Below are 71,143 nucleotides of genomic sequence, written 5' to 3'. Positions count from 1 at the left end.
AAGTAACTGCCATACTTCGAGCTTCTTATTGAATCCAGGAAGACACAGTTTTTGTGCAATTTTTGGTTCCTGGCCAATTTAAACAGTGCTTACAGGAAGGCCAAACTCGACGATTTTCCATCATTCCATCGATATTTCCGACTATTAGCCTTCTGTAGTGTGGTACATATTTACCAACAAAATTACCGTACAAGAAACTGAGGAGTTTTTAGGAGAATAAATTCTTGAATTGAATATTTGTGTCTGTTTTGTGTCCGAACTCTGTTCCATAACCTTTTCTACATGGTGGTTTGAGCCGTATATTTTATTTTGGAAATTGCGTCGAAAACACAAAAGATTTTTAATTTAGCTTAGCGTTATTCTGTCTGTCGAAATTGATTGTACAAGTGTTTCTTGTTAATGGAGAAAGTTCAAGGACTTGGATGCACCCTAAATGAATTACTGGGTAAACAGCTAACAAAATATTTACCTATTTAACATTTCAATGCAGTCTGCAACTGTCTACAAATATATCTATACATAGTATACTTCAGCCATATGCTGAATATATTTCGAAAGTATTTGATATGCATCGACGAATATCTGAAACGCACTCAACGATCAACTGTAACAGAAGAATAATGGGAAATTTACCGCGTTCAAAGTTAAGCCGTAGTCTAAAAATTTGCATTTTCCTTTTGATTTGTTGGACAATAGTGATACTTTGTGAGCGTAAGCTAAAATTTTTATAAATTGGCGTAAGCGTTAATTTTAGTTTTATCTCTTCAGTTTCTAATCGCTATTTGAGGTCAACGCCCCTGCCTGTACTTTCGACAGTTCTGACACAATCAGATCTCACGCACAACAAATCAGCAGTTTTCGAACAAACTTCGGCTACCCCGATACTTGAGCACTACAATACTTTTGTGACCCCAGTCAGAAGTACGACGCCAGTGAAAGGTTTACTAAACACGCTAAATCAGACGCAAGTTAAATAAGAGCTGACGGTGTTGTTATAACTTCGAAGGTTGTTACAACTGTGATCTCAGGTGGGTGCTAAGAAAACTGTGGCGAGTGAAAGAATGTTTTGAGCAACATGACTGACTGGAAATAATATAGAATTTGTGAGAAAATTACAACAATTCGGCGATTTTCTTTTGACAAAAGATAACACTTTCGACATAAAAAGTTTTTTTTTGTCTTTCAAAGGTGCCTTATTTTAGTTTCTATATCCATACTTTATGTAAATACGATTTTTTTTATATTTTTATTTCCCTGTACTAAGTAAATCAACCTATCTTTTTAAAATAGCGTTAAAACAAAAATCTTTGCTTTGTAATTGCAAACGACTTTAACGAAGGTTTAGTAAATTAATTTCAATAACAGAAATTTATTTCTTAATATTTGGTCAATAAGCTTACTAACTAACATATTCGGAAGTAGTGGGTGTCGCAATCACTTGGTATTTGGTATTTATGAGGAATTATCAACTGGAACCTGTGTTTCTGACCACCAGTTGGTAGTTTTGAGGATTTATTGGCAGGAGCTTGTGTTGCTGACTCTTCGTAATCGGAACCAGTTGGTGTTTCGTCATGGATAACCGCCAAAGTAAAATGAACAGCGTAATTTTTGCAAAATATTTATTTTACTATTGTTTACAATCAAAATAAACACGTAAGTATGAAAAACAAAAAAAATAATAATTAGGCCTTCTTATAGGGGAGTGTACTTAATTGAGTACAGCGGCGTATTACAGGTGGAAATTTTCAAAACATTCTTTTTCGACACATAATGTTTTAAGACATTTTTTGAATTGCCACTGAACTCTGGCGTGACACATAACAGACCGTAATGGTTTTTCAATCTTTTGTGGGTAGTGTCCTTTACCATCTTGGGGCAAACCTGGGACCAATGAAGAGGAAGGCCGAGTCTTATGTCGTGTTTTTTGGCGTAAGTAGTACCTCGCAATAGAACGTCGAAACAGGAGCTGATCCATGCTATCACTGTGACTCATTACATGCAAACGCCAAGCATTTGCAATTGTCATATCTAGCATATGTATATTATATGTGAATAAAACCCACCATCACTTTTCCCGTGAATTGCAATCGTATAGAGAGAAATTGATTGGTCCAATTCATCCACTCCACCCATGTGTTTGTTATAAGTTTGAAACGCCTTTGGTATGCTTACATCTGTTTTATCACGTTGCAGAGACGACCATCGCTTGACAACTCCCAAAGATTCAATAGTGTCATAATTTGTTTCAAACCTGAAATCATACGAGGCACGGTCTTCTTTCTTCATCTCTTTAGTACTGCTCATGGGATATTTCATTGTTCTATTTTCTCTTATCGTTCCAGTTGCACGATATCCTTCTTTTTTGAGGTCTACCAAGAGATTATAATTAGTAAAAAAAGTTATCAAAAAAATCTGGTGCCTTGATGGATCAGTCTGCAACCTTTGAAGTAACGTTTTAACAACTCTTGATCCTAAGGGTTCAGTAGAAGCTTCAACGGCTTTTCCACAATAAAAATCAAAAACATTTCAGTATCCTGTGGAACTTGCAGCTACCCAATTTTTATAACCAAAACGCACTGGTTTTCCACGGATAAACTGTTTAGCAGAATGATGACCAAAATACTTCACCATGGACTCATCTATTGAAATATGGTCGTGCACTACACCCCACTGTAGAAATTTGCTCATAAGAATATTAGCTAATGAACGAACTTTAAATATTTTATCCCTCAATGAACTACGCAGCTTCGTCGTTATTCACAAAATGAAAGTTTCTTTTTATATCTCGAAATCTTTGCCTTGGCATACACTTCGATATTATTTCAAGACCTACGTTCTCATCATAAGACCAATACAAATCATCTCTTGGTAGTTTATGATATCCTGATAGTATCAATATGCCCATAAACTTTTTCAAATCGACAGAGTCTAATTGAAATGTGTGTCTGTTATTTTGATTAGCGTATAATATTGTATTATTTACGATCAAGTTTATGACGTCTTCATCAAATATTTTCTCAAATATTTCAACTGGTGTGGGATTTTCAAACACCTTTTTTACCTCTTCTTGTCTTTCGGTGACATAACTTGTCTCTTGAGTTATAAAAGAATATATTGGTAAACACTTACGCCATATTGGATGATCTGGCAGCTGACGGCGACTTCTGCCTTTACGTCGTTCCGGTTTGTAATTGTATATTCATTTTTTGTAGTAATAATCCTCATTGTATAATTTTCTGGTGGTAATCGGGTCAATAAAGTATAAGGTTCTTCGGATTTAGATTATTTTTGAATTCATTGTCACGAAACCCTAAAAAAGTGAAAATCTTATTATTATACGTGTAGACAAAACAACAAACAACAATTAAAAAATAATTAAATTGTTTTCTTACCTTTATAAGCGTTCAGACTGATAAATTACTCGTATAACCCACTTTGTGACAGATATTGTGGATATTCTCACCTAAATTCCTATTATTTTAGCGTAACATGTATGTCTTATTAAAATAAATGGAACCAAACAACAATAGTTTTAAAAGTTTTACAAATAACCCAATATTTTTGCTGCACCTGATCAGGTACAGAGGCGCCAAGTGGGTTAAAATAAAAAAAAAAAACATTTTCGCGTGACGTGTTTCTGTGAGTGGTGCAAACCGAAAATGCTGCGTTCCTTAGAGCAGAGGTGCACGATTAAATTTTGTGTGAAACTCGGTAAATCTGCGACAGAGATGTTTAATATGATCAAGCAGTTTTACCCAGATGTTGCTTTAGCAAGAAGTGGTGTGTATCGGTGGCAATCTTCCGAGTGGCCGGCGTCTCCTCGCCCAAAAAAGGGAAGGCATCGTTAACCAAGTTTTACGTATAAGTCCTCAAGAGACCCAAACGAAGGGTCAATCGGGTCCGACAAGACATCGCAGCCGATTGGTAGTTGCACCACGACAAATCCCCGGCTCACACCGGCCTTCTTGTGAGCAGCTACCTAACGAAGGCCGGCATCCCAAAGCTTTCGCAACCGCCCACAGCCCAGATGTGGCCCCCAGGAATTTTTTTGTTTCCTTGCATGAAAAGGGCGATTGAAGGCAAGTATTTTGAGACGACAAACCCTGTATTTAATACTCTGATTTACGTCGTTCCGGTTGATTGTATATTCATTTTTTAATAATATGTATAATTTCAAGGGAAAGTATAAGGTTCTTCGGATTAATATATTTTTAACCTTTGGTCAACAGAACTATAAAGAGATGCCTTCCGTTAAAGATTGAATTCGTTTCTTGTTTAAGTCTTGTTTAAGCCTTCACAGTAAGAAGTGGGCTCCCAATCATACTTTTCGTATCCAAACTTAAATTTTTGAAATTACGGTAAAATAAAAACTTTGTATTTATAATTCTCAACAACTTAAACAAAATTTTAGTAAATTAATTTAAATAACGGAGAAAATTTGCTTAATGTTAGGTCAATAAGCTTATTAACTATCATATTCGGTGTTAGATTCAATTGGTACTGCTGAGAAAGTATCAGGTTGGATTCAGTTAGTGTCGCTGACTCATCGTTGTCAGAAACACTTGGTATTTCTGAGGAAACATCGACTGGAACCTGTGTTTCTGAACCAGTTGGTATTTCTGAGGAATTATCGACTGGAGCCTGAGTTTCTGATTCATCGTAATCTGAACCAGTTGGTATTTCAGAGGAATTATCGGTTGGAGCCTGAGTTTCTGATTCATCGTAATCTGAACCAGTTGGTATTTCAGAGGAATTATCGGTTGGAGCCTGAGTTTCTGACCCATCGCAGTCGGAATCACTTGGTATTTCTGAGGAGTTATCAACTGGAATTTCTGTTTCTGACTCATCTTGGTCGGAACCTGTCGGTATTTCCGAAGAACTATCGACCGGAACCTGTGTTTCTGAACCATCGTAATCGGAACCAGTAGGTGTTTCTGAGGAGTTATCGACCGGAATCTGTGTTTCTGAACCATCGTAGTCGGAACCAGTTGGTATTTCCGAGGAACTATCGACCGGAACCTGTGTTTCTGACTCCACTTTGTCGGAACCAGTTGGTACTTCCGAGGAACTATCGACTGGAACTTGCGTTTCTGATTCATCGTAATCTGAACCAGTTGGTATTTCAGAGGAACTATCGACAGGAAGCTTAGAGTCGTTGGGTTTTACTGTTGACAGCAGCTTGCTGAGTATAGAAATTAACTTCTCTAAAGAACCGATTTCATCTGGAATCGAACTTATGATGTTTTCGATGGGATTTAAATCGGAAATAATTTTACCACCGACTGGTTTGACGGCATCTTTGACCACATCAATGTTGCCCAAATCATTGACAGTGCCGCCAGTCTGCTGAAACTGTTTACCAACGTCCGTTATGGGCCCACATAAAGTACTTCCTGTGGAATTAGTTGGAAATTATGAGTTTTTACCTAAATAATTATTTTTTGTTGCTTACCTAGGCAGTATAGAGCTAGAAGTGAGTATAAGGCTGTTGCTGCGTGTGTTCTCATTTTCTTTAAAATTTTGTGTATTGAATTTGTAATTCCTCTTTGAAAGTCGTCGAGCTTTTGATAAAGGTCATGGACTATGAGTACTTTTATACGGAGAAAATTATGAGGAAAGCATAACAAAGTTAGTAGAAGATTTGCTTAATTGCGTTAGTTAGTTTCATTTAATGTTTTTCAAAACAATGCTTCGGTTGTGGGCAAATAAGCAAACAAAAAACAATGTAAAAACGAAAAATTTAAATAATCGTTAAATTAAGGAAATTTAAAGCAAATATTTTTATGATTATTTTTTGTTTAGAACTGTTTCTGGCGCAATGTAAATAAATATATGTATTTGTATGCCTAAAATTGGAGATAAAAATATTTAAATTCTGTTAATAGTAAATAACAAAGTTATGTGGACAACTTATTTTAATAAAATTTAGAGATATTCTCTTTGTAATAATAATGTGTTCTTTTGACGAAAAATAGTAAATTCGGGGTAATATTTCCTCCATCACCCATATATTTACCTTTGATAAAAAATTTCTTATTTTCGATGGACTTTATATATAGATATATGGAGATATATGAGTAAAACTTAAAGTATCTTAATAAAACTTGACACACGTATGGCTTGGCCCCATAATAAGGTCGCATTTGTAGCTGGAACCATTGCGTAATCGAACCATTGTCACGTGACAAAAAATTCCCTTAATCGCGACTACTTCCTATAATGACAATTTCAAATTTCATGCAATTCTCTCACTTTACTGTATATGGATAAAATTAATACGAAGAAATCGGAATAAAACTGCTCAAAGAGTGCTTTGAGGCCATGGAATATTATGTCAAAATCGGACGGTTGATTTTCAGCTAGCTATCGAATACGTGGGCAACAATGCCTATGTCCCCTGCAAATTTGACAGCTGTCAATCTGTTAGTTTATGAGATATTGCATTGTATGGGAAGCATTTTTTGTAATTTTACAAAAAATGGATAAAAAGGAATTCTGTGTGTTAATAAATCATTACTTTTTGAGGAAAAAAATACTATTGAAGCCAAGATTTGGATTGATCAAAATGATTTGAACTCTGCACTAAGGAAATCAATCGACGACAAGTGGTTTGCCAAGTTTGAACGAGACGAAATGAGCACCGAGGACGCTGCAGGTAGTGAACGCCCTAAGGAGACTGTTACCGAAGAAAACATCTAAAGTCCCCAAAATAATTTTGGTTGCCCGTAAAGTGAAGTTAGAGAGCTGAGACTCTAAAGATATCAAGGGAATGTACTGAATTTATTGTGAATAAATATTTGGGTAAGCGAATATGGTCCATATCGCGGCAAAGTTAACTGGATGTACCATAGCTTAGTGCCGAAAATACTTGAATTTAGTCGAAGAATTACCCCAACCTCGTTAGGATTAAATTTACTTAAATTCATTAAGACGGGTCATTCTTCCGTACGTAAAATGTTGAAGTGACTAACGTTTATTTAAAGTTGTTCCCAATATCTTTGTATGTCGCCATCACTGTAACGGAAATATATTGCATATTGAAAGCTTTTATATTCTTTAGCAACATGTTGCTAACAAATGTTGCTTAACAGTGAATATCAGATGCTTGGTGATTGTTCTCAGGCCTACAGTTTAACTGTTTTAAATTCTTAGTTTTTTCTTACATTTTCATTAAAAGCTAACAGATGTACATATATGTGGATAAAAATATGGTCAACTTACTATGTTTTCTTCGCTTTTTCTTGTAATTTATAATTTCTTCTTGCAAACCAAAATCTCACGTAGTTTTCAATAACAAATATCTAAAAGTTGATATGGCAAATAGCATTTAAAACATATGTGCACTTGTGTCTTCAACCAAGAACACTCGGTAATTGCCTTGTCTGGTAAATTTAATTATATTTTCTTCAAGTTTCTGGTCAATTTACAGAGGCTAAAAGACACAGAACATAGTGGCGGCACAGAAATTGTTTGTGAGAAGTAATGGAATAGAAATTTTCTGAGAGTGTATTTGCAAAACTGTCTTCAACGATATACATATGTAATACATACGTATTAGATAGGTATATATGTTTTTTAACCAAAAACATTCAAATTATCTTAAAAGTTCTATCAAGTCCTAATTTTGTTAGGCTGAATGAACAAATTTCAAAAAAACTGTGAAAAAGCGATCCATACTTTCCCCTAACCTCTAGCTAACTTAATATCATATATCGAATGATAGTATCTCAGGTATAGATATTTTGTAACAATTTGACTCTTAGCGAGTCCTTACTTAATACCTAATAGAACGATCTTATATCGTATATAATGAGAGCAATATAGTTTAAAGCCAATATTCTCTGCATTCGGTTGTTAGGTGTAATCGGTAAAGTTCATCCGCAACTCCCACACATTGGTTAGTGATATACAAGGTGGGTTCAAAAGTAAACATGAATTTAAATCTAGCGCCACCTGGTGGTGCTATCTATGCCGACTGGTGCGTTGGAATCTGCTATCTTTAACGATTGTCCAGTGAGAATTTCATGACATTTCATTGGTTGGAGGTGAAGTTATTGCGTTTTAAGTGTGAGTATGTTTGTGTTATCGGTGCGAAAATGAGCTTCGAACAAAGAGACAACATTAAATTTTGTTTTAAAATTGGTAAAACTTTTACCGAAACGTTTCAATTGATGAAACCAGTTTATGGCGATGATTGCCTATCCCGTAGCAGAGTGCAGGAGTGGTTTCAACGTTTTCAAAGTGGTCGTGAGAACATAAATGACGATCAACATATGGGTCAATCAAAATCCGTGGTCACCGGAAATTCCATTGAAACTGTGCGTGAATTCTTCAAAAATTTAGCGGAAATCATCATTGAAATTCATGGAAATGAAATTGAACATCTCCAAAACATCGATTTATCGCATTTTGACCGAACATTTGGGCTTACGAAAGGTGTGTGCACGGTTTGTTCCGCACAAATTGACTGACGGCCAAAAATTGCTCAGAATCCAACATTCGAAGGACGATTACTTGACCAAAAACACACATTTTAACCATTCACCACCTCACGTATTCATCTGATATGGCACCGTGCGACTTCTTCCTTTTCGGAAAAATGCATTTGCCCTGAAAGGAAAGTGTTAAGCAGAAGTAGAGGCCAATCAAAAGGCTTGCACTGGCATACGGGCGGCCATACCGGCCTACCGCCATATATTCAGTGAAACGATTTCGTCCAGTTGAATCACTGTATATCCATACCATAATGAAATGGTTCAAAGGACATATTCTGCTGATTTATATATCTCAGACGGATATAAATAGAATCAAGCGTACTGGGCATCACCTGGTAACACGGTTTTACGGTAACTTTCGGAGGATCAAAGCACTTGAGGTATGAGAGAATCTAGTTAGTACAACACATTTGGATATGAAAGGGCTGTCATTGTAGTGTTGATGTAATAACAAATGATTAAGTATATTTGATAACGTTTTTCAAAAACCTTCTGTAGGAATTCAACATAAGTGTATCACAATAACATCGAAGCAACAGACAAAATTTTAGTAACTTCTTCGTTTTTGAACCATAAGAAGAAACATTTGATGCGTATGAAGTGGACCATCAATGATAATTTCCGTATCCTAAAGTAATTTTTAACTTAAAATAAAATTCATAGTAATTTTAATACTTTTAAACAACTTTAAGAACTTTTTAATAAATTAGATTTTTGTGTATGACAATATCAATAACGGAAAATTGTTGCTTAAGGTTAGGCCAATAAGCAGATTAACTATTTGGCAATATCGTCTGGAATTTGTGTTGCTGACTCAGCTGCGACGGAATCATTTGGTATTTCTGTAGCAACAACAGTCGAACTTTGATCGTCTTGTGGACCAGCTTCCGTTGTCTCATTAGACTCGACTGCCACGGTAGTTGACACTTTAACTTGGTCGTGCTCTGCATTGACGTTGAGTTTAACTGATGATATCAGTTTCTTGAGTATAGAAATTAACTTATATAAGAAACCGATTTCACTCGGAATACCGATAATATTATCGATGGGATTTAAATCGGATATTTTATCAACGACTTCTTTGGCGGCATCTTTAACAGTATTAACACTACTGAGGGCGGAATCTATGTTTGCGGCATTGGGTATTTTGCTGCCCAATTCATTGATAACATTGCCAGCCTCTTGAATCGGTTTACCAATTTCCGTTATGACGCCACATAATGTGCTTCCTGTAGCGTTAGTTACGAGGTTATTACATACATTTTTTTTTTTTTATATTTGTTACTTACCTAGAGAGGATAGAGCTAGAAGCGCGTACAAGGCTCTTGCTGCTTGAGTTCTCATTTTTGTTGAAGTTTTATGTTTAGAATTTGTATTTCCTCTTTGAAAGTCGACGAGCTTTTGATAAAGGTCATGGACTTTGATAGCTTTTATACGAAAATTCTGAGAAAAGCATAAACAAGTTATTACAATATTTTCATATTTACGATCGTTAGTTTTGTGTTATGTTTTTCAAAACAAAAATATATTTTTGTTGGCTAAACAAACCAAAAAGAACAAACAATGTAATGTGTATCCATATTGTTGATTTAACTCATTAAAAATGCCAAATGGTTTAATGATGGTCTAATTGAGGGAATTTTAGGTAAATATTTTTATTTATGTTTGAATAAATATATATATATATTTATAGCTTGAACAGGGTCATAAAGTTTGTAACACCCAGAAGGAAGCGTCGGAGACCCCATAAAGTATATATATAAATGATCAGTATGTTGAGCTGAGTCGATTTAGCCATGTCCGTCTGTCTGTATATATACGAACTAGTCCCTCAGTTTTTAAGATATCGTTTTGAAATTTTGCCAACGTCATTTTCACTTCAAGAAGCTGCTCATTTGTCGGAACTGCCGATATCGAACCTCTATAACATATAGCTGGCATACAAACTGAACGATCGGAATCAAGTTCTTGTATGGAAAACTTTTGCATTTGACAATGTATCTTCACAAAAGTTGGCACAGGTTCTTTTCTAGAGTAACAATGTAATCTCCGAAAAAATTGTTCAGATCGGAATACTATAGCATATAGCTTCCATATAAACTGAACATATAGTTACTAAAAAAATGCATTTGTGAAGGGTATATTAGCTTCGGTGCAGCCGAAGTTAACGTTCTTTCTTGTTTTCCTTAAGATTAGAAATGAACTTTGAGTCTACAATACTATTTTATTCATCCAGTTTTGGGCATTTTTAGAACGTAGCGACTTTTAAGACGTTACCACATCGATATTAGCTTTTGCAAAGAACTTTGTCATAAATGTTAATAGATACCGATGGAGGTTTGAACTACCCAACTTAGTTTTCTTAACTGAAAAATTGCTTGTAGCAAACTCAAAAGGGTTTTAACTGCCCACATTTTGCTGCTGAATTGAATCGCACGGCTTGATACCATCATTAAATAACTACTTCGGTTATAGAGAGATAATCGTTCGTTCCCCCTACACTTTCACAGTGATATGTAATTCAGCTACACATAACTTGAACTAAAGTAATAATTACATCTTCGCTGGATACTTCAAAAAGAGTACTACAACCTTTCGAGTTCACTTCGAATGGTCTCCAGTATATTTTTTGGATCGTCCACTCAGTAATTTCGATTGCTTCATTGTGTAAAGTATTTTTTAAAATTATAGTATATTCTCCATTTTGATCCAATACCTTTTGCCATATTTCAACATGAGATTGATTCCAAAATCCTGGTCCAAGTGGTTTTTGACGTGAAGGTTTGAGTCATCAAACTTGTATGACGTCTGGCATGCAACACTACACCTTTTCTATTGACAACATAGGCCAAAACTATGCTGTTTGAGTGCATAACTCAATTTATCCACCTGTTCATCATGATATTGTCAGTCAAAAGCTCAAAATAAACGCTCTCTTCGAAATCCCATCAAACAGACAATACAACCTTTTTTTGGTGACTACCGGCCTTCAAAGTGATTTGAGCTGGCTCATCCTTTTTAGACTGTGATCTCATGTACTTTACATTTTTGTCAACAACCCTCTTTTCGTGGCCACTTAGAATATAACATATAATAGATTCAGAAATCACTTCTCTGGTGTTTTATAATCAAATCACATTCGTTAATGTTACGAAGGAAATTTCTTTCTGTAAGAACATGAGGAATCCATAAGTCAAGCTTCGAAATTAATCCTAGACGTTTCATCTGCTTGTGAATGGCCGCGTCCGACAAATTTAATCGTTCAACAATTTCTCAAGTTGTCACTCTACGTTTTGCACCGATTGGCGGCCTTTTTTTCCACATCGGCTTGAAGAGGCCTTCCAAGACGTGGCGCATTCTTAAGAGCGAAATAGCCGCGAAGAAGTTGGTTGCAAAAAAGTTTAATAAGATCATTAAATACATATTCTTCACATGGTTTGTGGTTAAGCCTTTCCGTCGGATAACTTAAAAAAAAAAATCAATAAAAACTGTAACTGTCTTTCTATGTAATTCGGGGTTCTGTAAAAATTGATCGTAGTCCCTCACTGATTTCTTGGGAAATTTGTTACAGAACTGAGGCAGCTAGTAGTGCATTCGTAACTTTGGCTAGACTATTCTCATGGCACACACAATAACTTTGATATCACAGATGTAATTTTCTACTTGAAAGCGAACAAAATTTTGGGTTTTTTGTTTTTGTCGGACGTGCACTAGCATTTCGGGTGAGGCTTGCGAGAAAGTTAAGCCAATAGCTAATAAAAAACTACGCCGGCAGATAAGGCATCCGCGACATGTTTTTTTAATGCTAAATGTTTTCCTTCAATTTCTGACGGTGTAAAACGGTAAAACTACTATTATCTGGGTTTGTTTTCTTATACTTCCCCGTAATCTGGTTTTCTCGCATGAAGAGGGAAAAGGAGTCCTCGTACATATCAGTGTGATAAATGTCAAATGTCAGATAGTGTAGTTACCTCACTAAGTCTGTTTACTACATTGTTGCCCAAAAAATCTGATTTTATCTTTCGTTATGAATAATCTCAACATCACCGGGTTAGGAAGTTTTGTTTACAATTTTCAAAAGATTTGGAAGCTCCATAACATGGATATTACTTTTAAATTCAGAGGATATAGAAAGTTATCGATACCAAGTCATCTTCAGGTTGGTCACTTTTAAATTGCCCGCTCCCAAATTTGGCATCTGAAAGGCAAATAATTAAGTTTCACTTCAATTACAAACAAGAAGAACGGATTCGTTCCTCCTACACTATGAAAGTGTTATGGTATTTTAGACCTTAAGTAAACCTTGCATCTTTATTGGTTGCTTGGCCCAACTTCTCATTCCAATACAAGTGATCGTATTAACATTATTTTACAAATGAAAGAACCTAAAACGCTTCGTCTGCCCCGAACATTAGATACTGGTTTCTTGGGAAACCTGCTCAAATTCAAGGTAAAAAATAGTGCACACGTAACTATGGGTAGATCCTCGAGACTTTAATACAACGGAAGTAACTTCCAACTTTAGGAAAGTTGAATCAATAGTTAATAACTACGTCGGTGTATTTTTTGCCAATTAAGGTAGCGTGGTATCCGGGAGGTGTAACGATAATGAACTGTCAGTCTATGTTGATTGTGACTGACATTTTGCCTAAGTCCGTCGTCGCTCAACTACTGTATTCTCAGATTTAGCCGTCTGTGACCTTTTCTGTTTTCGAAAGGCTCTGAAGGCCATCCCTCCCGAGTCTTATAACAAGTATATGTAAAATTGGATTAATCGTTGACATGCTTTATTATCTAAGGAGCCATTTTCAAGGTACTAATAAAAATTTGTATTTAAGATGTAAAAATGTTGTTTTTCTTTTCGTCAGTACGGGGAAAATTATGTAATGATTATTCCAACTTCGGGTTGACTTTATGTATACTGTATATTGGTCAATATGTGAGTTATTTTACTGAAACTCAAAAAGTATCTATCTCTAATTATAGGTTATGGAATGTGAGATATCTTAATGAAACTCAGAGAACTACATTTTTTGTTAATAAAATGGCGAAATGTCGAAAAGAGGTAAATCGGCCTTTACCCCCATATACGTAATATAAGATTTTGAAACTCCAGATGGCTTTATACCGCATATATTGGTCAAAATATAAGATAGTTTTGCAAAAGTTTGTGAACGTACTTATATATGTGTAAATATCTTTTTCTTTTTTATTACGTAGACACCGCTTACGTGGTTTTAGCCGAGTTTACAACAGCGCGCCAGATGTTCTTCCTTTCGCTGTTGGGCGCAAATCGGAGATACCAAGTGTCCGTCTCCACTTGGTCTTTCTAACGGACTGGAGGTCTTCCTATTCCTCTGCTTCTTCCGGCGAGTACTGCGTCGAATACTCTTAGAGCTGGAGTGTTTTCATCCATTTGAACGACATGACCTAGACAGTGTGGCCGCTGTCTCTGTTCTCTATTCAGATCTTTAGCTCAAATTATTTTCTCCAAGGGCTAATTGAAGAAGTTGCACGATAGCCTTGTCGAAACCTCGTTTCGTATTGAACCGCTCGGAGGGGTGCTTCCCGATCCTGGCGGAGCTTTTGGTATTGCTCAAAGTCAGTTTACACAGCTGTAATAATTTTAAATTTTGACTTTAAGTCGCTATATCTGAATTTAGTTGAGGCCAATGATATCAATATCATCGGCGTACGCCAGCAGCTGTACACTATTATAGAAGATTGAACCTTCTCTATTCAGATCTTTAGCTCCAATTATTTTCTGCAGCAGCAGATTGAAGAAGTCGCACGATAGCGAGTCGCTTTGTCTGAAACCTGGTTTGGTATCGAACCGCTTGGAGAGGTCCTTCCTGATCCTGACGAAGCTTTTGGTGCTACTCAACGTTAATTTACACAGCTGTATTAGTTTTGCAGGGATACCAGATTCAGACATCGCGGCATAAACGCAGCTCCTTTTCGTGCTGTCAAAAGCAGCTTTAAAATCGACGAAGAGATGGTGTGTGTCTATCCTCTTTTCACTGTCTATTCCAAGTTTTCACACTTGGTGAATATGTGGTCAGTTATTTATTTTCCAGTCTCCTAAAGCCACACTGATAAGGTCCAATCAGTTTGTTGACGGTGGGCTTTAATCTTTCACACAGTTCGCTCGATTAAACCTTATTTGCGATGATGAGGATGCTTATACCATGGTAGTTGGCAGACATTGTGGGGTGTGCTTTTTTATAGATTGGGTAGAGCACCCTTAAATTCTAATCTTCGGGCATGCTTTCATCCGACCATATTCTACAAAGAAGCTGATGCATGCTCCTTATCAGTTCTTCGCCGCCTTATTTGAATAGCTCGGCCGGCAATCCATCGGTCCCCGCTGGTTTGTTGTTCTTCAGAAGGGTAATCTATTCGAATTCTTCTTAATCACCATCGCCTGGTGTTATGCTATATGCTATATGTACTATAGTTTAATGCCGAAAATGTGTAAAATCGATCAAAAAATTACCTCAGCTATCATATATGGCACTACATGTAATGGCTTTCGTTATTCTAGCAGACTTTACACCGAATATCCGATATATTCAGTGTATGAGTTATTTTTCTACATCGAACCAGAACCGAACTTATCGCTTCCTTATTTTGATCCTAAAAATTGCGATAGTATGAAATGTTCAGTTAAACCAAAACTTAGCCTTTCCGTACTTGTTAGGCGTCAATCAATCGTACGTAATGCGTTGGAGTGAGTGGCGTTTATTTTAATGTTTTTCAATAAATTTTTTATATTGCCATCACTGTTACGGAAGTTCATCACACGCTGAAAGCTTTTATATTCATTAGCAACATGTTGCTAACAAATGTTGCGCAAATACTTAATGGCGAATACGGAATGCTTTGTTTACTCTTCTAAGGTCTACGGCTTGCTGTTTTCATTTGTTTTTATACTCTTGCAACATGTTGCTAAGGAGTATTATACTTTTGTTCACTTAATGGTTGTCTGAATCACCTAAAACTATTGGAGAAAGATACATATAGCGATATATATATATAAATGATCAGGATTACGAGAAGACTTGGAATCTGGGTGACTGTCTATTCATCCGTACGTCCTGTAGGTATTCAGCCGGCTGTGACACTTGTCAGATGCAAAAGTTAAATGTTCAGTTACATCCGAACTTAGCCATTCCCCAATTGTTTCTTCAATATTTATTTTTGTTGGAAACCAGCATATGTAGTCTCCTTACTAAGTTTTTTATCGGATTTTTTGTGCAATTTATAATTTCTTCTTGCAAACTTTGTTAAAATGTGGAGATAGCGTAATTTTCATTAAAAAAGGAATATCTATAGGTTGATGCTTGTTCATTTGGCAAATAAGAAATAAAACATGTGTACTTGTGTCTTCAACCAAGAAATGACGGGGTTTTTTTTGTTCTGGCAATTAAATTATAGTGGCAAATTGAAAGTACTGAAAAGACACGGAAAACAGTGGGAGGGTATTTACAAACCGTCTGAACGATCTACATACATACATAATATACACATATGATTTTTAACCAAAACCTTAAAATTATCTTAAAAGCTCTATCGAGTCCTAATTTTGTTAGATTGTATGAACAAATTTCGAAAAAAAAACTTAAAACAAGCGGTCCACACTTTCCCCCAATCTCTGGCTAACTTAATTTGTAATCGTTAGCCTACCTTCATATATAGTCAGTATAGCGATTACGTCCATTTGGATGAATCTATATTCATACCTTAATGAAAACGAATAATGTCTAAGATTATTCTGCGCTAAAAAATCAAGCCGACTGTGCTTCACCTGGTAAGACGGATTGATGATAAGTTATGAAGGATCAAAGCACATGAGGTATGAGAGGCTCTAGTTAGTACAACACCTTTAAATATGAAAGGGCTTTCATTTTTAGCGATAATTTTATAAAAAATGATTAAGTAAAATTGACAAAATTTTTCAAAATTTATTTATTTTTTATAACATAACATAACTTAACATAAACCATCATAATAACATAGAAGAAATAGATTAAATTTTAATATCTTCTACTTGACAGACGATAAGGAGAAAGTTGAAAACATTTACTGTGTATGTATGAAGTGGACTGTCAATGATAATTACCCTATCTTAAACTAATTTTTGAACTTACTTAAAATAAAATTCCTTTTTTAATTTTAAACAATTTTAAGAACATTTTAATAAATTAGATTTTCGTTTATGACAATATTAATAGCGGATAGTTATTGCGTCTGATGCTGACGCTGCGTTGTCGGAATCCCCTGATATTTCTGAGGAATTATTGTCCTCTTCCTTTGATGCTGATTCATCGTCGTCGGAATCATTTGATATTTCTGAGGAATTATCGTCCTCTTTCTCTGATGCCGACTCATCGGCGTCAGAATCACTTGGTATTTCTGAGGAATTATCGTCCTCTTCCTCTGGTGCCTGCTCATCGGCGTCGGAATCCCCTGATATTTCTGAGGAGTTATCGTCCTCTTCCTTTGATGCTGACTCATCATCGTCGGAATCATTTGATATTTCTGAGGAATTATCGTCCTCTTTCTCTGATGCTGATTCATCGGCGTCAGAATCACTTGGTATTTCTGAAGAATTATCGACTGGATCCTCTGATGCCTGTTCATCGGCGTCGGAATCACTTGGTATTTCTGAGGAATTATCGACTGGATCCTCTGATGCCTGCTCATCGTCGTCGGAATCACTTGGTACTTCTGAGGAATTATCGTCCTCTTTCTTTGATGCCTGCTCATCGGCGTCGGAATCACTTGGTATTTCTGAAGAATTATCGACCGGATCCTCTGTAGCTGACACCTCATCTTCCTTGTGCTCTTCAGAATGATGGGGGTTCACTGATGACATCAATTTGCTGAGCATGGAAATTAACTTATGAAAGAAATCCAATTCCGGAACAGGACTGATGATGTTCTCAATGGGATTTAGATCGGATATTTTATCACCGACTTCTTTGGCGGCATCTTTAACAATACTAACGCTATCGAGGGCGGGTTCTATGTTTGCGACATTGGGTATTTTGCTATTCAATTCATTGACAACGTTGCCAGCCTGCTGAAACGGTTTACCAATTTCCGTTATGACGCCACATAATGTGCTTCCTGTTAAGTTAGTTACGAGGTTATAACATAAATTTTTATTTTTATTTTTTGTTACTTACCAAGACAGGATAGTGCTAGAAACGCGTACAAGGCTCCTGCTGCTTGTGTTCTCATTTTCGTTTTATGCTAGAATTTGTATTTCCTCTTTGAAAGTCGTCGAGCTTTTGATAAAGGTCATGGACTTTGACTACTTTTATACGAAAATTCTGCAAAAAGCATAAACAAGTTTTTAGAATATTTGCTTATTTACGTCAGTTAGTTTTATGTTATGTTTTTCAAAACAAAATTCTATTTTTTTAGGAAAGGAAACCAAAAAGAACAAACAATGTAATGTGTATTCATATTGTTGCTTTGAGTCATGAAAAATACTAATAGTGGTCTTACTAAAAGAATTTTAAGTAAATATTTTTATTTATATTTGTATAAAACTGTTTCAGTTTGGTGCCTGTCAACGTAAATAAAAAGAGAGAACGGGCTCGTTTCCTCTACACTGTATTCATAGACAGTAGTAGGCGTAGTCGAAAAAGTCTTTTCGTATTTTACCAATGCAATTTGTGAAGTTTACGAAGACGATACTGTATCAGTTCGTGTAGCACAACAATGGTTCGCTCGCTTCCGTTCTAGAAATTTCGATGTGAAAGATACACCTCGCTCTGGTCGACCTATCGTTGAAAAAGTCCATGAAATTATGAAAAAGATTGACCAGGACCGTCACATGAGCAGCCATGACATCGTTAAGGAACTTAATATTCATCATCAAACGGTTTTGAACCATTTAAAAAAGGCTGGCTACAAAAAGAAACTCGCTGTTTGGGTACCACATGAATTGTCTCTAAAAATATAATGAACCGAATTAACTAACATCTGCGATTCTTTGCTGAAACGAAATGAAATCGAACCATTTCTGAAGCGAATGGAAACAGGAAACGAAAAGTGGATCAAATGCGACAATAATGTGTGAAAAGAATTAAGGTCCAAGCGTGGTGAAGCTCAGCAAATGGTCGCAAAGCTAGGATTGACGCCGCGAAAGGTTATGCTGAGTGTTTGGTGGGATTGGAAAGAAATCATCCACTATGAGCTGTTCTAGCCTGGTCGAACGATTGATTCTACGTTTTGCTGTCAACAAGCAATCGAAAAAACGTCCAGAACTGATAAACAGAAAGGACTTTGTCTTCCATCAGCACAACGCTAGACCACACACATCTTGGATGACTCGAAAAAATCTTGTGGAGCTTGGCTGGAAAGTTTTAATGCATTCACCATATAGCCCTGACCTTGCACCATCGGACTACATCTGTTGTCAATGCAGAGCTGCCTTAATGGTGTAAAGTTGGCTTCAAATGAAACCTGTGAAATTTACTTGTCGCAGTTTTTCGCTAGAAACCAGAAAAGTTTGACACTGATGAAATAATGTTTCTAGCGGAAAAATGGCAAATTGTGGTCGCCAAAAAAATAAGTTGAAGTTTGATTAGAAATACGAAAAGACTTTTTTCGACTACCCAATATAATTCAGCTATATCTTAAACTAATGGATGCTTATCATCTCATAATATGTAGACTAATGTCCAGAACGGTCGCGTCAGACAAATTTAATTGTTCAACAATAGCTCAAGTTGTTATTCGGCGATTTTATTTTATCTACAACGAAAAAAACCAATACTTTTTTTTTGATGAAAAGTGTTTTATGACTGAACTTATTCCTCTATAAATTGTGATATATAAATAATTAAAGAAAAGTTTTTGAACAAACCTATACCTAGAGGCAAAAGTGAGACCTATAAAGTACTTTGTGATGCCAAAAACTCGTAATGTTGAATGCAATTACTCATTTATCAACGTAGAGCTCTTAACCCATTTCAAATATGCTGGGGCGGAAAAATTTCGAATCAAATTAGCTCGCTAAATGTATGAGATCCAAGGTTTGTCAATCTTTGTTTTGCAAAAGCGGATAAACCAAGAAAGAAGGGCCGAGATGTTTATACCTCATGCTAAAAACATCGACAATTTTATACCGGCATTTATCGAATATTGTTTACTCATCACAATTTACAGTGTATATTTAAAGATTCAACTACTAAGAAGGATTGTAATTTGCTAAGGGGGAAGAACATTACACCTTCTATGACTTATACATACAGCGCCAGATGTGATTGAAATAAATAAACCGTGCAAGTTTTGACGATCTAACTACAAGCTTACATTAGTCCCAATCGCTTCTCGTATACTGAACAGACTTGCAATTCTCTGGAACTAGGCATTCCTGACATAATCTCGAGATCAATTTTACTGAACTCAGGGTCAGTACTGTGATCTTTCTATGGCCACGTTCTCCGACCTCACACTAATCCTAGCAGTTTGTTGCAACTTCAACCGATTTGCAACACCTTGAAACCAGTCTCGAGATCACGGTTACTGAATTCAAGGTCAGTATAGCTGTCTTGCTATACGATAACGACACGCTGACGACATATTGCATCAGAAAATATAAAAATGAATTTTTTGGCAATCGCTGAATATGGTAGGTTGGATGATAAATGGCGTAGTTATTAGAATTAAAAATACCAAACAAATATTTACAGGTAATACTCGTATACACCTAACAATAATTCTTAGGACTAGAAATAATTTAGTATGAACAAGTGTTTTATGTCAATTTAAATATGTGTCATACATTTTATAGACATAAGAATTCCTTTGTGGTTTATTTGCGATGCGTGTATAAACTTTTTTATACCCTTTGTTAGAAGGGTGGTGTGTTTTTAGACAAAGTATTTTAAGATTTAATTCTTTTTGAAAACATCGTTTTTCGTATCAAATAAATACGTAGGTTGCCTTTTATATTTCGGGATTTGGCAATCCTTGTATCCAGTATTTATCGGTGAATTCAATCGAGATATAGGACTTCCAATACGAATTTCGTGCAGGTAACTATTATTGCTGTGCGCAAATTGATATTGCAAGATCGACCTTTGACCTTTGAGACAGCTATAGCCATTGGTGGGTCCATCATACATGCAATATTATATGAACATTTGCTTGTAAAAACATCGTTGGATGCCACACAATATGTCAATCGCACAAAAAAATGTTCGTGCTACGAAACACGTCTATGACATTGTAACATATGATGAATCGTGGATTTACACGTTCGAGCCCGAAAGTCAACTGCGGTCCGCTGTATGGGTGTTCGAAGATGAGCCGAATTTAAAGTTTTTCGACGTTAAATAGGCGGTTGATCAGCACAAAACGCAATTTAGAGTGTATAGATCTTAATGGAAAATATTTTGAAAAAACAATATAGCGATTTTTTATGATTAATATTTGTTTTTGTTCTCAAATCCCGAAATATAAAAGGGAACTCTCATTTACGCATATAAAATGCTGAAAAAAACATTCAACTCTATTCTTGTAAAGAGAGATAGCTTTTGAATTATTCAAGCTTCTAATGTGAAAAAAATATTTACCAGATATCCCGCGCCAACTGATTTATTATATAGTATTTAATTTTAAGTAAATTAAAAGAATATTTCTACTCAGGAAACATGTGAACAGAAAACCAGAAAAATCGAAAAGCCTACTCAAGTCATCAATAGCTGTTTTAACTTCTAAAGAGATTTTAGTTTAAGATTTGGTATCAGATTTCAGTCATTAATTACAATGGTATCTATCCTATGTGTTAAAAAAATCTAATTTTGCACTCTTATCCTGACTCCTTAACACCAAGTTACATGAACCGTGGACATAATTCTTTAAGACTCCACATGCAAGCGAAGTAAAGATGACATTTAGAATACGTTTTGAATCAACCCTTAAAAAATTTAAAAATAAACTGTCAATTGTCGAAAAAGTATTGCGGTATTTTTATTGAATTTTCAATTGTTCATAAAATTGGTTACAATAATGCGATTCAAGTCAATTATGCGCCGTTTTGTTCGATGACGCGTTCCCAACGAGATGCCAACTTCATAATGTCCCTCTCATAGAAGCTTGCTTCCCTATTGGCAAAAAACTCGGAGAGCCAATTTTCACAGGACTCTCTTGTGGCCAACTTCAGACTACCAAGCGCGTTCGCCATGGACAGAAACAGGTGGTAATCACTTGGTGCGAGAACCGGATAATACGGTGGATGCAAAAGAACCTCTCATCCGAGCTCCCGGAGCTTCTGGCGCGTCACTAAAGATGTGTGTGGCCTGGCGTTGTCCTGATGGAAGGCAATTCGGCCTCTGTTGATCAAAGATGGCCTCTTCTGCATGAGTGCTGCCTTCAAGCGATCCAGTTGTTGGCAGTACAGGTCCGAATTGAGCGTTTGGCCATAGGGGAGCAGCTCATAGTGGATTATTCCCTGCCAATCCCACCAAACACACAGAAGAACCTTCCTGGCCGTCAATCCAGGCTTGGCCACCGTCTGGGCCGCTTCACCGCTTTTCGACCACGACCGTTTGCGCCTTACGTTATCGTAAGTGACCCACTTTTCATCGCCAGTCACCATACGCTTCAAAAACGGGTCGATTTTGTTGCGATTCAGAAGCGATTCACATGCGTCGATACGGTCAAAGATGTTTTTTTGCGTTAATTCGTGTGGCACCCATACATCGAGCTTCTTAGTGACTCCAAGCTTCTTCAAATGGTTTATAACGGTTTGATGGCTCATGTCCAGCTCTTGACCGATGCTACGGCTGCTACTATGCCGGTCTCTTTCGACCAATTCAACGATTTTATCGCAATTTTCGACGACAGGCCTTCCGGAGCGTGGCGCATCTTCGACCACCTCTACACCGGAACGAAAACGTTGAAACCATTGTTGTGCGGTGAAAATGGAAACTGTATCGGGTCCATTTATTGGCGGCTTGAGATGCATTTTTGCCTTTATCGTAGTATACTGTAAAATATGCCGTATTTTCTCTTTATTTTGTTCCATGTTTGCGACGCTATAACTCACGAACGACTTAAAAGAAACGACAATCAATCAAACACGTGTTAGCGCGTGAAATGAGCTTTCCAAAAAGCATGACCCGATGCGACGGACAAAAGTAGAACTACGCGCTTTCAGCGCCAACTAGCGAAAATACCGCAAGACTTTTTTGACAACCCATTATATTTGTAACTTTACCTATAATCTTTGGCTATTGTGACGTAATCATTAAAGTAATGCTGCCAAATTTAGAATTAGTAAATTGCCCTGGGAAGGAATCGTTCGCCTTCTCCCCTTAGCTCGCTTTCAAATGGATGTTCTTTGTTTACCCAGAGAGTACTTGGTCTAAAAAAGGAAGTCGTGAGCTGCTTGAGCCATATGTAAAATAATCCACTCCCAAGTGCTGAGAGAACTTTCCTCATTTGCGTGAACTTCTACACATGACTCCAACCTCCAAAAGAAAAGAAATTGCCCAAGTGCTCCAAGGCATAATTTATTTTCTGAAAACTGAGGGTTAACTGTCAGTAGTGAAGAGCTTATCAACATTCGTAATTTTATTGTGACGTCATCAAAACCACTGATATTGTCAAATCCACTACGAAAATTAAGGTTCAAAAGTTCTTAAACCTATTTAAGCGATTTTTTTGCAACGGCACTTATTTATTAACTGTCGCCACAACAACAGAAAAAAAAACTATTTCATATTGAATTTTATTATATTTAAATTGCATTTAATACCAACGACAATGACACAAATATATGTTATTAAACAATACATATCAGAACAATATGAGAATCACAATTTATTCACAGTTCTTATTGTCATTCATAGTCATTAAGTAGGTAAGGCGAAAGAAAGCTGTTGTGAAACGCAAATATATTTAAAAAAAAAATATTTTGCAAAAAAATTTGAAAAAAAATTAATACAATCTCATAAATTTAATTAAATGTAATAAATTTAATAAAAAAAATTTAGTGTTTTAAGCTTTTTAAAATTTAAAAATTTTTGCCATTTAAAAGAATTTCCAAAAAAAAAATTTAAAAAAAAAACATATTATTTTAAAACAGTTTCCAAAAACTTAAAAAAAATTTATTTCCAAAAAAGTTTCAAAAAATTAAAAAAAAAATCATTTTAAAAAAAATTAAAAAAATGTTGAAAGAAAACTTCCAAAAATTAAAAATAAAATTATTTTCAAAAAATTTCACAAAATTTAAAGAAAAAATAGCTAAATTTTAAATAAAACTAATTTCTTTTCGTTTGTAAAAAATAAATACTATTTTTGCATTGGAAATTCTTGGTGTAATTTTTTAATGAGAAAATTTTTTTCATATTCAAAATATAACTTTCTATTTTTTACATTTGGCAAAAGGATTTTATTTTTAATATTTTATGACCAAAACTGCTTTTTTTTATTTTGAAAAATTTTTAAATTCGAAATTACTATGTATTTTTGTATTTGTACATTTGTAAAAATATTTTATGAACAAAATTGCAACTTTTTTTTAACGAGTTTTTATAATTTTTTTTTTGTAAAAAAATTAACCACCCTAATGTGTGTGTACTTTAATATTTATAAACGAGCAAATATTTATTTTATATGAAGGTATTATTCATCCCATGAAACATACATATGAAACTGGTTCGATATAAAAGTTTTCGCCACATAACTGATGCCATCAGTTTGAAAGAATTTAACACAAGTGATATAACCAAAAATTTGATTAAAACTAAAAATGAAAGCTATCGTGATAATTTGCCTTTTTGGATTGGTCCTTGCTGTCTACAATGGTGAGTAGCAAAAATTAAATTAAAATTAAATTAAATTTAACTAAACTTCTCTTTCCCGATTTAGCTCAAGCCGATGCCGCTGTTGAGAATGTCGATGACGTGAGCGATAGTGATGAATCCTTGCCCGATATTGATTCACCCGAGGATGTGGAATCTGTTGAGTCACCTGAAGACGACGACCCGGAGGACCTAGACAGTGATAGTGATGAGAGTGATGAAACTGTTGCGACTCGGCCACCACAATAAATTTTCTGTTGTTTAAATAAATATTAATTTAGTAAGCGATTTTCTTGAGTGTTTTTTATATTTTCTCATTTCGTATGGTAGTGTACTATGTACAGTGTTAAAGGGCTCTTCCCAAATTTTTAAGGAAATAATGTAAATTATTGGTAGATTGTGGGTTAAACCTTGGTTATTAAACATATTCTCCAATTTTTTCCATTTTTTTATTTGTTTTTTAAATACTTATTTTCAATATAAGTTCAATTTTATAAAAAATTCTTTAATGATACGTGGCCCACACAGTTTTGAGCATACAACAACAATCCAATCTAAATTGAACAGATGTTCGGAACTCACAATTCTACGTCAAGAAGAGTTAAAGTGGAACGAAATTTATAGAAAAATATATTTTAGACATTTTATTTACTGTATAATTTATTTTGATAAAATATTAAACAGTTGGCAACCATTCTTAAAAGTAACTTTAACTCTAAGCCTTTAACAACTTTTTCAGTTTGACCAACAAAATTAAAAAAAAAATGAAGTTTTGTTTGTCACCCTGCCAAACTTTAAAATATATTTTTGACTTATATAGTCTGATGATCATATTGCCATATGAATTATTCTTTACTTAATTTAATTTAATTGAATAAAATATAAATAATGGCAACCCTACCAAATGATAGTATTCTCTAACGAATATTTCTTAATCTGTAAAGTCTGATGATCATATTGCCATATTTAATTTATTATTTTATTTAATTTTATGAAAAGTTAAACAGTTGGCAACTCTACTTAAAAGTAACACCAATACTGAAACTTTTACAACTATTTCAGTGTGACACCCATTTTGTAATAGTTTGTTCTTTATAATAATTTGATTAATTTGTAAATTTCAAATAAGTTTCAAGCTTCATCTAAAATTATGTCCACCTATAGTCCACCGTCAAAAATGATTAAAATCGGAATACAACTGTTCTAAGCCTCAAAATACCGATTAGGTATTTGTGGACCCCAGTAGCTATAGTGGACTTTTTAACGGAAGAATCCATACATGTATAAGATATATAATTCATAATAATCCTACCCTGACAAGGTCTGTGTGTCAAAAAAGAGTTGAATCGACTCAATATTTCCCTTAGCACCCATATACTTACATAATAAAAAGAATTTCGAACTTTCGGGTGATTTTACTATATATTGCATGTATCGGCCAACATGTGAGTTATCTCAATGGCAATGGCAGAACTGTTTATGCTTATAACAGGGTATCTTTGTGCCTAAAATGCATAAAATTGGTCGACAACTTGACCTAGCCCCCATATAACTAATATCAGGATTTTGGAACAACCGGCTGACTTTACTCAAACCATTGATTGTTGACGGTATGTGGGGAACCTTAATGAAACAAAGGGAACATTTTATTAGCACGTGGCATTGTCAAAAATATGTAGAAAAAATCAGGTTGATACTAACCCCACTCGCATATTCTTCATATGGCATAAAGATTTTCGTTTTTCCAAATAAAGTGTTCTACATATGTGAGTTGTATATTTAAAAAACTCCTTGAGAATACGTTTTCGAGTATACCTGAGCAATGTCCAATTAATGCAATCAGCCCGACCCCTTTTCTGCCCCATATATGATTTCGGCTTTTCTACCTGAATTTAAACCGTATATGGTCATCAAGACGAGTGATATTTTAAAGAAATTAAATGGACCAGTTTCCTTGAAAATTATTTTGTTTATATTTTGTTTACGACTGAATGGGAATGGAATTGGTCTAAATCTTGGTTTAAATGTCATCCCCTAATGTAAAGAATTTTGATACCTTGGTTGACGATTTTTTCATCAATTCTATATGTTAATTTTCTCTTCTCTTCGGTTGAGTTCGGTTCGGTTCGGTTCTTATCATACATTTACTCATCGAGTACATGACCTTCAATATAAGTTATCCGAATATTATTAAAAAATTATTTTATTGGCCTACAAAGTACTGTCACTCAATTACGATTCGAAACATGAACAAATTCACCACAGCTGTTTGGATGACAACAAATTGTTATCGCGTTTAAGTTCTCCACTTCAAAGAGCCTATTATTATGCTACAAAATATGAAACCTGATTTAGGTAGCTACTCATGAACGTTATGCCAAAACGAATCATTAAATATTGCTGAATATCTAAGCTTCTAAACTTTTCAACCTTTCGGAAAGAGTGATGATTTGAAAGTACTGCGGCTAAATACCATAAATTAAGAAAAATAGTTATTACCTCAATTTGAAGTTAATATCTTTCCTAAATGCTTATAAATGAACAGATCTATGAGGTTTTAATAGATCAAGCGGTTATAAAAGGCCGATGAAGTTTGTAAAAAGTATCTCTACATCTTATCTTGTATTTCTATCTATATTCTATCTCTATCCTGTATTTCAGAAATTGTTCATTTTGTTGTTAAGTGCGGACAAGCGGCCATAATGCTGCGACCGAGAACAAAAATTTTCTTCACGGTTGACCATGAAAAATTACTATGAATCACCGTCTCGTCTAGCCTGCTGTCTAATATTTATTTTAATACTGGCGTACTATAACCAATTGCATGCATTTTATTTACTTAAATTAACAAAAGATTGTATTAACAGTTGGTTTGAAATTTTGCAATTTTGCGAAAATTTTTTGGTTGAAACTTTGCTGAAATTCTGCTATATAAGGGCTTAGGTACCAGAATAGTATTAACAGTTTGACTAAGCTCATTTACTAGTGAATATGAAATTCTTTACGGTATTATTCTTTATCGCTTTCGCCGTGGTCCTTGTTAATGGTATGTTTCTTGAGCTGTAAGCTTCTCAGTTTTAGGCAGATTTTAATATTAAACATTTCTAGGCCAACGAGGTGGACCTGGCGGACGTGGTGGTCCACAACTAGGCGGTGGTCCTGGCGGTCCTGGCGGTCCTGTTGGTCTTGGTGGGCCTGGTGGTCCAGGTGGTCCTGGCGGTCCAGGTGGTCTTGGCGGCCCTGGTGGTCCAGGTGGTCCTGGTGGTCTTGACGGCCCGGGTGGTCCTGGCGGTCCTGGCGGTCCAGGTGGTCCTGGTGGTCTTGACGGCCCGGGTGGTCCTGGCGGTCCTGGCGGTTGTGGCCCACTTAATTCCACTACTGTTGCACCTGCTGCCAACTCAACTGTTACACCCTCAGTTGTTGCCAGCTCAACTGTTGCAGCGAATTCAACAACTACTACGACCACAGAGGCTGCATAAATTTACCATTAGTTGCTTCAGTTATTATGAACAAATAATCTGAATTTCTAATAAATAAAAATAATTGCATTAAAATTTTTCCTTGTTTGCCAAAGAAAATTAAAAGTTATGAAAATTATCTGATTTCTAACCGAAAAGGATAAGTTAGAACGAAACGGCGATGGATTTTTGTCTTCAACTTACTATATCTACTTCAAATTTCTACTTCGATCATGTGGTAATTCTCATACTAGTTATAAAAGCACAAAGTTAAATTTTCAACTCAGTTCATTTTCAGTATAATAAGCTTCCTCTTAAAATGTTAAGGGAAATGCTCTTTGACACTTCTTAAAAAGCAATGTTTTCGTGTCGGTATTCTAAATTCATATTGGTATCTATAGCTACCAGAAAATGGTCACACTCAGAATTTCTTCGTTGAATACGCCTATTTTTAGTACGTTGTATCGGAATTCTGGATTCTGTATGTGGATTATCCAATTATTGTCGCATATTTTAGTTTTGCTTGTGTCTAAAGGCTTGTGCTTTGCCAGCCAGGTTAAAAATTTTAACAGAGTAAAGTTTAGTGTTAGATCTGAGCTGGTTATGATTGGGAATACTTTAATAAACATAAAACAGGACAAAACGTAAAATTCGCGTCACTGTTGACATTCATAACTTCGACGAACAAAGACTAAACTCAAGAAGTCGCTTATCATCCCCGTCCTGCTATATGATGCAGAGGTATGGACGATGACAACATCTGACGAGTCGGCCGTACGAGATTTCGAGAGCAAGGTTCTGCGGAAGATTTACGGTTCTTCCTTCAGTCGATGAAGTGACGAGCTGTACGAGATATACGACGGCATTCACATAGTTCTGCGAATTAGGAGACAGCGGCTGCCCCTGACTAGGTCATGTCGGTAGTAAACACATTCCAGCTCTGAGAGTATTCAACGCAATATCCGCTGGGGAAAGCAGGGGATGAGGAAGATCTCCATTCCGTTGGAAAGACCAGGTGAAGAAGGACCTGGCCACACATCTTTAATTTGCGCCAAACAGCGAAAAGGAAGAACCATGAGGCGCGGTGTTGCAAAGTTGGCAATAGCCGCATAAGCCGTGTCTACGCCAATAAAGAAAAAGAGGAAGAAGGAGCGGTAAACTAGTCTGAGTAAACTTAAAAACTTAACTGGAAAGATTTATGTCGTTACATAACATAAACAATAAGTAAGAATTAGTTTTAATAGTAGTTCTAACCCGATGGCATAATAACAATATGAATCTTTACAAAAAAAAAATAATAATCCGTTTTAATAGCAAAATAGCCAACCTTATGTTTTTGAAGATATGGTGATTTCAAAGTCAGAAAGTCGATTGTGTAAAAACCGTTTTTCAGATCGCAGGCAATTTGAAAACACCAAGGCTCGAAAGAAGAAAGTCTAAAATGCGACCAAACTATTAGGCTATAGACTGTTCAAAGCAACTTCGAACAACAGTGTCCCTTAATTTTTGAATGTTATTTGGTTTATGGCGTCGAATTTTGCGCTTTATAATTGCCCGCAAGTTCTCAATAGGGTAGAGATCAGGGCTATTTCCAGGCCATGGAAAAGGCTCAATCCCCAAAATATCTTTATATTCGTTAAGCTATGCAGAGTAAAAAGTTTATTTGTAATAATTAGTGTATATGGAACTTAAAAAACAATTCGTGAAAGAAAATATCAATACTATTCATATCGACTTTGTCCGATAACACGGTCATCTTTAAAAATTACTTTTTCTTAAAGTCTCGATGGTAGGTAAAAGACCTTTTTTTATTATTTGTGCGTTTGTTTCTGAGTTGACAGTACCATCTAATATTAGTATTTCCCCAACACCATAACTTGTAATTGCTCCCCAAACCGTAATGTGTGGCAAATGCTTTACAGTACTCTGAACACATTGATCACTGTATCGTTCATTGACTCTGCGACGAACCATGACTCCCAAATCTGATCCAATGAGATTCATTTTGCATTCGCCTGAAAACACAATACGATTCCATTCATTTCCGGACCAATTTGCTCTTACCCTGCACCAATTTAAACGGGTAAAACGCATTTTTTGCGGGTTTTGCGGCTCTTCGGACATTCAAATTATTTTCTTTCAACCGATGTTTAACAATTGAGCAGCTTAGTTCTATTCGATAAACATCTTTAAGCTCCGCAGCAATTTCTGCCTTCCCGTTTATTCGTCTACCTTCAACATCCGCTTCCAGGCTGGTGGAGAGCACTGCCAGTTTTCAAATATTTTTCACAGAACCTTCTCACTGATGATTCGTTACAACCAACTTTCTGAGAAATATCAACATTTGTCTGTTGCTTTTTAAACACAATGACATCTGTTTTCTGCTTTGCGGTCAAAACCATTGTTTTTACTTTAAATTCACTTACTTTACCAATTGCTCAAAATATAATATTGGGTAGTCGAAAAAGTCTTTTCGTATTTCTAATCAAACTTCAATTCATTTTTTTTATTCCTATAATGAACTTTAATGAACGAAATATGTACCATTTTGGTCGAACAATTTTTGCCATTTTTTAGCTGGAGAAATTATTCCATCAGTGTAATTTTTTCTGGTTTCTCGGCGAAAAACTGCGACAAGTAGTGGATGATTCCTTTCCAAACCCACCAAACCCTCCGTATAACATTTCGAGGTGTCAATTCTGGCCTTGCGACCATTTGTTGAGCTTCACCACGCTTGAACTATGATCTCTTTTGCACATAGCCTTTTTGAAATGGTCCAAAACCGTTTGATGATGTATGTTAAGTTCCTTATCGATGTCATGGTTGTGACGGTTCTGGTCAATCTTTTCCTTAATTTCATTGACTTTTTCAACGATAGGCCGACAAGAGCGAGGTGCATCTTTCAAATCGAAATTTCCAGAACGGAAGCGAGCAAACCATTGTTGTGCCACACGAACTGATACAGCATCGTCTCTAAACGTAAACTTCACAACTTTTGACAAAAAACGAAAAGGCTTTTTCGACTACCCAATATTAAATTCAATTAAATTTTTGTACTTCAATCTCAACAAACATTGAGAAATGAAAATAACAGACATTTGCCAACGGGTAACCTTAAACACAGAAAATCACACAACTGTAAAGACATTTTCGGACGGGAGTGTACTTTCTACCGGCTATACATATTTTCTACTTATGTAAAGAGGGAATTACTCGGAGGCAACAGACAATGTAATAATAACATCGGTCCATCAGTTAGTTCTGAAAAAGGAAGGCAAGAGAAAGATTTTCTAAATGATTTACTGACATTAATTTCCTTTCGATGACGTCACTACCCTCTACGGCATTCTCTTCTCCTTTACTGGCGTCCACACCGCATACACCATTATAGCCGAGTTAACAACAGCGCGCCAGTCGTTTCTTCTTTTCACTACGTGGCGCCAATTGTAGATTCCAGGCAAAGCCATGTCCTTCTCCACCTAGTATTTCCAACGGAGTGGAGGTCTTCCACTTCATTTGCTTCCCCCGGCGGGTACTGCGTTGAATACTTTCAGAGCTGGAGTGTTTTCGTCCATTCGAACAACATGATCTAGCCAGCGTAGCCGCTGTCTTTTAATTCGCTGAACTATGTCAATGTCGTCGTATATCTCACACAGCTCATCGTTCCATCGAATGCGGTATTCGTCGTGGCCAACGCACAAAGGACCATAAATCTTTCGCACAACCTTTCTCTCGAAAAATCGTAACGTCGACTCATCAGTTGTTGTCATCGTCCAAGCCACTGCACCATATAGCAGGGCGAGAATAATGAGTGACTTATAGAGTTTGGTTTTTGTTCGCCGAGATAGGACTTTACTTCTCAATTGCCTACTCAGTCCGAAGCAGTGAAGTAGCCTTTACGATATTAGAGTAAAAATAAATATATCCATAATTTTTAATTCACCTAAAACATCTCAGCTACGCTAAGAGTTCAACATGTTTACAGATATACATGTAGGTCAAGGAGTACAGCTTGTAAATGTGGAACGTATATGGATGAGGCAATTTATTTTCGCAAATGTACCAAGTTAGGTGATAGTACATATACAATTGGTATAAATAGTATCGGAATTGTGTTAAGAATATTAAGTAACTCCTTTGAAGCCAGTAAAATTAATTTTTGAGTTTGAAATCACCAAAAAAATCAAAAAATCGCGATCAAGAAAGTTCCTATGCTAGATTGCATAGAAAGCTTAAACTAGTCTAACACCATAGCTGACAGACTGAAGTCAATTGTGCCGCACAGAGGCGCAAAAGAAAAAAGTCCAAAATGTGAGGACAAAATTAGCCGCTAGACTTTTTAAAGCAATCACTGAGTAGAAAATTGAAATTTTTAAATTTCCAAGTGTTTCTCACAGTTTCGAGTGAGTATAAAATGTTCGGCAACAACCGAGCGTAGTCCTTCCTTACTTTTCACTTAATCTTTGTCAGAGACAAAACTCTGTTCAAGACAAAACTCAAGAACTTTATATTAGTACCATAATTCGACGGACATTGTTTTAAGACCACCCACGATATAATTTCTCCAACTTGGCTTGGGCTTTGACTTTATTTATCAGTGGCCAAAGAACATGAAAATTCACCGTGAAGTACCGTTGGTCTAGTCTAGCCTGCTATCTAATATTTATTTTAATAATGATGTACTTTAACTAAATGCATGCATTTAATTTACTTAAATGAATAAAGTATTGTATTAACAGTTGGTTTGAAGTTTCGCAAATTTGCGAAACTTTTTTGGTTGAAACTTTGATGAACTTCTGCTATATAAGGGCTAAATTGCCAAAATAATATTAACAGTTTGACGAAGTTCATTTACTAGTGAATATGAAGTTCTTTACGGTATTATTCCTTATCGCTTTCGCCGTGGTCCTTGTTGATGGTATGTTTCTCTAGTTAAAAATTGCTCAGTTTTTTGCGGAATTTAATATTAAACAATTCTAGGCCAACGTCGTGGACGTGGTGGACCTGGAGGATTCCGTGGACGTGGCGGACTAGGCGGTAGACTCTTAAATGGTGGTCCACGACTAGGAGGACGCGGTGGTCCTGGCGGTCGTGGCGGTTGTGGTGGTCTTCCTGGCCCACGTAATTCCACTACTGTTGCACCAGCTGCCAACTCAACTGTTACACCCTCAGTTGTTGCCAGCTCAACTGTTGCAGCAAATTCAACAACTACTACTACAACGACTACGACCACACTGGCTCCATAAATTTATCATTAGTTGCTTCAGTTATTATGAACAAATAATCTGAATTTCTAATAAATGAAAATATATGCATTAAAATTTTTCCTTGTTTGCCAAAGAAAATTAAAAGTTATGAAAATTATCTGATTTTTAACCGAAAAGGATAAGTAAGAACAAAAAGGCAATGGATTTTTATCTTCAATTTACTATATCTACTTCAAATTTCAACTTCGATCACGTGGTAATTCTCGGAGTTCTCGTACAAAGTTCAACTTTCAACTCAGTTATTATCGGTATATCAAGCTTCCTTCTCATATGTTAAGCGAAATGTAAATATCTTCTGTCAGCAAACAAACAGTCGTCGCACTCGCGACAACAGTCATAACTTTGAAGTCGTAGATAATTTCGTCCATCTTGGAACCAGCCTTAAAACCAACAACAGCGTCAGTCTCGAAATTCAACGCAGAATAAATATTAAAACCATGTGCTATTTCGGACTGAGTAGGCAATTGACTAGTAAAGTCCTCTCTCGACGGAAAAAGACCAAACGCTACAAGTCATTCATCATCCCCGTTCTGTTATATGATGCAGAGGCATGGACGATGAGTCGACCTTACAAGTTGTCGAGAGAAAGGTTCTGCGGAAGATTTACGGTTCTTCATTCAGTCGATGGAACGATGAGCTGTACAAGATATACGATGACATTTACAGAGTTCTGCGAATTAAGAGACAGCGGCTACCCTAGCTTGTTCATACCGTCCTAATGGAAGAGACTACTGCAGCTATGAGAGTATTCGACGCAGTACCTGCCGAGGAAAGCAGGGGAAGATCAGGTGGAGAAAGGGCTACTCTTCCTTCCTTCCTTACCTTCAATTGGCCCCAAACAGCAAAAGGGTATAACGACTGGCGCGAGGTTGTAAACTCGTCTTTAACCGCCTAAGCGGTGTCTATGCCTATAAAGAAAAAGAGGAATGATTTGCACTTCAGGGCACTTAAAAGATCTTTCGCCTATTACTTGACAAATATACATATCTAAGTAAGTGGTGTGCAAATTTAACTCTATCGATACAGCCGTTTTGGAACAATCTCACCTGGTCTGATTTGCGTCGAATCAACTTCCAGTTTTCTTATTGATTTTCAAATATATGTACATATGTACATTCGATATATTAGGTTGTCAAATATCTCCCATCCGCCTTTTTGACTTTTGAATTTCGCGATATATGTGCGCGATGTATAAACCGCTACAGGGCTCGTATCTGGTAATATATGTATCTCTGAATGGTCTTGACTTAACTTACAAAACGACGTTATGCATGATTAGTTTGGATATTGCGTTCAACAGTTATAGACGTGTAAACATATAGTTCACAAAGGCCGAAATTTGCGCTATTTTAAAGTTTTCCGCGTTCCGTGAGATTAATGGTGTTTTGGAGGATGGTACTCTATCACTTCGAACTGCGAAGGAATGGTATCGACGATTCAGAGTGGGTGAAAATGAAACAGTGAAAAAGCCAGCCGGCGGAAGACCTGTGATGACGAATACCGATCAAATCATGGAAAAAATCGAGTTAGACCGGCTTGTAGCATTTCGTGACATCGCCCAGAAGATGGGAGTTAGTCACCAAACCATTTTAAACCATCTGCAGAAGGCTGGATACACAAAAAACCTTGATGTTTGGGTGCCGCATGATTTGACGCAAAGAAAACTTCCGGACCGAATCAACGTCTGCGATATGCTGCTGAAACGGAACGAACTCGACCCATTTTTGAAACGGATGGTGACTGGCGACTACAGTGGCCAAGCCGGGATTGACCGCCAGGAAGGTTTTGCTGTGTGTTTGGTGGGATTGCAAGGGTATCATTCACTTCTCCCATATAGGCAGACGTTTAATTCTACTGTGAAGAACTGGACCGCTTGAAGCAGGCGATCGACCAGAAGCATCCAGAATTGACCAACAGGAAGTGTGTGTAATGTTTCACCAGGATAAAGGCAGACCACACACTTCGATGATGACTCGTCAGGAGGATTTATCACGTCCATCATATATCCCGGACAAAGCGTCAAGTGATTACCACCTGTTCCTGTCCATGGCGAACGCCCTTGTTGGTGAAAAATTGAACTCAAAAGAGGCTTGTGAAAAGTGGCTGTCCGAGTTCTTTGCAAATAAGGAGGAGGGCTTCTACGAGGAGGGTATTATGAAGTTGCCGTCTAGATGGAAACAGATTATCGAACGAAGCCGCGCATATCTGAACAAAATCCGATCACTGTAACACTTTTAATAAAGCATTGAATAAAGAGCAAAAAAGTGGAAGGGAGATATTTGACAACATACATATGTATACATATGTCAAACAAAAAATCTATTTTTTAAAATTTGCAAGTGTGTTCATAGTTTTGAGTCTTACAAATTGTGACGGTATAAAATGTCAGGCTACAGCCAAGCGCAGCCCTTTCTTACTTTTCATTTAATCGTTATCAGAACCAGGATAAAACTGAAGCTCTTTGTAGTAGTACCATAATTCGATGGGCATTGTTTTGAGATCACCTACGATATAATTTTATCAACTTGGTTTGAGCTTTGACTTCATTTATCAGTGACAAAAGAACATGAAAATTCACTATAAAGTTCCGTTAGTCTAGTCTAGTCCGCTGTTTAATATTTATTTTAAAGGCGTACGTTCGTTAGTTCCAGAACTTTGTACATTTCGTGCATTTTATTTTTATTTACTAATTCTATTTACCTACCATTGTATTAACAGTTGGTTTGAGATTTCTGCAATTTGCGAAACTTTATTTGTTGACACTTTCACAAAATTCTGCTATATAAGGGCTAAAGTACCAAAATAATATTAACAGTTTTACGAAGTTCATTAACTGGCAAATATGAAATTCTTTACGGCATTATTCCTCATCGCTTTCGCCGTGGTCCTTGTTGATGGTAAGTTTCTCTAGTTAATAGTTGCTCATTTTTTGGTAGATTTTAATATTAAACATTTTTAGGCCAACGAGGTGGACCTAGAGGATTCCGAGGACTTCGTGGGTTCGGCGGACCAGGCGGTCCACAACTAGGAGGACGCGGTGGTCCTGGCGGTTTTGGTGGTCCTGGCGGTTTTGGTGGTCCTGGCGGTCCTGGTGGTCCCGGCGGTTTTGGTGGTCCTGGCGGTTTTGGTGGTCCTGGCGGTCCCGGCGGTTTTGGTGGTCCTGGCGGTCCTGGTGGTCCTGGTGGTCCCGGCGGTTGTGGTGGTCGTCCTGGTCCTCGTCCTTTCAGGCCACGTACAACCACTACTGTTGCACCAGCTGCCAACTCAACTGTTACACCCTCAGTTGTTGCTAACTCAACTGTTACACCCTCGGTTGGTGCCAACTCAACTGTTACACCCTCAGTTATTGCCAGTTCAACTGTTACACCTTCAGTTGTTGCCAACTCAACTGTTACACCCTCAGTTATTGCCAGTTCAACTGTTGCAGCGAATTCAACATCTACTACTACGACCACACTCGCTCCATAAATTTAATATTAGTTATTTCAGTGATTATAAACAAATATTCTGAATCTCTAATAAATTAAAATAATTGCATGCTTAAGTTAAAAAATTAAAAGTTACGAAAAATACTCTGATTTCTAACCGAGAAGGGTAAGTAAGAACAAAATGGCGATGGATTTTTATCTTCAACTTACTATATGTACTTTAAATCCAGTTCCAGTTCGTTCATGTGGTGTGTGGTTCGTTCATGTGGTAATTCTCGTTGTAATTAAAAGACAAAGTTCAACTTTCAACTCAGTCCATTATCGGTATATCAAGCTTCCTCCTCAGATGTTAAGCGAAATGGTCTTTGACACTTCTTAAAAAGTTACCATGCCGGTATCCTGAATTCACATTAGTTTCTGGAGCTACCAGAAAACGGTCACACTCAGAATTTATTCGTGGACTAAATCTATATTTAGTACAATGAACCGGAAGTCTCCGTTCAGCATATGGATTATCCAAATATTACGGCATATTTTAGTTTTTCTTGCGTCTAAAGTTTGTATTTGCCAGCTAGGTTAGTAATTTCGATTGAGTTGGACCGGTGAGGTGGCTCCAATGAACATAAAACAGGACAAAACGTTAAAGTCTGATGAAAAAAGCTACAACTGTTTGTCTAACTAGTTCTAAAAAAATTTGCATCCAACGGCCAGTAAACAACTTTCAAAGCGATTTAAAAACTTAATAGGAAAAATGTATATATTTTTTTAGTAGCTCGGCAAACTGAAAAAAGTAGTTTAAGAGTTCCCGACAGAAGCCACTCCCTTCAACCTTCCTTTTAAGTTTCGATTCATCCGCGAAAAATTTCACTGCGTTCTTTCGCCAGCGACTCAGTGATTCAAGTTATAAGGGTGTAGTCCAAGTGAGAGAGGATTTCGGAATATTCCTCTTTGCGACCTTTAAAATGTTCGAATTCGCCGGAGTCTGATAGCAACCTTTACAGCAATGCTCTTTCCAATCACAGTGTTCAAGGACGGCCGCCAGTGTCAATGTTACCAGACTAGTGTCCTGCAAGCAGACGTTGCAGCCATCAATATAGCAGAAGATGTAATTCTTCGAAGTGAAACTGCTTTTAGGCACCTACGCATCCACTCCGATAGCTGACCTACAATGTAAGTCTCAGTGAGCTCAAAGCTAGTCAAGGAATGCATGACCTCACTGGTATTAGCAACAAGCCACTTCCATATTAAACTTGTCAGAGATACTCTTACCCCAAATCCGTCAAGATGGGAACGAGCGGTAGTTTCCCCTGTCTTCTGCATTCGTATATTCTTACAATCCTCGCGTGGGCTCAGCAAGTGTTAGTCAGCAACCAGCATTTATAGGGTTACCGAAGCCTTCTGGCTCAGATATTAATCTTTTCAGTTAATTTATGGCAGGCTCTTATCGTTTTGAACTCGAACTTCCTAAGCGACATCGCTGTATGTCGACATCGCTGTATGGGCGCTTAAAAAGTTCCAAAAAGATCCGACGCTGTCAAGCCAAATTTTGTTCAGCGATGGAGTGCATTTCTTAATTGGTATGTAAACAAGCAGATTTGCCGAATTTGGAACAAAGAGCAACCTAAAGAGACTCAAGAGCTTCCATTTCATTGAGAAAAAAAAACAACGGTTTTGTGTGGTTTGTGTGCTGGTGGAATCATCGGTCCATATTTCGATTCGGTTCATGCGTGAACGAGTCATCGAAAATTGGACTCTAAACGAAGCTGCGGCCCATAAATTTTGAAAGAGAAGATCTTCAAAAAATAAATTCAGAAGAATGTTCTTTCGAATGATCATAAACATTATCCATTAAATTTGAGGTTTCTGTGGTTTTTCATTCAAAAAGTTGGGGACCTCGAAATGGACCACCTATTACATACATGGTAAATGTTCTAAGAAGCTTTCAACAGCTTTTTTTTTCAGTTTTAAAAACCTTCCACTAGGAATTTAAGTATGCTTAATATCTTAATGTTATCAGATTTTAAAAGAGTAAGAAATAAAGCATGACTGAAGGAAAATTTACGCAAGGCATTAAAGCAAATGAGCCAACTATATTTTGTCCGCTCGACAACACGTTTCAGCAGTTCGTCTAATTTCTTTGGACTAACTCATTTCTTTTAACAACCAACATTACTTATTTTACTGTTCCACTGAGCAACAAGAACTTAAAAATAGTCTTATCTACGTAATCGAAAGTCCCGTTATAAAAATAATAATATTTATTTTAAATTTGCTAAAGAAACAAACAATATTTACTCAAGTGTACTTTGTTACTTCTTTGACGTCTGTGAAACACGTGTACGTAGATGACTAACAGATGCAAATGGTATAACCTTCTTTAACAAGGGAGCCTTCACTCTTCTCACATGTCCTTGGAATAAAGTTTTTTCGGCATATTGCGTTGATAAGTTAATAGTTGAAGACAAATAGTTTTAACTTAGCCTGAAACACAGGAAACCACTTTACAGATCTCGAATGCTTTTTCTTTCTTTTCTTCTGGAAAAAAATATTGGGTCAGTATAGACATATCACAGTACTCCGTTTATTTTTCTCCGCATCTGTCCATCGCCTTAAAGCTTCACTTTCCACACGGTATCAGGCTCCATTATTTGTTGTTTTAAGGCTCAGAACATCATTTTATAAGGCTTGGGATTAATGCCTATTATTTTCAAAACAGGTTCTCAACGAGTTTCAATATTCAGATCACATGTCTAGTAAAACGGAGTAAATATTTACTCTTGTTATTACGTAGTATGTTAAATAATTACAGAGGCAATTTGATCACGTTTATTTTATATTTACATAGTTACAACAGAAATTGTTTGCATAGTTTGTTTAAAATTAGAAATTCTTATTAATACATTTCGACAAAAAAGTGCCCGGAAGTTGTAAATAAAACGCAAAGTATTTAAATATTCGGTAACATTTATTTTACCGCCTTCAAAGTAATCCTCACCATATGTAATACACTTATGGCAACGATTTTTCCAGTCCTCGAAACAGTCCTCATATGCATTTTTTGGAATAGCCTTTATCTCCTTCAGCGAATTTTGTTTTATCTCTTAGATCGACCGAAAATGGCGTCCATTCCGATGATTGTTGACTCGTTTGTATGTCAAACTCATAAACCCATGTCTCATAGGCGGTTATAATGCTTTCCATGAATGTGGGATCGGAATTCGCACGATCAAGAATGTCCAAAGAGGCCTGTTTACGATACTCTTTTTGAAAAACATTGAGCATTATCGGAACGCGTTTCATACCCAAAATATCCACCAAAATCATTCGAACGGACTCGTGAAAGATGTCGAGCCATCTCATTAACACTTGCCTGACGATTTTCAAGCAACTTACCACAGAGGCTGATAAAGTTCTGTTGGGACATTCATTTTTATATACAAAAATTAATTTATCTGAATGTCTTCTAAAGTAAAGTTGATAAATACATATTTATTAATTCGTTAAAGACATTTCTTAACTAAAGTTTTGACAGTACACAACATGATTTCTTTATTATGCATATACTATTGACAGTAGAGAAAGACAGGTTATATTTTTCCCTTAAATTAAAGCCTTTACTTTAAAATCATTTCGCTACGATCATCTACTTGAACCGCGATTAAAAGATCTGTCACATAATGGTTCAAATTAGAAAGTTGTATTACCGAATGCTTAAAAGTTTCAAGCTCCCGTAGTAACGAAAAACTAATAAAGGCAACAAGGGTATGGGTACTAAAGGAAATAGCACGCGATCGTTTGGCAATTTCGTAAACAAACATCGGTCGATAGACCTACACTTGTCTACGATTCTTGATGTCATCCCCTTTATATGTATCCAAAGTCGTTAAACCACTATGAGGGTTAATAACATTTCCTCCGTCCAATCTTCCTCTCCTCTCCTTTGAGCTATTAGCCCCAACAAAGGAGACAGAGATCGAAAGAGAATGGTTTAAGGGATAAGAGAAAGGCAGTTCGTGAAAAAGATTATACAGACTTATACCAAAAAACTGATGTAATAATTCGTTGGAGAATATGCTTCTAAAAATATATCATTGTCGTAGCCGTGAACTCATATTGAAAGAACACGGCTGTGACAAAAATGGAAATTGTAATTAAATTCCTCGGGTATTTGATATTTCAAAAAAATATTTTGCTAATTACTATGTCAAATATGAGCCTGATCTGTCAACCAGTTTGTTTACAGCAGCGGTCAGTCGGTACATCTCAGTAGTGCTTTGCAATTTTTACAATGGAAAATATCGAACAAAAAATTTGTTCCAAATTTTGTATTTCCAAACAAATTTCGTGTGCGAATTTTGGAAAAGACATACGGTGGCTCAGTTTTATCAAAAACACAAGCCCACGAGTCGTACAAAGCCTTCAAAGACGAGAGATCGTTAAAGACGGGCATCGTTCTGGACGACCTTCGACCTCTTCAACTGATGAAAGTTCTAAAAAAGTGAAAGATATAGTGCTAGAAAATCGTGTGGAAAGTGTTAGAGAGATGGCAAGAGATCTCGTCATCTCTCGCGAGTCCGTTCGAATGTTTTTGGTGGATATTTTGGGTACAAAAAGCGTCCTTGATCGACTCGTCCCGTTAAGCTGAACTTTTTTCCAAAAAAAGAGTACAATTTTGAACGAATTTAAAGCCGTATTTAGGCGTTTGCGTGAGAACAGCTGTCGAATACTTCCGGAAGTGTGGAAAAACTATTCATGCATAGAATCTTCGGTAATGCTGATAATAGTTAAATGGGTGCTAGGTCAAGTTTTCAGCCAATTTCATCTATTTTAGGCACAAATATATACTATTATGAGTAAAGTTACTCGGAAGTTGGAAAATCTTGAAATTCAGCATATTGGGGCTTAGGGAAATACATATTGCTACGATTCAACCCAATTTTGATACACAGAGGTACTATTGTTAGGAAAGGATTCTCACTGAATTTCAATTGTATATCTCCCACATTGATCGATATTGGGGTCCGCATATTCGGTAGCTAGGGGCTTCAACAGTTTTGGTTGGATTTTGGGCAATTTGAGGTCATCAGGTGGCATACTTTACAGGAATTATTATTGATTTGTGTACTGGAAAATAAAAGAATTAAGTGGTATCTAAAATTTTTATATTGGAAATAGGCGTGGTTGTAGTCTGATTTCGCCCATTTTCATACTGTGACAAAGAAATATATTGAGAATTCTACGTACAATTTAGTTGAAATCGGTGGATCGGGTCCCAAGATATGTGATTTCACCAAAAAGTGGGCGGTACCACACCCGTGGCCCAACTTTTACACCGGCTTTAATAAAGCACTCTCATACCATTTCGGAGGTAAAATTTAATGCGCGGTCATGCGCCCTTTTTCGAAACTTTTTACCCACAGGTGTTCCTCGCTACTGCGATGCTTTTTGCCAAATTACAGTTTTTTTATCTTAAGGGGGTATTCTTATCTAGGATTTTGAAAAAAAACGATTCTTTTTTGCATATTTAGAAAGTTTAGACTTTCAAAAATATGACCTTGGAAGGATTTTTCAAAATTCGACTTATTTTTGGAGATAGAGCTGATTTTGTGACGTGGCGTCCGTGTTCACTAGAATTGTCTCCTAAACTTTAAACGCGTTTTTCTCAAAACTGACTTTTTCGGAACGATTTCTCAGGTTCTACAGGACCGATTTACTTGAAATTTTTATAGAGTCTTCTTTGTAGGCTTGTCTATGGTTGGAATTAGCCCCATCCCCAAATTTTTATTTTTATTTTATTGAAAAAATTCGAAATAGTCAGAAAAAGTGATCCAAAAAAACTTTTTTTCAGGCAGTCACCATTTTGTGAAAAAAATTTTTCCCACTTTTCCGTAGTTCCGGCCATTGCGACATTATTCTAGATTAAAAATCTTTTTTTTTTTGGTTTCAGATAACTAGTAGGGTTGAAATCATAGGTATGGTCACGTGGAAATTTTTAGAGACCCCCCACTTCGTCAGCTCATAATTTTTGAAATTTTTTAGTTTTTAATTTTTTTCTGTACTCTTCTAAAATTAACAAATAACTAATAAAAAAATGGATAGTCAAAATATTAATTGCCTTTTTTTCTACGACACTTTAAAAATTACCTGAAATTCATGCTTCTAGACTAGAATACCCCCTTAATTTAGTGCTTAGTTATGGCACTTTATTGATTTTCGGTTGATGTCGTTTTGTTTGCTTTGTAGTGGTCCGATTACGCCCATTTACCAACTTGTAATGTTGTTTTACTAAGGAATGCTCATACCAAGTTTCATTAAGATGGCTCAATTTTTACTCAAGTTACAGGCGGACGGACGAAGAGACAGAGACAGTCACTCGGATTTCAACTCGTCTCGTAATTCTTATTATTTATATATATGTACATATACTATATACTTACATATATATCACCCGGAATCTATCTCGATTAATTTTAGGTGATGCGTATAATCGTTACGTGAACAAAACTAATATATTCTGTAGCAACATGTTGCAAGAGTATGATAATTATCAAATAATAATAATCAAATAGTATATATATATATTTGTCTTATTAAGAGGCTTTTAATAATAATAATATTTGTTTAATTCGTGTACAAAAAAACAATTATTTTTTCAAGTGTTTTCGCTATACATTTGACGTCCATACAAAATTGGTATATTTTAATATGACTAAGGGATATAGGAGGTATAATACTTTATTATGATGACTTTAAGCCATCCTTTAACAATGGGATATTTGGTTCCCTTCACTCCATATTTGGTCCACTCTCCACGTAAGCTTTTTCTAGTTTGTCGATTTAGTTATGCACATATATCGTATATGTATCATTGTACAACTTGTTTACTTTTCTACTCGTCTTCGCTTTTTTCAAGAAACTTATGTGAAATTCATCATTTTCATATATCATTTTGAAATAAGACAATTTATTCCCAAGCTTGATCTTTTAAAGTAAAGCCTTTTACTATCTCATAATGTTTAATTCTGAAGAGTTGTTGATAATACATCGAATGTTCAGACCATATGTCTAGTATACCGCTAGTCTAATATTTACTCTTTTTATTTCGTATATCAAATAATTTCGGTACTTTTTATTTCCCATTTATTTGTTTGTATTTACTTATATAAGAATTTGTATTGACAGTTGATTTAAAATTAGAATTACAAAAGACTATATGAATATTTTGCTAACAATTGTTTGTTGAAAATTATGTAAAGTGCGATTATGCTATATAAGACTTAAGAAACCACGGCGAAGTCAGCAATTTGACAAAGTTCCTTTGATTGAGAAGATGAAATTCTTTACTGTATTATTCCTTATCGCTTTCCTGGTTGTCCTAGTTAATGGTATGTTGCAATAAATATAGATTGCTCAAGTTTTTCATCATTTTAACACATATAAATTATTCTTAGGCCAACGAGGATCTGGACGATTTGGGGGTGTTGGAGCCCGCCCAGGCAGACCGCAAGGTCCTCGCCCTTGCCAACCACGACCACAACCATCATCTTCTTCTGTTGCTCCTGAATCTTCATCTGTTGAAGCTGAATCTTCATCTGCTGCACCTTCAACTGCTGCACCTACAGAAGCTCCATAAGCTACTGTTAGATCGCCCATTGCTACAACAAAAAATTATTTTATCTGAATGTGATTTAAATGAAAACTGAACCGAAAACTAAAAAAACTTATTTTTATTTATCGCTTAACAAATTCATTGAATTCTGGACTAAAATTCTGCCGGTAGATAGCACCTTTTCTCTAATATGTATGGTATATAACCTTGAGAGTAGAGGAGATTAGGATAAAAACGTGTACGACTTGTATTTTTATTTTATATTATTGTAGGATGTATACTTTGATAATGTCTAGTTAGCTTAGTTCATCTTCCTAAAACGATAGAAAATAAAATATTTTTCATATGGAGTTTCAATTTAGAAATTAGCTCTAGTATTAAGATATACCAACAAAGAGTAGTAACGGTAGGAGTATTCTTGAAACTACCAAGAGTTCATTTGGTATTTTAGTGGACAAACACATGTCGATAGATCTACATACTTGTATATCACAGTTCCTTGGTGTGATGCTTTGGACCCTTAGTGTGATCGAATGCATTCTTCGCTATTTTTTTTAGGTTCCCATACATTTAGCATAGGAATTTTGATTTTTTTATTTAAACTAAAATTTCACCAACTAATATTCGTTTCTCAAAAATAGCCATCACACATTCATAAAGTCAACTTTTCAAACTTGAAAAATTCCCCTGACAAAGTTTGAAATTTTTTTTGAAGCACCCTAATATACATACATACACTGATTTTCGTTATTCCAGCAGACTTTGTGCCGAATATATCAGTCAGTGTGTAGTTATATTCATTAAAACGCTTGGAAGCATTCGAGTACACTTGTGTAATGTACAAGAAACGTTCCAAAGTAAACAGGACTATTTGAATCTAGCGGCCCCTGGTGGTGCCCGCTATATGTCGAGAATCTGCTATCTTTATCGATTGTCCAGTGAGAATTTCATGACATTTCATTGATTGGAAGTGAAGTTATTGCGTTTTAAGTGTCAGTATGTTTGTGTTTCCGGTGCGAAAATGAGCTTCGAACAAAGAGCCAACATTAAATTTTGTTTTGAAATTGGTAAAACTTTTAAAGAAACATTTCAATTGATGAAAAAAGTTTACGGCGATAATTGCCTGTGCCGTAGCAGAGTACACGAATGGTTTCAACGTTTTCAAAGTGGTCGTGAGAACATAAATGACGATCCACATGTGGGCCAATCAAAATCCGTGATCACCGGAGAATCCATCGAAACTATGCGCGAATTCTTCAAAAATTTAGCGGAAAACATCATTGAAATTCATGGAAATGAAATTGAACATCTTCAAAACATCGATTTATCGCACTTTGACCGAACATTTGGGCTTACGAAAGGTGTATGCACGGTTAGTTACGCGAAGATGAAAGTTGGCATTTGTTGCACGATAAGGCGCTGTCTCATTGATCGACGCTTGTGACCGATTATTTGACCAAAAATCACATTTTAATCATTAACCACTCGCCGTATTCACCTGATATGGCACCGTGCGACTTTTTCCTTTTCGGAAAAATAAAAAAATTTGGACCGTGCAAAAAGCTGCGTTGAAGCAGAAGGAGACTATTTTTAATAAAATAAAATGATTTTGCCGAAAAAACCATTTGTTCCGTTTTTTTTTTAAGTCCTGTTTTCTTTGGAACGCACCTTATAATCTGTCCTGACTCTATATCTAAAATATTGGTTGATTATCGCACTGAAATGGACTGGAATTTAGCTTTATTTAAATCCAGTGTGTTAATCACAGGCAGGAAAACTCGATGTGAGCGTTATTAGGAGAAACTTCAGTTTGAGCTATTAGCATTAGCAAATCAGGCACCTATAATTATGTTCTTGGTGTGGTTAATAAGTAAAAGACAGTTAGAGGAAAATAATATAGATACTAATACTAAAACAATATCCTTAGGGTAATATGCATCTAAACATAGGTCATTGTCGTAGCTGTGAACTCGTGTTGAATAATGAATCCTTCATTGCTCCATGAATGGAAATTAAGACTGAGAGCTTATGATATACATATGTTTCCTTAATAACCCAAAGAGTTTTGGGCTTAATCGAATATTTAATAATTAACATATGTAGTGTAGGTTGAGGTGATCAAAGCGAATGAGCCAAATTTTTCTATTTTCTCTAATATGCAACAAAATTCTTCACAGTCTGCAAAACTTACTTTACAGCTCAATTGAATGCGGAAAAAAGCAATAACACAAACTTAATTAAATATATAAATTGAATATTTATTTTAATTTCGCGCAGAAAAAACATTATTTACTCAAGTGTTCTTTGTTATTCATTTGACGTTCGCAAAACGCAGGTTCTTTTTTATTTGTAAATGACTAATAGATATAGTGGGGTATAATCCTTTGTTATGTTGGTTTTCAGCCTTGCTAATTAATAAAGGGATATTTTGATCCGCCACTCTTCTTAACCCAGCCGCTTCTTCTTCTTCCTTTTTTACTAGCGTATAGACCGCTCTTGGCTTTAACTGAGTTAACAACAACGCACAAGTTGTTTCTTCTTTTCGCAATTTAGCGCCGATTTTAGATACCGAGTGCAGCCAGGTCCTTTCCCACCTGAACTCTCTATCTGGGTGGAGGTCTTCCTCTTTCTCTGCTTCCACCGGCGGGTACTGCATCGAGTACTTTCAGAGCGGCGTATAACTCGTACAGCTCATGGTTCCATAGTATTCGATATAGCAGGACGTGAATAATTATTGACTTATAGTATAGAGTTTTGCCTTTGTTCGTCGAGAGAGGACTTTACTTCTCAATTGCCTACTGAGTCCAAAATAACACCTGCAAGAGTTATTCTACGTTGGATTTCTAGGTTGACATTGTTGTTGGTGTTAATACTGGTTCCAAGATAGACGAAAATATCTAGGACTTCGAAGTTATGGCTGTCAACAGTAAAGTGAGAGCGAAGTTGCGAGTGCGACGACTGTTTGTTTGATAACAGGAGATATTTCGACTTCCTTATCCAGTCTGAAGAAAGCAGAAATAACAGCGCGGGTGTTGAGGGCATGATATCAAAATATCGGCGTACGCCGAGTCAAGTTTTTGCACACCGCGACGTAGATAGTAGACGGAAAACGCAATGACTGACCTCGAATTCCAAGAAAACTCCTTCATCGGCCTTTTAATTTGCTGTAATTCTTGATTTTTCCAGACAATATCTTTGGTCGCAGAATATGTAACAATCGTAGTAATATTTGTTTATTTCTATCTTCTTCTTTGCTTTCTTCTAGCAACATACAAGTTCCAAAGTAAACAGGACTTAAAAAGAAAAAAAAGTAAATTGTTTTTTCGGCAAAATCAATTTATTTTATTAAAAATAGTCTCCTTCTGCTTCAATACAGCTTTTTGCACGGTCCAAAAGCATGTCGAACGAGTGTTTTAGCTTGTTGGCCGGTATGGCCGCCAGTATGCCGGTGCAAGCCTTTTGAGTGGTCTCTACGTCTGCATAACGCTTTGCTTTCATGGGGAAAGGTATTTTTCCGAAAAGGAAAAAGTCGCACGATGCCATATAAGGTGAATACGGGGAGTGGTTAATGGTTAAAATGTGATTTTTGGTCAAATACTCGTAATCGGTCACAAGCGTCGATCAATGAGACGGCGCCTTATCGTGCAACAAACACCAACTTTCATCTCCGCGGAACTAATCCTGCACACACCTTTCGTAAACCCAAATGTTCGGTCAAAATGCGATAAATCGATGTTTTTGGAGATATTCAATTCCATTTCCATGAATTTCAATGAAGATTTCGGCTGATTTTTGATGAATTCACGCACAGTTTCGATGGAATTTCCGGTGATCACGGATTTTGATTGGCCCACATGTTGCTCGTCTATTATGTCCTCACGACCACTTTGAAAACGTTGAAACCACTCATGCACTCTGCTACGGGATAGGCAATCATCGCCATAAACTTGTTTCATTAATTGATACGTTTCGGTAAAAGTTTTAACAATTTTAAACAACATTTAATGTTCGCTTCTTTTTCGAAGTTCATTTTCGCACCGATAACACAAACATACTGACACTTAAAACGCAATAACTTCTCTTCCAATCAATGAAATGTCATGAAATTGTCATAAAGATAGCAGATTCTAACGCACCAGTCGACATATAGAAGGCGCCACCAGGGGGCACTAGATTCAAAAAGTCCTGTTTACTTTGAAAAGCTCCTTGTATATATTATAACAACTTTCTTTTTATTTAGAAGTCAGACAATTTATCTAAGTTCGATCTTGTAGGGTAAGGGCATTTTGAGGTTAATGCATGTTTCGAATACAGTTCCTCAGACAGCGAAGTTCAACGTGCAGACCACACGTTTCGTCTACGGGTAGTCTTATATTTACTCTTTTCATTTCGTATATCAAATATTTTTGTTAGTTTTTAGTTGGAATTTTTTGTTTGTATTTACTTATATTAGAAATTGTATTCACAGTTGGTTTAAAATGCGAAGAATACTATAAATATTTTGCAAACAATTGTTTGCGGAAAATTGTATGAAGGCAACTATGCTATATAAGTCTAGAGAATTCGGAGTAGAGTCAGTGATTTGACAAAGTTCTTTTGATTGAGAAGATGAAATTCTTTACGGTATTATTCTTTATCGTTTTTGCGGTCGTCCTAGTTAATGGTATGTTGTAATAAATAAAGGTTGCTGTGTTGTTTTAAACTTTTAATATAAAAAATTTCCAGGACAACGACGATCTGGACGACGTGGACCTGGTGGACTAGTTGGAAGACTCGCAGGTGGTCCTGGAGGATTTGGGGCTTCTGTAAGAGTTGGCGGACGTCCACCATTTGGTGGTCCTGGAGCGCGCCCAGGCAGACCTCATGGTCCTCGCCCTTGCCAACCACGACCTCAACCATCATCTTCATCTGTGGCACCTGAATCTTCATCTGTTGCATCTGAATCTTCATCTGCTGCACCTGAATCTTCATCTGCTGCACCTGAGTCTTCATCTGTGGCACCTGAATCTTCATCTGTTGCAGCTGAGTCTTCATCTGTTGCATCTGAATCTTCATCTGTGGCTCCTGAATCTTCCTCTGTTGCTGCATAAAGTTTTGTTGAAAGCGTCAATTGTTATAAACAAAAAGTAATGCAGATAAATTATTTTAAATTAAATTAAAACTAAACTGAAAACCTAAATACATATTTATTTATCCGCTTAAGAAAAATTTATTGAATTCTTAACTAAAACTATGACACTAAGCAAAATTCTTTCTCCATTATGTATATAGCTTTGCCAATGGTTTAGGCCGGGGCAAAAAAAAGTTGCTCTTAGAGAGATAATATGTCCGTCGCATATAAAATTTTATTTAACTACTGTTGAAGCGTTGGTCCAAGGCGCAAAAGTTTGGGCAATTAAGTTCGTTCTAGTTGCGATAGGCTATTCCAGGTAGTGTGAGAGTCCTTGAATCGCCAAATATTTATCGAAGGTCCGCAATTTCTGTACTCCTTGTTGATTTCACCATTAAGAGCAGCTCTGCAAACCGTCATCAATATTTTTGCGTAGTGTATGTTCCAGCCAGCCAAATCGTCTTCGTTTGATGATTAGCTTTTATTTTTAAACTCGCATTTGCAAAAGACTGCAGTTTTTGCGTCAACGCAAAGGACCAGGATTCGTAACCATATGGGAGTGCTACAAGTATTTTAACGCTTTAGTTAAAAAATACGAAGTTTGGTACTGGCTGAGAAATTTTTTGAATTGTCTTCAGCAGCATTTCCGGTGACGGTAATTTTGCTCCCAAGATAGCAGAATTCAGTTTTGCGCGATATCTCTTTGTCATATAAGATTGTGATGAGAAAGAGCGTTTGTTTTTCTGGAATACTTCTAGAATATAAATAACTCCTGAGTGCGCTCTACACTATCAAGAGCGGCGCTGAGGTCTTCAAAACAGTTTCGGATATTCGCCTGCCACTCGTTGATTTGCTTCAGCATAAAGCGCAGTGTGACAATATGATTGGAAGACGATCTATTTTTGCGAAAGCCTACATTTGTCTTTCACATCGCACCTTCAAGAGGGGCTAAAGACGGTTTAGAAGAAGTTTGGTGAGAATTTTTGATGAGATGCTGATGATGTTATGTGATCCCTATATATTTTTAACATTTGGATATATCGTGTTTTTAAGAACCTTCACCTATATGTATGTTAGGCATTCGTCTGGTAGTAGCTTCAAAAGGAAGAGCGAAATAACATGCGGAGACTGAAGGGTCAGCTTTAAGCGCTTCGAGAGGAATCATGTCACCAAATGAGGCAGGCGTTGAGTTGTTCAATCGTAGCCTCTATTTTTTCCATGTTGGGCAGAGAAGGTGATATTGATGAAAATGACTGATGGGCAATGACATCATCTGAAGATTTTGCTGAAGACTTATGACAAGACAAGACGAATATCGCAGTCGATTGAACGATGAGCTGTACGAGATATACGACGACATGGACATTGTTCAGTGAATCAAGATACAGCAGCTGCACTTTTTCGATTCAGTGGAAGCAGAGGAAGACCTCCACTCCGCTGGCGATATCAGTTGGAGAAGAACTTAAGCACTTGGTATCTCGAATTAGGGCCAAATAGCGAAAAATAATAAACGAGTGGCACCCTGTTGTTAACTCGGCTATAGCCGCGTTAGCGTTGTGTACGCTAGTAAAGAACAAGAAGAAGACTGATAGATGTCAGAGTTTTAATATATTTTTTCTTTTTGGTTTTAAACAGGAGTCATTAGAAAGATGGGGTCATTGGCAAGGCTGCTACCTTGGCTCACGAATCTGTCATAAAAATACACACTGACAACGTGAGCTACTTGCTCGAGTAATCAGATGGTACGTTCTTCCTCGCAGAAGCATTGCGTTATGTGGATTGTTTTAACTTCGGTACACACCTTCCATCGCACTGGCTTGGCAGGCTTTGTCAGTAGCTAAGTTACCATCGGCCCCGCTCTATAGGTCGTTGTACTTCTGAGTCCTTTCTTCATCGCGATCATAACACCATCATTCATCTGTCATATAAACTGTTCGATCAGAATCAAGTCTCTGGATGGACCTCTTTTTCTGTTATCAATGTTCACAGCACACGACTAGTCGATTCAGTGTGGTACAATATTTACTTTTTCAAGTCGCAATTATATAATCAGTAATTCTCATACTAGTTATAAAAAGCACAAAGTTCAATTTTCAACTCAGTTCCATTTTCAGTATAATAAGCTTCACTCTTAAAATGTTAAGGGAAATGCTCTTTGACACTTCTTAAAAAGTAATGTTTTTCGTGTCGGTATTCTAAATTCATATTGGTATCTAGAAGCTACCAGAAAATGGCCACACACTCAGAACTCTCTTCGTTGAATAAGCCTATTTAGTTTAGTACATTGTATCGGAATTCTACCGGATTCTGTATGTGGACCAGCCAGGTTATTGTCGCATAAGTTTTGCTTGCGTTAACTGATAGATACTTCGGAATGAGTTAAAAATTTTAACTGAGTAAAGTTTAGTGTTAGATCTGAGCTGGTTATGATAGGGAATACTTTAATAAACATATGACAGGACAAAACGTTAAATTCGCGTCACTGTTGACATTCATAACTTCGACGAACAAAGACTAAACTCAAGAAGTCGCTTATCATCCCCGTCCTGCTATATGATGCAGAGGTATGGACGATGACAACATCTGACGAGTCGGCCGTACGAGATTTCGAGAGCAAGGTTCTGCGGAAGATTTACGGTTCTTCCTTCAGTCGATGAAGTGACGAGCTGTACGAGATATACGACGGCATTCACATAGTTCTGCGAATTAGGAGACAGTGGCTGCTCTGGCTAGGTCATGTCGGTAGCAAAAACATTCCAGCTCTGAGAGTATTCAACGCAATATCCGCTGGGGAAAGCAGGGGATGAGGAAGATCTCCATTCCGTTGGAAAGACCAGGTGAAGAAGGACCTGGCCACACATCTTTAATTTGCGCCAAACAGCGAAAAGAAAGTACCATGAGGCGCGGTGTTGTAAAGTTGGCAATAGCCGCGTAAGCCGTGTCTACGCCAATAAAGAAGAAGAGGAAGAAGGAGCGGTAAACTAGTCTGAGTAAACTTAAAAACTTAACTGGAAAGATTTATGTCGTTAGATAACATAAACAATAAGTAAGAATTAGTTTTAATAGTAGTTCTAACCCAATGGCATAATAACAATATGAATCTTTACAAAAGAAAAATAATAATCCGTTTTAATAGCAAAATAGCCAACATTATGTTTCTGAAGATATGGTGATTTCAAAGTCAGAAAGTCGATTGTGTAAAAACCGTTTTTCAGATCGCAGGCAATTTGAAAACACCAAGGCTCGAAAGAAGAAAGTCTAAAATGCGACCAAACTATTAGGCTATAGACTGTTCAAAGCAACTTCGAACAACAATGTCCCTTAATTTTTGAATGTTATTTGGTTTATGGCGCCGATTTTGGCGCTTTATAATTGCCCACAAGTTCTCAATAGGGTAGAGATCAGGGCTATTTCCAGGCCATGGAAAAGGCTCAATCCCCAAAATATCTTTATATTCGTTAAGCTATGCAAAGTAAAAAGTTTATTTGTAATAATTAGAGTATATGGAACTTAAAAAACAATTTGTGAAAGAAAATATCAATACTATTCATATCGACTTGGTCCGATGACATGGTCATCTTTAAAAATTACTTTTTCTACGTGCTCAGTTAAAGTCTCGATGGTAGGTAAAAGACCTTTTTTTATTATTTGTGCGTTTGTTTCTGAGTTGACAGTACCATCTAATATTAGTATTTCCCCAACACCATAACTTGTAATTGCTCCCCAAACCGTAATGTGTGGCAAATGCTTTACAGTACTCTGAACACATTGATCACTGTATCGTTCATTGACCCTGCGACGAACCATGACTTCTAAATCTGATCCAATGAGATTCATTTTGCTTTCACCTGAAAACACAATACGATTCCATTCATTTCCGGACCAATTTGCTCTTACCCTGCACCAATTTAAACGGGTAAAAGGCATTTTTTGCGGGTTTTGCGGCTCTTCCGACATTCAAATTATTTTCTTTCAACCGATGTTTAACAATTGAGCAGCTTAGTTCTATTCGATAAACATCTTTAAGCTCCGCAGCAATTTCTGCCTTCCCGGTTATTCGTCTACCTTCAACATACGCTTCCAGGCTGGTGGAGAGCCCTGCCAGTTTTCAAATATTTTTCACAGAACCTTCTCACTGATGATTCGTTACAACCAACTTTCTGAGAAATAGCAACATTTGTCTGTTGCTTTTTAAACACAATGACATCTGTTTTCTGCTTTGTAGTCAAAGCCATTGTTTTTACTTTAAATTCACTTACTTTACCAATTGCTCAAAATCTAATATTGGGTAGTCGAAAAAGTCTTTTCGTATTTCTAATCAAACTTCAATTCATTTTTTTTATTCCTATAATGAACTTTAATGAACAAAAAATGTACCATTTTGGTCGAACAATTTTTGCCATTTTTTAGCTGGAGAAATTATTCCATCAGTGTAATTTTTTCTGGTTTCTCGGCGAAAAACTGCGACAAGTAGTGGATGATTCCTTTCCAAACCCACCAAACACTATGTATAACCTTTCGAGGTGTCAATCCTGGCTTTGCGACCATTTGTTGAGCTTCACCACGCTTGAACTATGATCTCTTTTGCACATAGCCTTTTTGAAATGGTCCAAAACCGTTTGATGATGTATGTTAAGTTCCTTATCGATGTCATGGTTATGACGGTCCTGGTCAATCTTTTCCTTAATTTCATTGACTTTTTCAACGATAGGCCGACAAGAGCGAGGTGCATCTTTCAAATCGAAATTTCCAGAACGGAAGCGAGCAAACCATTGTTGTGCCACACGAACTGATACAGCATCGTCTCTAAACGTAAACTTCACAACTTTTGACAAAATACGAAAAGGCTTTTTCGACTACCCAATATTAAATTCTATTAAATTTTTGCACTTCAACCTCAACAAACATTGAGAAATGAAAATAACAGACATTTGCCAACGGGTAACCTTAAACACAGAAAATCACACAACTGTAAAGACATTTTCGGACGGGAGTGTACTTTCTACCGGCTATACATATTTTCTACTTATGTAAAGAGGGAATTACTCGGAGGCAACAGACAATGTAATAATAACATCGGTCCATCAGTTAGTTCTGAAAAAGGAAGGCAAGAGAAAGATTTTCTAAATGATTTACTGACATTAATTTCCTTTCGATGACGTCACTACCCTCTACGGCATTCTCTTCTTCTTTACTGGCGTCCACACCGCATACACGATTATAGCCGAGTTAACAACAGCGCGACAGTCGTTTCTTCTTTTCGCTACGTGGCGCCAATTGGAGATTCCAGGCGAAGCCATGTCCTTCTCCACCTGGGATTTCCAACGGAGTGGAGGTCTTCCACTTCATCTGCTTCCCCCGGCGGGTACTGCGTTGAATACTTTCAGAGCTGGAGTGTTTTCGTCCATTCGAACAACATGATCTAGCCAGCGTAGCCGCTGTCTTTTAATTCGCTGAACTATGTCAATGTCGTCGTTTATCTCATACAGCTCATCGTTCCATCGAATGCGGTATTAGTCGTGGCCAACGCGCAAAGGACCATAAATCTTTCGCACAACCTTTTTCTCGAAAACTCGTAACGTCAACTCATCAGATGTTGTCATCGTCCAAGCCTCTGCACCATATAGCAGGACGGGAATAATGAGTGACTTATAGAGTTTGGTTTTTGTTCGCCGAGATAGGACTTTACTTCTCAACTGCCTACTCAGTCCGAAGAAGTGAAGTAGCCTTTACGACATTATAGAGTAAAACTAAATATATTCAGAATTATTAATTCACCTAAAAAATCTCAGCTACGCTAAGAGCTCAACATGTTTACAGATATACATGTAGGTCAAGGAGTACAGCTTGTAGATGTGGAACGTATATGGGTGAGGCAATTTATTTTCGCAAATGTACCAAGTTAGGTGATAGTACATATACAATTGGTATAAATAGTATCGGAATTGTGTTAAGAATATTAAGTAACTCCTTTGAAGCCAATAAAATTAATTTTTGAATTTGAAATCACCAAAAAAATCAAAAAATCGCGATCAAGAAAGTTCCTATGCTAGATTGCATAGAAAGTTTAAACTAGTCTAACACCATAGCTGACAGACTGAAGTCAATTGTGCCGCACAGAGGCGCAAAAGAAAAAAGTCCAAAATGTGAGGACAAAATTAGCCGCTAGACTTTTTAAAGCAATCACTGAGTAGAAAATTGAAATTTTTAAATTTCCAAGTGTTTCTCACAGTTTCGAGTGAGTATAAAATGTTCGGCAACAACCGAGCGTAGTCCTTCCTTACTTTTCACTTAATCTTTGTCAGAGACAAAACTCTGTTCAAGACAAAACTCAAGAACTTTACATTAGTACCATAATTCGATGGGCATTGTTTTGAGATCACCTACGATATAATTTTTCCAACTTGGCTTGGGCTTTGACTTTATTTATCAGTGGCCAAAGAACATGAAAAATTACTATGAAGCACCGTCTCGTCTAACCTGCTGTCTAATATTTATTTTAATACTGGCGTACTATAACCAATTGCATGCATTTTATTTACTTAAATTAACAAAAGATTGTATTAACAGTTGGTTTGAAATTTTGCAATTTTGCGAAAATTTTTTGGTTGAAACTTTGCTGAAATTCTGCTATATAAGGGCTTAGGTACCAGAATAGTATTAACAGTTTGACTAAGCTCGTTTACTAGTGAATATGAAATTCTTTACGGTATTATTCTTTATCGCTTTCGCCGTGGTCCTTGTTAATGGTATGTTTCTTGAGCTGAAAGCTTCTCAGTTTTAGGCAGATTTTAATATTAAACATTTCTAGGCCAACGAGGTGGACCTGGCGGACGTGGTGGTCCACAACTAGGCGGTGGTCCTGGCGGTCCTGTTGGTCTTGGTGGTCCAGGTGGTCCTGGCGGTCCTGGTGGTCTTGGCGGCCCTGGTGGTCCTGGCGGTCCAGGTGGTCCTGGTGGTTTTGACGGCCCGGGTGGTCCTGGCGGTCCTGGCGGTTGTGGCCCACTTAATTCCACTACTGTTGCACCAGCTGCCAACTCAACTGTTACACCCTCAGTTGTTGCCAGCTCAACTGTTGCAGCGAATTCAACAACTACTACGACCACAGAGGCTGCATAAATTTATCATTAGTTGCTTCAGTTATTAAGAACAAATAATCTGAATTTCTAATAAATAAAAATAATTGCATTAAAATTTTTCCTTGTTTGCCAAAGAAAATTAAAAGTTATGGGAATTATCTGATTTTTAACCGAAAAGGATAAGTAAGAACGAAACGGCGATGGATTTTTATCTTCAACTTACTATATCTACTCAAATTTCTACTTCGATCATGTGGTAATTCTCATACTAGTTATAAAAGCACAAAGTTCAATTTTCAACTCAGTTCATTTTCGGTATAATAAGCTTCCTCTTAAAATGTTAAGGGAAATGCTCTTTGACACTTCATAAAAAGCAATGTTTTCGTGTCGGTATTCTAAATTCATATTGGTATCTATAGCTACCAGAAAATGGTCACACTCAGAATTTCTTCGTTGAATAAGTACATTGTATCGGAATTCTGGATTCTGTATGTGGATAATTCAATTATTGTCGCATATTTTAGTTTTGCTTGCGTCTAAAGGCTTGTACTTTGCCAGCCAGGTTAAAAATTTTAACTGAGTAAAGTTTAGTGTTAGATCTGAGCTGGTTATGATTGGGAATACTTTAATAAACATATGACAGGACAAAACGTTAAATTCGCGTCACTGTTGACATTCATAACTTCGACGAACAAAGACTAAACTCAAGAAGTCGCTTATCATCCCCGTTCTGCTATATGATGCAGAGTTATGGACGATGACAACATCTAACGAGTCGGCCTTACGAGATTTCGAGAGAAAGGTTCTGCGGAAGATTTACGGTTCTTCCTTCAGTCGATGAAGTGATGAGCTATACGAGATATACAACGGCATTGACATAGTTCTGCGAATTAGGAGACAGCGGTTGCTCTGGCTAGGTCATGTCGGTAGTAAAAAACATTCCAGCTCTGAGAGTATTCAACGCAATATCCGCTGGGGAAAGCAGGGGATGTGGAAGATCTCCATTCCGTTGGAAAGACCAGGTGCACATCTTTAATTTGCGCCAAACAGCGAAAAGGAAGAACCATGAGGCGCGGTGTTGTAAATTTGGCAATAGCCGCGTAAGCCGTGTCTACGCCAATAAAGAAGAAGAGGCGGTAAACTAGTCTGAGTAAACTTAAAAACTTAACTGAAAAGATTTATGTCGTTAGATAACATAAACAATAAGTAAGAATTAGTTTTAATAGTAGTTCTAACCCGATGGCATAATAACAATATGAATCTTTACAAAAAACAAGAAAAAAACGTTAACTTCGGTTGCACCGAAGCTAAATACCCTTCACAGGTGCGTTTCTGTTAGTAACTATGTGTTCAGTTTATATGGAAGCTATATGCTATAGTTAACCGATCTGATCAATTTCTTCGGAGATTACATTGTTGCTTTAGAAAATAATATATACCAAATTGCGTGAATATATCTTGTCAAATGGGAAAGTTTTCCATACAAGCATTTGATTCCGATCGTTCAGATTGTATGGCTGCTATATGTTATAGTGCAGCTTCTTGAAGAGAAAATGACGTGTGCAAAATTTCAAAACGATATCTCAAAAACTGAGGGACTAGTTCGTATATATACAGACAGACGGACATACTGATCATTTATATATATATGTGGAGATCACCACTCTACACTAATTATAATAATTACCTCTAATTTTTATTTGTACTGTACATAATAGTTATTCGTACTATACTTCTTAAGTTTGCCATTTTATGTAATTTATCCTAAAACTTAACGAATGTAAGAATGTAAGATCAAAAGCACAAAATTGAAATATAGTTCGTCAACGACCATCAAAGTGTTCACAACGACTCACTTAGTACCGCATCACCACCAAATTGGTGTCAGAAGAGTAAAATTTTAAGTATTTTTTTTTCTAAACCCCGCGCTTACTCAAAATGGACGAACATCTTTAACCTGTGGAAAGCGAAACCATATCTGGCAGCGATGGAATTTCAGTAGGCCCAGAAGCATTTAGACCCTACAGAAGCAGTTGGAGCGCCAATGACATACAACCTGAAAGTCAAAGTCATACGATCATACAGTTAGAGGCAGCGAGTAAAGCTGCGCGTCAGACGAAGCCAGCGCAGACAGAGGGCAGCGAAGTACCGTTTAGGAATCTACATCAGCCGAATATAGTACCGTTTTCACAACATCGAACAAATGATGCGATCCCGTTTCCAGATCATCAATGTGTACAGTTTGCACCGCTTCAACGGTATACTGCACCTGAAGCACATGCACGTATTCCGATGCCTCGCATAACACCAAACGATATGGATGCATGGTTCACATCGGTGGACTATTGGTTTAAGGCATGCAACATGAACAGCGACGCTCAACGTTATTACCATGTGATGGCTACCTTAGATCCTCTTACGCTACCAACCATTAGCCAAATCAGTAAAAACGCTGAAAATACGCAACGTATTACTTATTCAGGCATAGGCATATATGAGTTCCTCAAGTCTGAACTTCTCAAATATTTTGGTGAAAGTTATCAACGCAAAATTCAGCGATTATTGGAGTAGATGGTACTAGGCGATCAACGTCCGAGTCAACTATTTAATGCCATGAAACGAGTGGCAGGAAATTCCTTTTCGGAAGAAACTCTTCGAGCCATGTGGATCCAACGCTTACCGGAATTAATAAGAGCATCTGTAATCGCACGCGAAGGTACGATAGATATCCAAATTGCAGTTGCCGACGCTATTATGGAAACGTTAACCCAGCGGCAAATTTGTACATCATCGGATCACGCCACCAGTACATCAGCTCAGACTCAACAAGACACGATTTCTCAGCTATCAAATACGATTCACGAATTGCAACGCAAGTTTGATAATATGCGTAGACGAGAACGCAGTCGCTCACACACTAGTCGCAGATTTCCTCGACGACATAGTCAATCGAGTGAGCAAAGTTCTACCTTACGCAATACGAATTAATGTTGGTATCATCAAACTTTCGGAGACTCCGCCAACCGATGCCGTAGTCCATGTCTACGTCGAAAGAGTACCAACACCCAGCATGACTGACTAGAAGTTTCAGTCAGCGATGCTGACGCCAATCACCCCAACGCAGCAGTAAATCAACTTTTCATCAAGGACAAGTCATCAAACGTAAAATATCTTATAGACACTGGTGCCGATTACAGTGTTCTTCCAAACAACAACAAGTTCAATTCTCTTCGCCCAACAAACGTTACGTTATACGCAGCCAACGGTACTCCAATAAAAACTTACGGTTTAGTACGCCAACACGTGGATCTTGGTCTTCGTCGCAAATTCATGTGGAACTTCATGGTTGCAGATGTTAATACATCAATTATTGGCAGTGATTTTATTCGTCACTACGACTTGATCATCGATCTAAAACGCAACAAATTAATCGACAACAAGACAAATCTCGAAGCGCCGTGCACTATTCACAAAGAGTTGAATATGCAGATAAAGGCTTTCGACGTACAGTGTCCATTCGCAAAGCTACTCCAGGAATTTAAGGACCTCACCTAAATAAATCTTGATCGAAAACCAGTAAAGACTGAGGTATGTCACGTAATTGAAACTCAAGGTCAACCCGTTACAGCTCGTGCTCGAAAGCTCGACCATAAAAAGCTTAAAGCCGCACGCACTGAATTCGAATATCTGATGCAAATAGGCGTTTGTCGCCCTTCGAAGAGCAATTGGGCCAGTCCGCTTCACATGGTCCGCAAAGCAGACGGCAATTGGCGGCCATGTGGAGATTACCGTGCGCTCAATAAAATCACCGTTCCAGACCGTTATCCTATTCCGTTTATTCATGACTGCTTAACAATCCTACGAGGAAAAACAGTTTTTGGCAAGATCGATCTGCAAAGAGCATTCCATCAAATACCCGTTCGACCGGAAGACATAAAGAAAACAGCCATAATAACACCATTCGGTCTATATGAATTTACTCATATGACGTTTGGTCTACGAAATGCAGCACAAACTTTTCAACGCCTCATGCATGAAGCCTTACGAGGACTTGTCTTCGCCTTTCCTTATGTTGATGACATATGCATAGCTTCAGCAAACATGGAGGAACATGCGAAACATATACGCATGATATTTCAACGACTCCGCGCAACTGGCCTAACAATTAATCCGTCGAAATGTGAATTTGGTAAAAAAGAAATCAAATTCTTAGGTCACATCATTACGCATAAAGGTATTCGCCCGCTACCAGAAAAAGTTGAGGCTATTTTAAAAGTTAAACGACCTACAGTAGCCAACGAATTAAAAAGTTTCCTAGCATCTATTAATTTCTATCGCAAATTTTTACCTAACGCCGCAAAACTTCAAGCCGTTCTACAAAAACTTATCAACGGAAACAAACGCAACGATAAAACTCGTATCGATTGGACAGATGATGCAATCAACGCTTTTGAAGATTGTAAACAAAATATGGCCGATGCAGCAACTTTAGCATACCCTCATGTTGGTGCTCAACTCCGTTTATTCACAGACGCATCCGATGTCGCAGTAGGAGCTGTACTTCACCAATTAGTAAATAACGAACCAGAACCCCTTGGATATTTTTCACGTCGTCTAACCGAAACAGAAAAGCATTACTCAGTTTACGATAGAGAGCTTCTTGCAATCTATCTCGCCATAAAACATTTTCAATTCCTAATCGAAGGCAATCAAACATGCATTTATACGGATCATAAGCCATTAATTTATTCTTTTCATAAGCGCAATGACAAAGGTTCACCTCGTCAGATTAGACAACTTGACTATATTAGTCAGTTTACAACTGACATCCGTCACATTCCGGGTTCAAAAAACCAAACCGCAGATATATTGTCGCGTATCAACACCATAACATCAATCAACTACACTGATGTGGCCAACGAACAAAAGTCTGACTTAAACATTCAAGCACTTGTTAATGGTAAGATAAAACACTCCTTACAACTTAAACATTTCAGATTAGAAGGCAGCAACGCTACATTACTTTGCGATGTCTCAATGAGCCAAGTTAGACCCATCGTACCGAAAACGATTTGTAAGCAGATTTTACACAATGTTCACGACCTCGCTCACGTTGGAGCCAACGCAACTCTAAAGATGATTTCTCAACATTTTGTTTGGGTAAATATGCGAAAGGATTGCAAAGCATTTGTTCGTGCCTGCATCCGTTGCAGTCGCAGCAAATTTTTACGCCACATCAAGTCTCCATTACAACGTTTAGAAATGCCAGTCCAACCCATTCAAGTTGTTCACGTCGATATAATTGGACCATTACCTCTTAATCATGGGTTAAAATATTGTCTCACACTCATCGACCGCTTTTCAAGATGTCGACATTCAAGCAGAAACAGTATGTAGAGCTTTCTAGAACGAGTGTGTTGGACGATACGGCTCACCTCAGAATATAAACACAGACTAAGGAACTCAATTGGAATCCAAAATGTTTCAAGATATGTTACTAACGTTAGGTACTCAGCGTGAACGTACATCACCGTATCATCCACAAACGAATGGATTGATTTGATTTAAAAACGCCATACTAGCCACCGGAAAAGAATCTTGGGTAGATAATTTAGGACTTACTCTTTTAGGACTACGAAATGACTACGAAGCCTCCGCAGCCGAAATGTTATTCGGAACCGCAACACGATTACCAGGCGAGTTTGTTACTACAAAACCAAATAAGCAGCCGAACTCAATTTTTGTTGAAAAATTACGATATCATCTTCAAAAAATTCGTCCCGTCGAAACTTCATGGCATTCACCAAATACACCATTCGTGAATAAAAATTTATTTCAATCAACACACGTATATGTACGCAACGATCGAGTAACTCCTTCTATGACAGAACTATACGATGGACCCTACAAAGTTATTTCAAAAAACGACAAAAATTTTACAATCGAAATAAAAGGCAAAAACATCGTTATTTCAATCGACCGTCTCAAGCCAAGTTACAATATAGCAGATGAAGAACCGGTTGTTAATTCTAACCAAGCATCAAACCCTCTAGATGTATTGCAAGTCAATTCACAAAAATCTAGAAGGGGGGTAATGTGGAGATCACCACTCTACACTAATTATAATAATTACTCCTAATTTTTATTTGTACTGTACATAATAGTTATTCGTACTATACTTCTTAAGTTTGCCATTTTATGTAATTTATCCTAAAACTTAACGAATGTTAGAATGATAGATCAAAAGAACAAAATTGAAATATAGTTCGTCAACGACCATCAAAGCAGGAATAAGGGGATGTTAAACTTATTCCAGTGTGAGAGCGCCTCAAAATTAGCGTTTTTTATAACATTTTCCATTATGGCCAGATTGAACAAAATTACAATTTTTGGGCATTTAAATTAAAACACCCAACATTTAGTATGAATAAAAATTCCTATATAGTGGTTATTTATTATATGGAGAAACTATTTAAATCTTTTTAAAGAATATTATAACAACTGACTTTTGTCCTTTCAATGCCCAATAATAGGATTTAAGCTTGTTAGCTCTCAATCATTAAATGTTTTTAATAATTGTCCTTTGAAAATATTACCATGATGCTTCAAATTACAAAACTTTTCATCAAATACCTTTAAATTTCACAAATTTATTTAATTTTCATTGTTTTACATTTTTTATAAGTGGTCTTGAGCGATGCAACAAATCCCTCCGTTTACATATTTTTTTGGTAAGATTTCAATCTGGCCATCGCTCGTTTCCAATTGCTAAACGTCAAAACCTCCTGAACTCGATCAACTGTCAAAGTTTAGGTGGTTTTGACGTTTAGCAATTGCTCTCTCACTTCCAGTGAGAGAGGAGTTAAACATCTCTTTATCTCTGTTCAAAGTGTTCACAACGACTCACTTAGTACCGCATCACCACCAAATATACTTTATAGGGTCTCCGACGATTTCTTCTGGGTGTTACAGACTTCGTGACAAACTTAATATACCCTGTTCAGGGTATAAAAATAATAATCCGTTTTAATAGCAAAATAGCCAACCTTATGTTTCTGAAGATATGGTGATTTTACAGTCCGAAAGTCGATTGTGTAAAACCCGTTTTTCAGTTCGCAGGCAACTTGAAAACACCAAGGCTCGAAAGAAGAAAGTCTAAAATGCGACCAAAATATTAGGCTATAGACTGTTCAAAGCAACTTCGAACAACAATGTCCCTTAATTTTTGAATGTTATTTGGTTTATGGCGTCGAATTTTGCGCTTTATAATTGCCCGCAAGTTCTCAATAGGGTAGAGATCAGGGCTATTTCCAGACCATGGAAAAGGCTCAATCCCCAAAATATCTTTATATTCGTTAAGCTATACAAAGTAAAAAGTTTATTTGTAACAATTAGTGTATATGGAACTTAAAAAACAATTCGTGAAAGAAAATATCAATACTATTCATATCGACTTGGTCCGATGACACGGTGTAGAAACATCTTTAAAAATTACTTTTTCTACGTGCTCAGTTAAAGTCTCGATGTTAGGTAAAACACCTTTTTTTATTATTTCTGCGTTTGTTTCTGAGTTGACAGTACCATCTAATATTATTATTTCCCCAACTTTAGGATTACTCCCCCAAACCATAATGTGTGGCAAATGCTTGACAGTACTCTGAACACATTGATCACTGTATCGTTCATTGACTCTGCGACGAACCATGACTCCTAAATCTGATCCAATGAGATTCATTTTGCTTTCGCCTGAAAACACAATACGATTCCATTCATTTCCGGACCAATTTGCTCTTACCCTGCACCAATTTAAACGGGTAAAACGCATTTTTTGCGGGTTTTGCGGCTCTTCGGACATTCAAATTATTTTCTTTCAATCGATGTTTAACAATTGAGCAGCTTAGTTCTATTCGATAAACATCTTTAAGCTCCGCAGCAATTTCTGCCTTCCCGTTTATTCGTCTACCTTCAACATCCGCTTCCAGGCTGGTGGAGAGCACTGCCAGTTTTCAAATATTTTTCACAGAACCTTCTCACTGATGATTCGTTACAACCAACTTTCTGAGAAATAGCAACATTTGTCTGTTGCTTTTTAAACACAATGACATCTGTTTTCTGCTTTGCAGTCAAAGCCATTGTTTTTACTTTAAATTCACTTACTTTACCAATTGCTCAAAATATAATATTGGGTAGTCGAAAAAGTCTTTTCGTATTTCTAATCAAACTTCAATTCATTTTTTTTATTCCTATAATGAACTTTAATGAACGAAATATGTACCATTTTGGTCGAACAATTTTTGGCATTTTTTAGCTGGAGACATTATTCCATCAGTGTAATTTTTTCTGGTTTCTCGGCGAAAAACTGCGACAAGTAGTGGATGATTCCTTTCCAAACCCACCAAACACTCTGTATAACCTTTAGAGGCGTCAATCCTGGCTTTGCGACCATTTGTTGAGCTTCACCACGCTTGAACTATGATCTCTTTTGCACATAGCCTTTTTGAAATGGTCCAAAACCGTTTGATGATGTATGTTAAGTTCCTTATCGATGTCATGGTTATGACGGTCCTGGTCAATCTTTTCCTTAATTTCATTGACTTTTTCAACTATAGGCCGACAAGAGCGAGGTGCATCTTTCAAATCGAAATTTCCAGAACGGAAGCAAGCAAACCATTGTTGTGCCACACGAACTGATACAGCATCGTTTCTAAACGTAAACTTCACAACTTCTGACAAAATACGAAAAGACTTTTTCAACTACCCAATATGAAATTCAATTAAATTTTTGTACTTCAACCTCAACAAACATTGAGAAATTAAAATAACAGACATTTGCGAACGGGTAACCTTAAACACAGAAAATCACACAACTGTAAGGACATTTTCGGACGGGAGTGTACTTTCTACCGGCTATACATATTTTCTACTTATGTAAAGAGGCAATTACTCGAAGGCAACAGACAATGTAATAATAACATCGGTCCATCAGTTAGTTCTGAAAAAGGAAGGCAAGAGAAAGATTTTCTAAATGATTTACTGACATTAATTTCCTTTCGATGACGTCACTACCCTCTACGGCATTCTCTTCTCCTTTACTGGCGTCCACACCGCATACACCATTATAGCCGAGTTAACAACAGCGCGCCAGTCGTTTCTTCTTTTCACTACCTGTCGCCAATTGTAGATTCCAGGCAAAGCCATGTCCTTCTCCACCTAGTATTTCCAACGGAGTGGAGGTCTTCCACTTCATTTGCTTCCCCCGGCGGGTACTGCGTTGAATACTTTCAGAGCTGGAGTGTTTTCGTCCATTCGAACAACATGATCTAGCCAGCGTAGCCGCCGTCTTTTAATTCGCTGAACTATGTCAATGTCGTCGTATATCTCATACAGCTCATCGTTCCATCGAATCCGATATTCGCCGTGGCCAACGCTCAAAGGACCATGCATCTTTCGCACAACCTTTCTCTCGAAAACTCGCAACGTCGACTCATCAGTTGTTGTTATCGTCCAAGCCTCTGCACCATATAGCAGGGCGAGAATAATGAGTGACTTATAGAGTTTGATTTTTGTTCGCCGAGATAGGACTTTACTTCTCAACTGCCTACTCAGTCCGAAGAAGTGAAGTAGCCTTTACGACATTATATAGTAAAACTAAATATATTCAGAATTATAAATTCACCTAAAAAATCTCAGCTACGCTAAGAGCTCAACATGTTTACAGATATGCATGTAGGTCAAGGAGTACAGCTTGTAGATGTGGAACGAATATGGGTGAGACAATTTAATTTCACAAATGTACCAAGTTAGGTGATAGTACATATACAATTGGTATAAATAGTATCGGAATTGTGTTAAGAATATTAAGTAACTCCTTTGAAGCCAATAAAATTAATTTTTGAATCACCAAAAAAATCGAAAAATCGAGATCGAGAAAGTTCCTATGCTAGATTAGATTAGATAGAAAGTTTAAACTTGTCTAACACCATAGCTGACAGACTGAAGTCAATTGTGCCGCACAGAGGCGCAAAAGAAAAAAGTCCAAAATGTGAGGACAAAATTAGCCGCTAGACTTTTTAAAGCAATCAATTTGATTTTTTAGAGCTTGATAACTTTTTTTTAAAAAAACGCATAAAATTTGCAAAATCTCATCGGTTCTTTATTTGAAACGTTAGATTGGTTCATGACATTTACTTTTTGAAGATAATTTCATTTAAATGTTGACCGCGGCTGCGTCTTGGGTGGTCCATTCGGAAAGTCCAATTTTGGGCAACTTTTTCGAGCATTTCGGCCGGAATAGCCCGAATTTCTTCGGAAATGTTGTCTTCAAAGCTGGAATAGTTGCTGGCTTATTTCTGTAGACTTTAGACTTGACGTAGCCCCACAAAAAATAGTCTAAAGGCGTTAAATCGCATGATCTTGGTGGCCAACTGCCCATGCATCCCGAAAAATGCACTGTTTGGTGTGGTTTGTACGCTGGTGGAATCATTGGACCGTATTTTTTCAAAGATGCTGTTGGACGCAACGTTACGGTGAATGGCGATCGCTATCGTTCGATGCTAACAAACTTTTTGTTGCCAAAAATGGAAGAACTGAACTTGGTTGACATGTGGTTTCAACAAGATGGCGCTACATGCCACACAGCTCGCGATTCTATGGCCATTTTGAGGAAAACTTCGGAGAACAATTCATCTCAAGAAATGGACCCGTAAGTTGGCCACCAAGATCATGCGATTTAACGCCTTTAGACTATTTTTGTGGGGCTACGTCAAGTCTAAAGTCTACAGAAATAAGCCAGCAACTATTCCAGCTTTGGAAGACAACATTTCCGAAGAAATTCGGGCTATTCCGGCCGAAATGCTCGAAAAAGTTGCCCAAAATTGGACTTTCGAATGGACCACCTAAGACGCAGCCGCGGTCAACATTTAAATGAAGAAATTATCTTCGAAAAAAGTAAATGTCATGAACCAATCTAACGTAGATCTGAGCTGGTTATGATTAGGAATACTTTAATAAACATAAAACAAGGACAAAACGTAAAATTCGCGTCACTGTTGACATTCATAACTTCGACGAACAAAGACTAAACTCAAAGTGTATCATCCCCGTCTGCTATATGATGCAGAGGTATGGACGGTGGCCAACCCGAGTCGGCCGTACGAGATTTCGAGAGCAAGGTTCTGCGGAAGATTTACGGTTCTTCCTTCAGTCGATGAGTGACGAGCTGTGAGATATACGACAGCATTCACAAGTTCTGCGAATTAGGAGACAGTGGCTGCTCTGGCTAGGTCATGTCGGTAGCAAAAACATTCCAGCTCTGAGGTATTCAATATGCTGGGGAAAGCAGGGGATGAGGAAGAATTCCGTTGGAAGACCAGGTGAAGAAGGACCTGGCCACACATCTTTAATTTGCGCCAAACAGCGAAAAGGAAGAACCTGAGGCGCGGTGTTGTAAAGTTGGCAATAGCCGCATTAACCGTGTCTACGCCAATAAAGAAAAAGAGGAAGAAGGAGCGGTAAACTAGTCTGAGTAAACTTAAAAACTTAACTGGAAAGATTTATGTCGTTAGTAGTTCTAACCCGATGGAATAATAACAATATGAATCTTTACAAAAAAAAAATAATAATCCGTTTTAATAGCCAAATAGCCAACCTTATGTTTCTGAAGATATGGTGATTTCAAAGTCAGAAAGTCGATTGTGTAAAAACCGTTTTTTCGGATCGCAGGCAATTTGAAAACACCAAGGCTCGAAAGAAGAAAGTCTAAAATGCGACCAAACTATTAGGCTATAGACTGTTCAAAGCAGCTTCGAACAACAATGTCCCATGAATTTTTTGAATGTTATTTGGTTTATGGCGCCGATTTTGGCGCTTTATAGTGCCCTGAAGTTCTCAATAGGGTGAGATCAGGGCTATTTCAGGCCCATGGAAAAGGCTCAATCCCCAAAATATCTTTATATTCGTTAAGCTATGCAAAGTAAAAAGTTTATTTGTAATGGTGGAAATTATGGAACTTAAAACAATTTGAAGAAATATCAATACTATTCATATCGACTTGGTCCATTGACATGGTCATCTTTAAAATTACTTTTTCTATGTGCTCAGTTAAAGTCTCGATGGTAGGTAAAGACCTTTTTATTATTTCTGCGTTTGTTTCTGGAGTTGACAGTACCATCTAATATTAGTATTTTCCCAACTTTAGGATTACTCCCAAACCGTAATGTGTGGCAAATGGCACACAGTACTCTGTACACATTGATCCCTGTCTCGTTCATTGACCCTGCGATTAACCATGACTTCTAAATCTGATCAATGAGATTCATTTTGCTTTTCACCTGAAGAAACCCCTGAAATACAGTTCCATTCATTTTGGATAATTTATCTTACCCTGCACCAATTTAAACGGGTAAAGGCATTTTTGCGGGTTTTGCGGCTCTTCGGACATTCAAATTATTTTCTTTCAACCGATGTTTAACAATTGAGCAGCTTAGTTCTATTCGATAAGCATGCTTTAGAAACACAGCAATTTCTGCCTTCCCGTTTATTCGTCTACCTTCAACATCCGCTTCCAGGCTGGTGGAGAGCACGGCCAGTTTTTCAAATATTTTTTCACAGAACCTTCTCACTGATGATTCGTTACAACCAACTTTCTGAAGTAGCAACATTTGTCATATTTAGCTTTTAAACACAATGACATCTGTTTTTCTGCTTTGCGAAGTCAAAGCCATTGTTTTACTTTAAATTCCTTACTTCCAATTGCTCCAAATGTCTAATATTGGGTAGTCGAAAAAAGTCTTTTCGTATTTCTAATCAAACATCAATTCATTTTTTTATTCCTATAATGAACTTTTAATGGAACAAAAAATGTACCATTTTGGTCCGAACAATTTTGCCATGGCTGGAGACATTATTCCATCAGTGTAATGTTTCCTGGTTTCTCGGCGAAAAACTTTGCACGACAAGTAGTGGATGGTCAGCACCGGCCACCAAACCCTCCGTACTCACGTTTCGAGGGTGTCGAAATTCTCGCCTTTGCGACCATTTGTTGAGCTTCACCACGCCCGGAGCTATGATCTCATTTTGCACATAGCCTGAGAGTGGTCCGAAAACCGTTTGATGATTGTATGTCCAAGTTCCTTATCAAAGTGTCGTAGTTTGCTTGACGGTCCTGAGTCAATCTTTTCCCTTAATTTCATTGGCTTTTTCAACGATAGGCCGAAACAAGAGCGAGGTGCATCTTTCAAATCCGAAATTTCCAGGAGACGGAAAGCTGAGCAAACCATTGTTGTGCCACACGAACTGATACAGCATCGTCTCTAAACGTAAACTTCACAACTTTTTTGACAAAATACAGAAAAGGCTTTTCGGCTACCCAATGTCAGAATTCAATTAGAGATTTTTGTACTTCAGCCTCAACAAACATTGAGAAAGTAGAAAATAACAGACATTTGCCAGCGAGGTGACCTTAAACACAGAAAATCACACAGCTTCGTAAAAGACGTTTTCGGACGGGAGTGTACTCTACCGGCTATACATATTTTCTACTTATGTAAAGCCAATTACTCAGAAGGCAACGAACAATGTAATAATCGCATCGGTCCATCAGTTAAGTTCTGAAAAGGAGGCAAGAGAAAGACTTTCCTAAAATGATTTACTGTACATTTAATTTCTTTCGATTGGCGTCTTACTATCTACCTCTACGGCATTCTCTTCTCGCTGCTGGCGTCCACTGCCTGCACACCGTGCTATAGCCGAGTTAACAACGGCGCGCCGGTCGTTTCTTCTCTTTTCACTGCGTGGCGCCAATTGGAGATTCCAGGCAGAAGCCGTGTCCTTCTCCACCTGGATTTTCCAACGGGTGGAAGTCTTCCACTTCATCTGCTTCCCCGGCGGGTACTGCGTTGAGATACTTTCCAGAGCTGGAGTGTTTTCGTCCATTCGAACAACATGGAAATCTAGCCAGCGTCGCCGCAGTCTTTTTTAATTCAGCTGCAGACTATGTCAGCAATGCCGTCAGTATATCTCCTGCAGCTCCTCGTTCCGTCAGATGCGAGGTATTCGTCGTAGCCAGCGCACGAAAGGACCGCCGTCTTTCGCTTTGGCCTTTCTCTCGAAACTCGTAACGTCGACTCAATCAGATGTTGTCATCGTCCATGCCTCTGCACCGCATAGCCGGGCGAGAATAATGAGTGACTTACAGAGTTTGGTTTTTGTTGTTCGCCGAGGATGGGACACCGCTTCTCAGTGCCCTGCACTCAGTCCGAGAAGAAGTGGAAGTAGCGCTACTGACATTATATGAAGTAAAACTAAATATATTCCGAATTATAAATTCACACTAAAATCCTCAGCTACGCTTCAGGAGCTCCAACATGTTTGCAGATGGCCATGTAAGGTCCGAATTGCAGCTTGTAGATGTGGAACGAATATGGGTGAGACAATTTAATTTCACAAATGTATTAAGTTGGGTGATAGTACAAATACAATTGGTATAAATAGTATCCAGGTGTGTTAAGAATGATAAGTATTAGCTCGCTGAAGCCAATAAAATTAATTTTTTGAATTTGAAATCACCAAAATCAAAAAATCATGATCAAGAGTTCTATGCTAGATTAGATTAGATGAAAGTTTAAACTAGTCTAACACCATGGCTGACAGACTGAAGTCAATTGTACAGAGGCATAAAAGAAAAGAATCAAAATGTGAGGACAAATTAGCCGCTAGACTTTTAAAGCAATCACTGTGTAGAAATTGAAATTTTTAAATTTCAAGTGTTTCTCCACAGTTTCGAGTGAAGTATAAAATGTTCGGCAACAACCGAGCGTAGTCCTTCCTTACTTTTCACTTAATCTTTGTCAGAGACAAAACTCTGTTCA

The 71,143-nt window shown here is 37.1% G+C and overlaps 8 protein-coding genes across 8 annotated transcripts; 5 read left to right on the top strand and 3 right to left on the bottom strand.

Annotated features, from left to right (window-relative positions):
• Nucleotides 1-4,275: 4,275 nt before the first annotated feature.
• On the bottom strand, nt 4,276-5,507 carry LOC120768821 (trans-Golgi network integral membrane protein TGN38-like). Its single transcript, XM_040095574.1, has 3 exons — nt 5,453-5,507; nt 4,471-5,393; nt 4,276-4,338 (listed from the first exon to the last, which is right to left on the bottom strand). The coding sequence occupies exons 1-3, from the start codon at nt 5,505-5,507 to the stop codon at nt 4,276-4,278; spliced, it is 1,041 nt and encodes a 346-aa protein (XP_039951508.1).
• A 3,765-nt stretch (nt 5,508-9,272) lies between these two features.
• On the bottom strand, nt 9,273-9,839 carry LOC120767912. The gene is made up of 2 exons (XM_040094270.1): nt 9,785-9,839; nt 9,273-9,724 (listed from the first exon to the last, which is right to left on the bottom strand). The coding sequence occupies exons 1-2, from the start codon at nt 9,837-9,839 to the stop codon at nt 9,273-9,275; spliced, it is 507 nt and encodes a 168-aa protein (XP_039950204.1).
• Nucleotides 9,840-16,722: 6,883 nt separating this feature from the next.
• Nucleotides 16,723-17,741, bottom strand: LOC120768820 (acidic repeat-containing protein-like). Its single transcript, XM_040095573.1, has 2 exons — nt 17,687-17,741; nt 16,723-17,627 (listed from the first exon to the last, which is right to left on the bottom strand). Exons 1-2 carry the CDS (start codon nt 17,739-17,741, stop codon nt 16,723-16,725), a joined length of 960 nt encoding a protein of 319 aa, XP_039951507.1.
• Nucleotides 17,742-24,244: 6,503 nt separating this feature from the next.
• Nucleotides 24,245-24,574, top strand: LOC120768819 (ribonuclease E-like). Its single transcript, XM_040095572.1, has 2 exons — nt 24,245-24,328; nt 24,393-24,574. Exons 1-2 carry the CDS (start codon nt 24,274-24,276, stop codon nt 24,572-24,574), a joined length of 237 nt encoding a protein of 78 aa, XP_039951506.1. The 5' UTR covers nt 24,245-24,273.
• A 2,742-nt stretch (nt 24,575-27,316) lies between these two features.
• On the top strand, nt 27,317-27,804 carry LOC120768818 (putative polyketide hydroxylase). Its single transcript, XM_040095570.1, has 2 exons — nt 27,317-27,371; nt 27,434-27,804. The coding sequence occupies exons 1-2, from the start codon at nt 27,317-27,319 to the stop codon at nt 27,802-27,804; spliced, it is 426 nt and encodes a 141-aa protein (XP_039951504.1).
• Nucleotides 27,805-32,646: 4,842 nt separating this feature from the next.
• On the top strand, nt 32,647-33,029 carry LOC120768817 (myosin heavy chain IB-like). The gene is made up of 2 exons (XM_040095569.1): nt 32,647-32,701; nt 32,764-33,029. The coding sequence occupies exons 1-2, from the start codon at nt 32,647-32,649 to the stop codon at nt 33,027-33,029; spliced, it is 321 nt and encodes a 106-aa protein (XP_039951503.1).
• A 2,863-nt stretch (nt 33,030-35,892) lies between these two features.
• On the top strand, nt 35,893-36,518 carry LOC120768816 (myosin heavy chain IB-like). The gene is made up of 2 exons (XM_040095568.1): nt 35,893-35,947; nt 36,010-36,518. The coding sequence occupies exons 1-2, from the start codon at nt 35,893-35,895 to the stop codon at nt 36,516-36,518; spliced, it is 564 nt and encodes a 187-aa protein (XP_039951502.1).
• A 19,373-nt stretch (nt 36,519-55,891) lies between these two features.
• On the top strand, nt 55,892-56,316 carry LOC120768815 (myosin heavy chain IB-like). Its single transcript, XM_040095567.1, has 2 exons — nt 55,892-55,946; nt 56,009-56,316. The coding sequence occupies exons 1-2, from the start codon at nt 55,892-55,894 to the stop codon at nt 56,314-56,316; spliced, it is 363 nt and encodes a 120-aa protein (XP_039951501.1).
• The last annotated feature ends 14,827 nt before the right edge of the window (nt 56,317-71,143 follow it).

The sequence above is a fragment of the Bactrocera tryoni genome, chromosome 2 (assembly GCF_016617805.1).
Source record: "Bactrocera tryoni isolate S06 chromosome 2, CSIRO_BtryS06_freeze2, whole genome shotgun sequence".
NCBI classification, from domain to species: domain Eukaryota; kingdom Metazoa; phylum Arthropoda; class Insecta; order Diptera; family Tephritidae; genus Bactrocera; species Bactrocera tryoni.
The sequence above is the reverse complement of the archived record's forward strand: the minus strand, read 5'-3'. Positions and strand labels throughout refer to the sequence as shown.

What these genes read in the sequence shown, in the direction of transcription:
- LOC120768817 (XM_040095569.1), top strand. Translation starts at nt 32,647, where the DNA reads ATGAAGTTCTTTACGGTATTATTCCTTATCGCTTTCGCCGTGGTCCTT. An exon ending in CGCCGTGGTCCTTGTTGATG is followed by an intron (nt 32,702 to 32,763) that starts GTATGTTTCTCT and finishes AAACAATTCTAG; the next exon opens with GCCAACGTCGTGGACGTGGT.
- LOC120767912 (XM_040094270.1), bottom strand. Translation starts at nt 9,839, where the DNA reads ATGAGAACTCAAGCAGCAAGAGCCTTGTACGCGCTTCTAGCTCTATCC. An exon ending in TCTAGCTCTATCCTCTCTAG is followed by an intron (nt 9,725 to 9,784) that starts GTAAGTAACAAA and finishes CTAACGCTACAG; the next exon opens with GAAGCACATTATGTGGCGTC.
- LOC120768820 (XM_040095573.1), bottom strand. Translation starts at nt 17,741, where the DNA reads ATGAGAACACAAGCAGCAGGAGCCTTGTACGCGTTTCTAGCACTATCC. An exon ending in TCTAGCACTATCCTGTCTTG is followed by an intron (nt 17,628 to 17,686) that starts GTAAGTAACAAA and finishes CTAACTTAACAG; the next exon opens with GAAGCACATTATGTGGCGTC.
- LOC120768815 (XM_040095567.1), top strand. Translation starts at nt 55,892, where the DNA reads ATGAAATTCTTTACGGTATTATTCTTTATCGCTTTCGCCGTGGTCCTT. An exon ending in CGCCGTGGTCCTTGTTAATG is followed by an intron (nt 55,947 to 56,008) that starts GTATGTTTCTTG and finishes AAACATTTCTAG; the next exon opens with GCCAACGAGGTGGACCTGGC.
- LOC120768816 (XM_040095568.1), top strand. Translation starts at nt 35,893, where the DNA reads ATGAAATTCTTTACGGCATTATTCCTCATCGCTTTCGCCGTGGTCCTT. An exon ending in CGCCGTGGTCCTTGTTGATG is followed by an intron (nt 35,948 to 36,009) that starts GTAAGTTTCTCT and finishes AAACATTTTTAG; the next exon opens with GCCAACGAGGTGGACCTAGA.
- LOC120768821 (XM_040095574.1), bottom strand. Translation starts at nt 5,507, where the DNA reads ATGAGAACACACGCAGCAACAGCCTTATACTCACTTCTAGCTCTATAC. An exon ending in TCTAGCTCTATACTGCCTAG is followed by an intron (nt 5,394 to 5,452) that starts GTAAGCAACAAA and finishes CTAATTCCACAG; the next exon opens with GAAGTACTTTATGTGGGCCC. An exon ending in ATCTAACACCGAATATGATA is followed by an intron (nt 4,339 to 4,470) that starts GTTAATAAGCTT and finishes CAAAAATTTAAG; the next exon opens with TTTGGATACGAAAAGTATGA.
- LOC120768818 (XM_040095570.1), top strand. Translation starts at nt 27,317, where the DNA reads ATGAAATTCTTTACGGTATTATTCTTTATCGCTTTCGCCGTGGTCCTT. An exon ending in CGCCGTGGTCCTTGTTAATG is followed by an intron (nt 27,372 to 27,433) that starts GTATGTTTCTTG and finishes AAACATTTCTAG; the next exon opens with GCCAACGAGGTGGACCTGGC.
- LOC120768819 (XM_040095572.1), top strand. Translation starts at nt 24,274, where the DNA reads ATGAAAGCTATCGTGATAATTTGCCTTTTTGGATTGGTCCTTGCTGTC. An exon ending in GGTCCTTGCTGTCTACAATG is followed by an intron (nt 24,329 to 24,392) that starts GTGAGTAGCAAA and finishes TTCCCGATTTAG; the next exon opens with CTCAAGCCGATGCCGCTGTT.